The sequence below is a fragment of the Monodelphis domestica genome, chromosome 5 (assembly GCF_027887165.1).
Source record: "Monodelphis domestica isolate mMonDom1 chromosome 5, mMonDom1.pri, whole genome shotgun sequence".
NCBI classification, from domain to species: domain Eukaryota; kingdom Metazoa; phylum Chordata; class Mammalia; order Didelphimorphia; family Didelphidae; genus Monodelphis; species Monodelphis domestica.
This window is the reverse complement of record NC_077231.1, coordinates 41,657,251-41,729,339: the sequence shown is the minus strand read 5'-3', so window position 1 is coordinate 41,729,339 and position 72,089 is coordinate 41,657,251. Positions and strand designations below refer to the sequence as shown.

Genomic DNA, 72,089 nt, shown 5'->3' with positions numbered 1-72,089 from the left:
ATGATAGCAGCAATCATGTTGCCTCAGGGAAAATGAGGTCTCTCTTGTTGGGGACAGCACCCTTCCAGGGAGAGACTTTGCAACCTTCATTCAATTCCTAGCCAAATCTGAGATCCCAGATCTGTTAACCGAGTTTGGTTCACGTGGTTTAAAACAACATTGCAGGCACAGGGCAGGCGATTAGATTAGTAGACATATTAATGATGATGATTTAAAAAATCTTGGAGCTAAGAAATAATCAAGGGAAAAGCTCAGTTCACTAAAATTCAGAGTGGTCAATGCTTTTCTCTTCAATCTGGGAAAACTGAGTCACTTAGCAAGGCAACAGTGGAGGTTACTTCTAGCTTTCTGAGTTTTTGGTGTGAGTCATAGAAACAATTCCATCCTTGGTACTTTAAAAAACAAAACAAAACAAAATACTAACACCAACAGCAACCACCAACTCCCCTCCCCCCCCCCAGCCCCCAGCCACCAAGGCGACTTGTCCCAAAGACACTGGGTAATTTTCCTAGGGAAATAAGAACTTAATGCCACATTCCATGCATGATTGATTCTCTTTCCCTCCCATCTTACTGACTGCTTTGCCCAGCCAATACACTCTAGTGACTTCCATTACTTCCTTCTGATTCTGGCACCAGTAGCTTGGATACATGATTTAGCATCATGGAAAACTGTCTGCTCTGCTAGTTGAAGTTTTTTTTTTTTATGAGGAGGGGTTTAGAACACTTTTTCATGTGCTTATGGATAGTTTTGAGTTCTTTATCTGAAAACTACCTATTCATGGCCCTTGATCATTTGTCATTTGGGAATGGCTTGATTTCTTGTACATTTGACTTAGTTCCTTATGTATTTGGGAAATTAGACCTTTGTCAGAGAATTTTGTTATAAAAATTTTTCCCTACTCTGTTGCCTCCCTTCTAATTTTGGTTGCATTGGTTTTGTTTGGACAAAACCCTTTTAATTTAATATAACCAAAATTATTTTTTTTTATATTTTGTAATGTTCTTTATTTCTTGCTTGGTCTTAAATTCCTTCCTTTCCCATTGATCTGACACATATACTATTCTATGGTCACCTAATTTATTTATGATTTCACTCTTTTTATTTAAGTCATTTACCCATTTTGAATTTGTCTTGGTGTAGGGTGTGAGATGTTGATCTATACCTAATCTTTTCCATACTGTTTTCCAATTTTCCCAGCAGTTTTTGTCACATAGTGGATTTTTGTCCCCAAAGCTGGGATCTTTGGGCTTATTATAGACTGTCTTTTTGAGGTCATTTACTCCTAGTCTATTCCATTCATCTACTCTTCTATCTCTTAGCCAGTACCATACTGTTCTGATGACAACTGCTTTGTAAGAGTTTAAGATCTGGTTGTCTAAGCCTGAATAGAAGGTCATGGTGACTTTGAAGGAACTCATCTTTTGACTACTGTACCCAATCACAAAGAAACTCGAGGAATGTCATCCCAATGAGGCCAAGGTTACCACTGAGGAGATCTGGTCCAAATCTCTAGAGCAGGGATTCAGAACATTTTTGGGGTATCATGATCCCTTCTGACAGCCTGATGAAGCCTATTGGCCTTTTCTCAAAACCACTTTTTAAAACCCTTGCCTTCTCTCTTAGAATCAATACTAAGTACTGATATTTCTTCAAATCACAACTTTCCCTATTGTCATTTTGATAAATTGTGGGCTGACACAAAAAATTAAATGTGAATTTTTGAGGAGTTTCGTGGAGGTTGCAGACAGCGCACACAAAAGCCAGTAGATGACACAGGAAAAGCTTAAAAACTCAGAAATATATAAAATATACACATAGTATTATGAAATACTAACATTTTATCTTTTAATATGATACACATAATTTCTTTTACTGTAAACACCCCATAAAAGAAAAAGAAAAAATTTAGACTTCTTCCCTGGTCTGAAGGGAAGATCATGAACCTCTAACCCCTGTGATGTGGAACTTGGTTCCATGACAGAAGAGAGGGGAGGGCTAGGCAATTGGGGTTAAGTGACTTGCCCAGGGTCACACAGCTAGGAACCTATCCTTTCATTCTAAAAGGGCAAAATGTCTAGGCTATACTTGTTTGTTGTCTGGGGCAGTCCACCAGTGCTTTTTCCCCATGAGCCCAGATTGTAAAATTACTTCCCTTGAAATGGATTTAATGTCATAGTGTAAACTGAGATTTCTTCTCTCTCATCTATTACCCATTTCCCTGTTTTTTGGGGTAACAATTCTTGTTGGGGAGGCTGGTGATTTACAGCTGAGAACCAGGTTAGAAATTGCTACCCAGATCAATGGCTGATAGTTCAAGCTTAGAAGGGAAATGGATGTAGCTGGTTGGAAAGGTCTTTGTTCGAAGTTTTTCAGGTTGGTCTGGTTGGAGTGATGAAACCCATTGTCAGGATGGGAAAGGGCAGAGTTGTGGAGGTATTCTGAGACCACCCAGAGATCCCAAAAAGAAAGAGCAAGTATTTCTTTTGAATAATGACCCATTTTGCCAAAAATGATATTTCATCTAACATGGTTCAGATTTACAGGAAGACCTAACACTTGGGGATGCTAGCTGCCTGGGTTCTATTTTCACCTTCATGCTTCTTCTTGTAAAATGCCTGGAAAGTAGTTTTTCCCAATCGCCATGTCATGATTTACAACATGCTTCCTTCCTGAGGAATCACTGCAACTTTAAGGTGGGTTTTTTTCTAACCCTTTGAATAAAAAAAAAAGGCTACATCAATTCAAAGAATTCCTATTGTTTCAGGGACATTTCATGCTCTCCTTGACTCTTAGCTTTTGTTCATTCCATTTGTATGAAATCCAAGCCTTTCTTTATGATCAGGTACAAATACATCTTCCTCTGGGAGACTCCCTCAACTTCCTGGGGCTGAAGTGATTTCTCCCTTCTCCTAAAGCAGTAATTGCTATTCAGCTAAGTTAAACAATTTCTTAATTTACCAAACACGTATTAACTAATTATAATAGCTAATACTTGTAGAGTACTTTAAAGATTGCAAAGCACTTTACCTAGATCAGTGATGGTGAACCTTTTAGAGAGGCTGGTTATGTGAGAAATGTCCTCAGGAGCGCATGGAGATGGGGAGGGGAGTAGCCCTGTCCCAGATTCCTCTGGCTTTCTAGTGACCAATGAACTCTGGCAAATTCTTTTCTGGGGCCATGGCATGCGTGCCCACAGAGAGGATTTTGAGTGTCGCCTCTGGCATAAATGTCATAGGTTCGCCACCATGGGTCTAGATTATTTCATTTGATTCTCACAACAAACCTGGGAGATAGTGGGATTATTATTTCCCATTTTCCTCCTCCTCCTCTTCCTCCTCCCTCTCCTTTTTGTCCCCTCCCCCTTCCTCCTCCTTTTCCTGAAGCCAAGAGAAATTAAATGACTCATTCATGGTCATACAGCCAGTGTGTGTCTAAGATAGGATTCTAATTTAGGTCTTTTTGAATCCAAGCCTGGGGCTCTAGCCACTGTGCTTTGTACCAGGCCGTATGTTAGGTGCTGGTAATATAAAGATGAAAAATTATACAGTCCCAGAGGCATCTAAGTGATTCAGTGGATAAAGAGGCAGTCTGAGAGATAGGAGGTCCTAGTTTCAAATTTGTCCTCAGATACTTCCTAGCTGTGTGACCTTGGGCAAGTCACTTAACCCTGATTACTTAGGTCTTACTACTCTTCTGCCTTGGAACCAATACTTATTATTGATTCTAAGACAGAAGGTAAGGGTTTAAAAAAATGACAGTCTCTGCCTTTGAACACCTTACATTCTATTTAGATTTGGAGAGTGGTGGTAAGCTAACAAGAACACTGATAAAAATAATGCAAAGTAATAAAGATGCATTTTAAATTCCATTTTATGAAGCACTTTACAAATGTCATCTCATTTTATCCTCACAACAGCCCCAGGAGGTAGATGCTATTATTATCTGCATTATATAGATGAGGAAATTGAGGCAGACAGAGGTTAAGTGACCTGTCCAAGGTCACACAATTGGTAAATGTCAGAAGTTAAATTTGAACTCACATTTTTCTGATTCCAAGTTCAGTATTTATCTATTGTGCCTATCCACCAACTTTCCAGAAAGTCATTTAGGAAAAGAGGAGAGAGAATTATTTTAGCTGGAGATCAGAGCAGTCTACTTGGAGATGGCATATAATCTGAGCCTGAAAGGAAAATGATGATTTTGAAGGGCAAACATGAAGAGGGAATGCATCTCTGGGGGAACAGCTTGTGTTAATACAAGGTAACAAGAAATAGCACACTGAAGAGGCAGATAGGATGCACAGTCATTGAGAGCCAGGTCTGAAGATAGGAGGACCTGGGTTCAATTCTGGCCTAAGACACTATCTAGCTGTGTGACCCTGGGCAAGTCACAACTCCCATTGTCTAGCCCTTACCGCTCTTACCTTCGAACTGATACAGAATATTGATTTTAAGACGGAAGATAAGGATTAAAAAAATGAGAGAGAGAGCAAGAGCAATGGAGGGGTAATAGATAAACAGATAGCAGGTTCCCTGCTCTGGCTAGAACACATTCCCCTGGAGGTTAAACCTGTTTCCTGGCCATTTCTAGGGAAATACGTGGCCTCATGCTGGAGGACTTGTTGATTTTGGATGAGGTAGCAAATGCTCTCCCAGAGTCTTCAATGACTGAAGGGAGAGAGGCTGCAAGAAGCTTTGACAGAGTGCACCATGTACTAAACCGGAAGAGCGGCCCATTCAGTAGATCTTAAAGACTGTGCCCTTTGGGGATTTTTTCAGGTTTCTACTTGTGGATCATGCCAAGATTCTTTGAGTCTCTCTATGGAGGAATAGGAACAAGGGTGTTCAGATAATAGTTTAATAACAGACTCTTAGGGGAAAATGGATGATGCACTTTTAAGTATAATATACTTTATTAACTTCCCCCCATTACTTTCTTAATATTAGAAATAAATTTAAAAAAACAAAACATTAAATAAAGCTTTGATTTGTTGTGATTACTGATTTGTAGAATATAAATTCTCAAGCTAAAAATTTAACAAGCGGCTCCCTCAGATTTGAGCTGACTTAAGCAAAAAGATTTCCCCATTATTTCCTTAAGTTTGGGAATTAAAAACAAACAAACAAACAATAAACCCAGCTCTGATTTTCAGTAGTGTTAGTAGTCTAGTAGTGTTTGTTGATTTTGGGAATGTAAATTCTCATGCTAAAAATTTAACAAGCGGCTCCCTCAGATTTGAGCTGACTTAAGCAAAAAGATTTCCCCATTATTTCCTTAAGTTTGGGAATTAAAAACAAACAAACAAACAAACAATAAACCCAGCTCTGATTTTCAGTAGTGTTAGTAGTCTAGTAGTGTTTGTTGATTTTGGGAATGTAAATTCTCATGCTAAAAATTTAACAACGGTCTCACTCAAATTTGAACTGGCTCACCAAATCCCTGGGGGAAAGAGCAACATTTTACTCTTGCCCCCAGCTTCACTGTGAGCCCATGGCAATGAGTACATACCCTCCCTAGACAAGCCTGAGCCTTTGTGTGGAAGGAGAAGGTGGTGTGAGTGTTCCAGCCCTTCTTGGCCGAGCAGCAGTTTGTATTGTTTCAATGGAAAAAGCAAATGGTTGGAAAATGCCTATTATCCAGACCATGATATGAAGTTGGATTGACAGCCCATTGAATCACTACACTGGTATTATGTACCAATGGCAGATGGACAATGAGCTGGGTCAGAACTGAAGAGGAGGAAGAGAGGAAGCTGGTGTGCATCTGGGAAATTGTGAAATGATGTCAAGCTGTCCCCTGACACACAATCCCATTATTTTTGAGTGTCATTGTTCCCCCACTGATTATGTGGAATGGAGCATCCTGGAATTCTCCAATCACTGAGGCATCACAATGGTAGGGGACCCAAAGGGCAACGAAGAGCTGCATGATGGGTATAGATAGGCTTTGGCGTATTTCCAATGATGACTTCCCCACAAAGGCCATGATCTGAGAAGGAGATGGTCCAGGACGCAAGGAGGGCAAATGACAATAAATGAGCAATTTGAGCTCTGCACTGGCACCTGCAGAATGGAGGTTCACACAACTAGAAAACATATCCAAGGTCACATTTGAACCCAGGTCTTCCTGACTCCAGGCCTCGTAACATTTTCGCTACTTGGCATGAGTGGCACTCAAGAAGCCTTTATTTATTTAATTTTATGAAGTAGAGAGTGGAAATTAGTTTATAATATATAAAATAATTTCTAAATTGGAGAGTTGAACAATTAAATTTCTGTTGAACATAGTACATTGACACAATCCATCTGGGTTTTTATTGTCCCCAACTCCTTTACCTTCCGCCACTTTTTGTTTAATAACAAGTTATTGTCCACTTAATGTAGTATTCCCACTGACAAGTTCATACAGGTCATCAGAGAGCGGGGCCAAGACCTAGGAGTTCCAATCCTAGCTGGAATCGGGAGGGTGGGAGTTCTACTCTTTGCACTTTTATTGGCTGCCTAGCTGACCTATGGCTGAATTTTGGTAAAAGTGCTATTTTCTACTTATGCATTGATATTGTTGCTATAGAGTCGATCTATGAGGGTTATAGGTGTGAGTGTGTTTTTTAAGTAATGCAGTTGGGACAGATAGGTGACTCAGGGTATAGAATGCAAGTCTAGAATGAGGAGGACCTGGGTTCAAATTGTACTCAGACATTTCCTAGTTGTGTGACCCTGGGCAAGTAATTTAACACCATTGCCTAGCCCTTGCCCTTCTATCTTATAGTTGTTACTAGGACAGAAAGCAAGCATTTATAAAAAATTAAAAAAATAATGTGATGTAGGTGGACTGCTGTGAACACTTTTACCTCTTTACTTTTTAAATAAAAGAGATCACAAGGCTATTGTCCCACTCCATTCCACCCCTTGCCATTTTTTCCTCCAGGAAATCTACCAAAAGGCAGCTCATAGAATGGATGTGGGCATCCAGGGTATTTAGAAGGGTGATTAATAAGTTAAAGAACTAGAACTTTCTGAACAGAAATAGGAAATTGTAGACATGGAAGTGGTTTCAGAGAATGGACAGGATGGGAAAAGAGAGGGTGTCAGGTTGAAGATGGATTTGGTGAGAGGAATCATAGCCTGTTGGAAAAATAATTCTGGGGCAGATAGCTGGCTCAGTTGATAAAGAGCCAGGCCTGGAGATGAGAGGTCCTAGGTAAAAATGTGGCCTCAGAGAATTCCTAGTTGTGTGACCCTGGGCAAGTCCCTGAACCTCATTTGACTAACCCTTACCACTCTTCTTCCTTGGCACTGATCCTTAGTATCCATTCTAAGACAAAAGGAAAGGTTTTAAAAAAATGCTTAGACTAGACAAACCAGAGGTCTTTGTAAATTATAACAAATATGGAAGATGCTTTTTCTTTAGTTTTCCCTTGAGTACAATCACATAACAATTATTTATTAAACATCTACTATAAACCAGAGACTAGACCATGAGCTGGGGAGTCACTAAGAGTGAAACAATCCCCGTTTTCAAGGAGTGCTTATGTTGGATTTAGCCAAAGTCTGTCAATTGTACCTTGGCAATATCTCTCTGACATGACCCTTTCTCTCCTGTGACTCAGCCACTTCCCTGGTGCAGACCCTCATCACCTCATTTCTGGATCATTATGATAGACTGCTGGTGGGTCTGCTTGCCTCCAGTTTCTCCCCACTTCAATCTATTTTCCGTTCAGTCATCAAAGTGATTTTTTCTACAACCATACAATTACCATACAATTTTCTACAACCAACAATAGTTTGGTCTGGTCACATCACTCTACCTCCCACTCCCCAATTCAATAAACTCCATTGGCTCTAGGATTAGTTGCAAAACGATCTGTTTGACATTCAAAGTCCTTCACAATCTATCTTTCTCCTTCTGTTCCTATATTTTCACATCTTTCTTCTCAACTCATCTTCTTCTAGCTAGTGATATTGGCAGTTCGATGAACAAGACGCTCTATTTCTCGACACTGGGTATTTTCTCTGGCTGTCTCCATGCCTGGAACTCTCTCCTTCCTCCACTCTAGTTACTGACCTCCTTGGTTTCCTTCAAGTCTCAACTAAAATCTCATCTTGTACTGGAAGCTTTCTCCAAGCCCTCTTAATTCTAGTGCCTTTCTTCAGTTAATTATTTTCTATTTAGTCTGTACAAAGCTTGCTTTATTTTTATTTCTTTACATATTGTCTTCCCCATTAGACTGGGAGCTTCTTGAGGTCAGGGATTCTTTGGCCTCTTCTTGTATCCTCAACACTTAGTACAGTGCCTACAGTAGGTACTTAATAAGTATTGATTGACTGAGATAATAGGGACATGTATTTATGTATATAGGAGATAAGTACTCTTCCAAATTCAATCTTCTTTAAGAAGAGAGGGCACAGAGAACCAAGAAAGGCTTCATGTAGGTTTTTCTGGACAGCCATCCTATGAGATAGAGGTGAAGGAGTATATTACAGGAACTGCCAATGCAAAGACATTGGAGGTGGGAAATGAAATTTTTCTTGTTTGAGGAACAGCAAGTAGAAGGGTGTCTGGATAAGGTAAGGAACTAGAATTTGAACTAGAATTTTTTGGTCTGAAATAGAAAATTGTAGACATGAAGGTGGATTCAGAGAATGGACAGGAGATAAAAAGAGGCTGGAAGAATGGGTTTGGTGAGGGAATGGATAGCCTGGTAGGCAAAGAATGCTATTGGAGCAAACTGAATTTTAGAGTGCAAGAAGGTGCTGGAAAGACACATTGTGGCCAATTTGTTAAGGGTTTTAAAAATTAAACAAAGGATTTTATAGCTTATCCCTGGGGCAAGTTTGGGAGGCTCCAATAGAAAGGACAAGGTTTGGAATAGTTTCAGTGAGGTATAGAAGAGGAAATCAGTTATGGAGCAATAAGAGAGTTCCCTTGCCTTAGTGAGGAAGATCCAATTGAAGATGGATAATATTAACTTATAATGTGCCTAATCAGTATGGTTTTCTCCATTTTTCTTCGCAGCATGTGAATAAAAATGATGTGGGCAGATACAGTAGTGGGATTAATCCAGAGCTGAAGTTCAGCAGGGGATGAGCAGTGATGAGACAAAGGAACCTGAGAGCAGAGGCTGGTTGATGTGTGCAGGTGAATTAGCTAGCCATAGTGTTGAGATTGGAAAGGGAGGAAAATGAAATCAGAGCAAGGGGAATGAATGACCTAAGAAGCTATGGAGGGGTACCGACTAGAGATCATGGTAAGGGCAAAGAATAAGTTTAGGAGGGATGAGGCATCAGGGGAAATGTACTGATCGAAGGGTAATGATTAGATAGAGGAGTGTCACAATGTGATTGAGAAAGGGTATACTTGAGGGTCATGGTGAGGTTCTGGGCATGACCATCCCTCGATGTGGTCAAGAGGGACTGAAGGAACAAATCATGGGATGTAAGATGACTGAAGAATTGCAAGGTTAGGGAGTTTAAGGGGGCATCAGTATGGATGCTGAAGCTTCCTTGTATAAAAACAGGAGGTGAGGAGGAGAGGAAGGTGATGATCCATGTGCTACATTTCTTGAGAAAGGAGGGAGAATGACCTAGGATTTGTTAGACAACAGCCCACCATCATCTAGATTGAATGGGAAATTTTAATGGCGTAAATATCAATAAAGAAAAGGTTACTGAATGATGGTACTAAAAGAGAGGGGAATATATGCATTTATTAAGCACCTCTACTTTGCTAAATACTTTATAAATATTAACTCATGTGATAAAGGAACAATTGAGAAGTTGCAGTGGGGGGGCAAAGACTTTGTGCACTCCAAACCCATCCAGTGCCTGGGGAATAAATTTAATTCAATTCAGAAAGGATTTACAGGGCTGTCTATATATAATACACTATGTAGGGGCTAGAATGGTCCCATGCTTTCAGTGAGGTGACTCTAGAGTGAAAAGATGAGAAAGGTACATGAAGAAAGGTAGTTCTAAAGCAGATTAGCACCTGGGTAAATGCATAGGATAGGCAGAGATCAATATTATCAAAGTCTAGAGGAAGGAAACTGGAGATGGAGGGTAGGAATCAGGGCCCGGGGAAGTGAGCAGGGCCTCGGAAGGTGGGATGAATTTCCTTATTTTTGAGAGCAACTTTGACTTTGAGTCCACTAGAATTGTTTTGATGGCAGGACTATACTCTATGTGGTTTCCGAGAGTTATATTTCCCATAGGGCCCAAGTTTTTCCATGGGAGTGATTGAAGAAGTAGAAAAAGCTGAGCCATTTGGGGTTGATATGAGCACCCCATCCCTTCCTCAAAGAAAATCACTCATCTTCTTGCCTTCATTCCCCATTCTCATACCTGTTTTGTCTATCATAGAGAGCTAAAAGAGGAGAGATGTTTGCCCATAGCCTTGGAGCCCCCAGTTCTAATGGCCTTTGAATTGAGGATTGCTGTTCTGGGTCATTCCCAGACTAAGCCTTTTGCCAAATGGCTGCTTGGGTTGCATGTGTGGTCACACAAATGGAAGTTATGGAAAGACATCAGTCTATAGATACTAAGACAGGGAAACTATTAAAGGGAACCCCTGCCAAGCAAGAAATCTTTGACAGAACCTGAGGTCATGGTTGTGAAGCGCATAGAACTAGGCTGCTTTATGAAAGCTTTTGTTTTATTTGTGTCACTCACAACTAAGATCCTAACGACTCCAGTCCCATTTTATTGTATCCAGAAGACTGTGGAACTGACGTGGGTAAATGTGGGCCCTCATACTACTGTATGCTGAATTTAGATGGTCCCATTAATGCCATTGTTTCCTCTAGTCAAATTTGATGAATTGTCAATGGAAAATATTTTTTCCAGTTGAAGTAATGCATACATTCATACATGTGCATTGATATGGTAATGGATTCAAAGGTGCTTTTATGATGTCGTTGGTAAGGGCCATTATGATGTTAATAGAGTGCCAATGTACGGTGGCTTTTTCTTCCCAAGACATGAGGATAGTCACAGAATCTTTGAGCTGCTTTCCGCTTCCCAGTGTAGTCTCGCCCTCCCTGCCTTCCCCCTTTCTTCCTCCCCCCAACCCCCTCCAGCCTCGGTTGCCACCCTTCCATCAGTTCTGAGTTGACTGGAATGGATTGCTATTGAGTGACATGAGGCATTCCTTCTTCCTTCCTCCTGAGAGACTGCCAACCCTTGGGGCAGAAGGCTGGGACAGAGGCCAAGTCTTCTGCCAAACTGTGCAAGGCATGAAACTGTAGAGCACCCTTTATTGTTGTTATAACTTTATATTCTCTATTAAATTAACAGAAAGGCTTCTTAGGGGAAAATGTTGGTTTTTGGAGGCAAGTAATGCTTAGTGAATAAGAGGTTTGTCTCAGTGAAATCACCCAAAGAGTTAGGAAAGGGGTATTTCTCACAGGGCTCCAGCAATCCCAAGGCCATGAAGTCACCCTCATAGCTTCGCCACAGTGTATCACAGAGGGAAAAGGGACCCTGAAAAGTCATCTTGACGGATCTGCGTTCTAGTTTCTGCTTTTATAGGCTGAAAGGGGGACCCAGGGCTGAGGCTGTTTCAGTAGTCTCCGCACCAAACATGGGTCTCAATTCCATTTTTAAAGCCTCCCAAGGAAGGAGAATCGTGTTGTTTCTAACCTTTGATGAAAGCAGATTTGGCAGCTTTCCTCAGTAAGCCATTCAGTATGGGAGCAGGTCCTCTCTAGAATCCAGAAGTTCTTAGGTCTCACCCAACATTCCTCTGCCTGTGTTTTAATCGCATTTCTGCTAGAACTGCTCTTATAGAGTGTCGACAATAGTTGGTTGTCACTTGGAGGATAATCAATCTTCAAGTAAGTGAAAATTCTTTAGTGATCCCTAAGCTTTCCTTTTCCAGCTCTTTTGATTAAACATGCACACACACAGGAACTGTATAGGAGAAAGTATGGAAATCTCGTAGTCCAAGAACATTTTATTGGTGGTGGGGGAAAGCTAGGCTGATCCCTGGCTTCTATTAAGTCTCAAACTAACTCCCATCATGTACAGAAAGTCCTTTTCAACACTGCTTCATTCTAGTGGCTTTCCTTTATGAATTACTTCCTATTTATCCCGTGTGTAGTTTGTACTTATTTGTTTCCTTGTTGTCTCCTCCATTAGACTGTAAGCCCCATGAGAACAGGGACTGTCTTTTGTCTCTATATATCCCTAGACCTTAGGCTAGTGCTTGGCACGTAGCAGGTACTTAGTAAATATTTAATGATTGCTTGCTTGCTTGCTATATAGAGTGAGGCATCACCAATGGGCATCTATTCTACTGGTATCCTCACAACATGTCAGGTGAACCCCTTTTGACAAATTTATGGGAGGAATAATGCAATACCAAACAAATTAGGAAGGAAATATGCATATATCATTGAATAAAGCTTTATATACATGTATATTACATACATAAACATATATATATATTCTTGTTCTTGTCTTCCTAGATGCATATACACACATTAGGATGGATGACAAGGACAAGAATCTCATAGAATGGGCAGGCATAGATGGGTTGTGAGCCTCACTGATAGAGGGAATGCCCAGGTTGAGGAAACCACAGATGTATTTATGGGAAGGTACCTATAATATAGACTAGTCTTCAAAATCAACTCAAAGCCCATTCCCATCTAATGGTAGATCTTCAAATATGGAAAGAGCCCATTATCAACATTCCAAAAACATTCTGCCATTTTGGATCATATGACCTCTGTTCTAAAAGAATAAGGTGTATTTTCACACCTCTTTACTCTTTACAAAATGAAAGTGAGTATTACGTAAGATCATTCCCAGAAAGTTCCCTTCTGGGGAAGATTTATAATGGGAACCTTTTCAGACTCGTTATGCCTATTGGTCTTTGCTCCTATATGATATCTAAAGCCATCTAAAGAACATATGAATGACATTTGTGTTGTTAGGCTCTTAGCTCATATCAGAAAAGAGGAAGTGGGTCCTGATAGATTCAGCAAACTTGAAAGTTGTTTGACTTGAGTGAGAAATATCTACGCCTTGTGCAATAAAACCACAGATATTTAGCAGCCTTGAAGATTAGGAACATTCCCTCTGAGCTAGCAGTGATCTTCTCTCCTTTGTACATATGGCTGAGAGAAGGGAAAGAGATAATGACTTTGTGCATTAAAAATGTAGTTATAGAGATCACGATTCAAAGAGAAACACAAATATAAAGTGAAGAAAGAAACTGGCATAGAACTTTGGTCCAGGAGGAGACCTGGGAAGAGTTCCATGTTAAGATTACTTTTTCTCTTTTATAATCTGATGTGAATCATTTGTTTGAGAATGGATCAGAAGTTGCTCTGGACTTCCCTTCCCTTTATGGCTTCAAGAATACCTGGTCTTTTTCCAACAGCCAAGACCTAAGAGTAAAGGATCTCAAGAATGAAGAGGAGACAAAAAGGTCGTGATTTCAACTGAGGATAGTGGACTTATTTATTGGTCCTCATTTGGGTGCTAGGACTCAAAGTGAGATCTGCCATGTTTCCATGCTTTCTTTTACAAATTTATTTACTAATGTCCTGTCTTTGACTCTGCAAAACTCTAAGTATTTTTCTTACCATATGTGAAATAGCATCTCTGACAAAGTACACCATTTAAAATGATAATAGCTAACTAACATTTCTAAAGCATTTACAATATGCTAGGCACTATACTAAGATCTTTACAATTATTATCTCATTTGATCCTCACAACAACCCTTGAAGGTAGGATTGATTACCTCCATTTTACAAATGAAGATACAGGGGCAAGCAGAGGTGAAATGACTTACCCAGGAACACATGGCTACTAAATGTATGAGTTTGGATTTGAATTCAGGTCTTCTTGGATCTAGGCATAGTACTCTATCCATTGTATTACCTGACTGCTCCCACTTTCATATTTAGATTTTTATTCTCTAATATCACAACTGACATAATTAACAATGTTAAGTTTTCAAACTCCTCCCTTTAGTGTGACAAAATCCAAGTGTGTTATACTTTGGTCCATGGATGTAATCAAGGCAGTGTGTTTGATACTGGCTTATTCTTTTAAAAAAAAGCAAAGTAAAAGCAGATGTGGTATATTTATAGACTCATCAGCCAATGGATGGATAAAAGAGAAAGAAAAATTAATGGGAAAGTGTCAGCCAGGGTGGAGGAGTAATTGATTAAATAATCTAAAGAAGATGGAGAACGTTTTCTTTGGCCTACTTTTCTTGACCACTGGTCTCTAGACTCTAATTTGCTGAAAGTTTTCCTATCCATAGATGAATCCATACATTGCTTCTTCCTCCCTTTTGCTCTTACTCTTACCACTGTGAAACAGGTTAATGCACACCAATATTTTCTCATGTTAAAAGTCATTGACTTTGAAATTGTAGGCTTGTCTACCAATCGATCCTGGATGCTACCATTCCCATTCTCTACTCAATCTAAAAGGATCAATGTATCTATATGATTTAAGGACATAAGAGAAGCAGGGAAGGAAAAATATAGTTATAAAAAACTTGGCAAGAGGCCCAATTTAAATCAAATCATCTGAAGAACAAACAAGTACAAAATTGGAAGATGGACAAAAAACAGACAAAAATGGAAAAGATCTGTCAAGACTTTTGTAATTTCAATGGGAATGTGCCTGACACTTTTGGACATAGACATTACCATGTTGATGGACTACATGAGGAATTAGGAAAGGCACTAAAGAAAACCAAGATGTAGATATCAATTTGACCAGACTTAAGTATAAATAAAGGAATCTTGCATTTCAGAAAATACAATTTTGATAATGTTAAAGAATGTTTTCTCAAAATAGCTAAAAAGAGGGGAGGAAAGCAAAAGAAAAACATTATGGGAAAAGTCAAGTAAATGTTGGTAAAGACCAAGCCATGTACTTACATAGGACCCTGCAACCAAATTCTCAGTTTTTGTTAAAATGGTTTTCTATCACATAGACATGGCCTTTATCTAAGTTAGAAAATGAAATAGAAAAGAAGAACAATTATTAATATTTTTTTTTGGGGGGGAGAAATCCTTCTGTATTTTTTTTTAAACCCTTACCTTCTGTCTTGGAGTCAATACTGTGTATTGGCTTCAAGGCAGAAGAGTGGTAAGGGCTAGGCAATGGGGGTCAAGTGACTTGCCCAGGGTCACACAACTGGGAAGTGTCTGAGGTCAGATTTGAACCTAGGACCTCCCATCTCTAGGCCTAGCTCTCAATCCACTGAGCTACCCAGCTGCCCCCCCCCTTCTGTATTTTTAAAGGGGAAAGGAAGGACACGTTTTTGGCTTGAATGATCCAGTTTGGTGGTCTACATTATTTTAATTCAATTGATGTTGCTTAACTCTCCACTTTATTGTGTAGTTTAGACAGTTGCGACTGAGAAACAAAAAGAAACCATTCAATTTCTATCATTCAAATTCAGCACCACCGACTATTGTAAAAAAAATATTGAAAATATGACCAACTTTCACCGAATCACAGAGTTTGAGAATTGGAAGTGTCCTTAACAGCTCTCTAGCCTATACACCAAAGTAATCCCCAGGTATGGTGTAGTCATATCTGTGTAGACTTCCTAATACAGCTAAGTACCCTTTTGCCTTTAAAGAAAATATTTAATTGATTGGGTATTATTGATTTAAAAGATGAAAATTTCACATTTTTCTTTAAGTAAAAAAAAGCAAACTTACCATCTGTAACTAGAAAGGTTATGGTATCATAGGAATCTTGTTATATTCAAGCACTACTAAGCAAAGACAAACATACAACTATTTTAATATTGAACTCATTTTACAGATGACATTATTTTAAATGCCATTGGTGGTTTGCTAATACTCTAATTCCATTGAATTTGTGTTTTCATCATTGCGTATTACTTACAACGTTGCTGATCATAACACTGTCATGGCTTCCCGTAAGTTCACTGCCAGGGGTTCGTTCATCATGCCAAGGGTCTTATTTGAATTCTCTTGACATCATATAGATAGTAATAGATCATTCTGGCTGCCTGTGGGCGATCTTTCAGTCTTAATAAATGGCCAGCCCATTTGTTTTCCCAGTCACATATTTCTTTGATTACACACATTATGTCATTTTTCTATTGTTATATATTTCAAGGAGGTATAAGTACATTGAAAGGAAAAAAAGGCATACACTTAACACGTAAACATTGATACGTGGAATATCTTTTGTCTTCTTCCGATAGCCAATTAATGAAATGAGTCCATTACCTAATCTTATGTTGATTTAGATAGCATAGATGAAAAAGTTGGAATGGGATGGAATACATGGGACTGTTGGAAAGGTTCAGAAGGGAACCATATGCTTTCTTGCTAGAAATTAAAATGTTTATCCTTCCACACGGAGTCCAAGTAGCTTTAAGAAACTCATCACACTTAAGCTAATAGAATTCATGCTCCTCAAAGCTGTTAAGGCAAAATAATTGGAACCTGAGTCACAACGAAATCTTCTTGTTATAAATTTATTATTTGTGAGGAAAAACATTTTTTCAGCCCAAATGTAGGGCAGGACTTTTGCATATCATTCCCACATGGAAGAAGTGGTGAAAGGGCTTTGGGGTTGTGGAAATCATATTTATTGTTATCATCTGTTTTCCTTAGCTGTGGCTATCAGAGAGAACCTGGGGCGGGAGGGGGGGTATCCTTTACAATACACTATTGTTAGACATCCAGTTTTATGATTCTGTTTCAATAGTGGCTTATTAACTGCACATCTTTTCTTTTTTTTCTTTGTAGATTTGGTTTGAGATAAATGTAGCCGTGTGGTAATGAGATTTTAAAGAATGTTTTCCTCAACAATGTGAATTGTTATGTCTACAAGGCTGGTATGTGAAAGAAAGAAATGAATGAATGAGGGCAGGTATGAAATCTGCGTAGGGAATACGTGATCCTTTCTATGAAAATGTTTCCTTCACAATAAGTAAGATACTGATGGTCAATAAATAAGATCTATTGTCTACGGCCGAGCAGGGGATGGTACTTTGGAGAATAACTGACATCATGCTCCATCATTTCTGGGAAGGAAGCTGATAAACACAGGTGAGGTTAGTGACAGGGTCCTCGGGGAAGATGGGTTAAAAACATATAAAAGTTTAGCTTCAAGGCTGAAATAACCACAAACAGGTTGATTGAAAGTTAAAGAAACTGTACAGTTGTCCCCCATGGCCCAGAGTTGGCTTTTTGTATTTCAAATTAGAGTTAGGGGACTAAGCATTAGATTCAGTCTCTTGCTCCCCAGGCTGCTGGGTTGGTGCTTTGTGTAGGTAGTGAGCTCCATTTCCAGGTGCGTTGGGGATGATGGTGTCATTCTTGGCTCCACTTGTAGACACCTTGGGTTACCAAAAACCCTTAAAATTTGTTTGATTTAAGTAGCTTGTCTCACATGTGGGACCCTACCCAAGTATCAAGAGATATAGAGGTGTGTTTAAAACACAAATGCAGAAATTCAACTTTCTGTTTAGCAATAGGGCGCTTCTTGGAGAAAGCCATTTTCTCTCTTTGTGTTTCTCCAAGGCTTCTATTTGTTGGATAGAGACAATTATTAATGATTTGCCCTTGTCATCATCGTCACCATCATCATCATCATTATAGCAACTGAACAAACATTTACTTAGTCTCCATTATGTGAACAACACTGTGCTAGGTTCTAGGGATACAAGGACAAAAATGTAAAAATTCTTGTCCTCTAGGAGCTTACATTCTTTTATATTACTTTCCCTTTCTCTCAAGTTGGCTAGAGGACTCCATGCTTTCCTGCCTACTTGCCTTCCGCTCTAAAGGACTTCTGTGCTTTGTAGCTGATGAAGCAATTTCCATACTAGCTTATATCAAAATATAAGCCTATTGATTCTCTAGATCTTTAAAATGGAACGACCCATTCTTGTTTTGTTGTTGTTGTTTGGTCATTTTTCAGTCATGACCAATTCTTTTTGACTCCTTCTGGGCTTTTCTTGGCAAAGATGCTGGAGTGGTTGGTTGTTTCTTTCTCCCAATCATTTTACAGATAACAAAACTGAGGTAAAAGGGGTTCATGACTTACCCAGGGTTACATAGCTAGTAAGTGTCTGAGGTCAGACTTGAACACAGGCAGAGGGATCTTTCTGACTCCAGGGCTGGCATCCTATCCACTGCTTTGAGCTTTGGCCCAGCTACTTCATTCATTCTGGAGCTGCTTGAGATTGCAATGTTAGACACCTTCCAACCTTGGGGTTCCATCTTCTTGTCATATCTTTTATTATTTTAATGCTGTCCATGGAGTTTGCTTGGCAAAGATACTGAAGTGGTTTGCCATTTCCTTCTCCAGTGGATCATCTTTGGTCTTAGCTCTCCACCATACTCTGTCAACCTTTGGTAACTCTTTGGAATAGCTCATTGAGCTCCACAAGTGCTCGTGGAATTAATCTACAGATTTATGAGCATGACAAAGCAATGATTCAACGATCCTCTCCCAAGTCTAGTTAATTAAACAGTGATCCCACAATGGATACGACCAGTCTTGGAGAAAATCTCGTGAGCTGGAGAGGTTGGAGTTTGTTAGTCCCTTGGTTGGATCAAAAGGACAACTAGAGTTTTTGAGGTGGAGCTGATACTACTAATAGAAAGAGAAGTTCAACCTCTGGCTAGGCTTGTGAGAAGACAGAGCTGGAGGAAATTGTTTGGACAGACCAAAAGTGGAGGTGTCTGTTTGGTAGTTTAAATGCATCACTTCTTAATCCTTTATCAACTTCCCAGAGGGAGATATTACCTCCTCTAATAATACTACTTATGAAGTTTCCTGCCAATGAATACTTTAGAGAGTCTTTTGTGTCTAACCTTTCTTCTATCTAGAGGAAATAAAGAGCTGTCCCATATCTGGTTCACCCAATAGATTGAGTTCCTTTTTTTGACTTTGAAGAGGTATGAATCATAAGCTAAACACAAGCTTGACTTAACGTTTCTCAGGGCGCAACAGTGGGGATGTAATGAGCAAGAAAGAGTGAGAAAGGGAATCTGTTCTTTCTTTTAGGTGGTCCATGATTCTGGAAGCAAGACTGAAGCTGACAACTTTATGAGAATCTGCCCTACTTCAAAACGATTCCTGTGCAAGTCAAGGCACCACCCATGGTATCACTGGTTCCTTTTGAAAAACAGAGGATTAGCGATGATAAACTTTACCTGGACTAAACATAGTGTGCAAGGGTCCAATGAGGAGGGAGGGAGAGAGAGAGACAGAGAGAGACAGAGACAGAGAGACAGAGAGAAGCCGAGAGACAGAGAAGGGTTCCCCTTCCCCCTTGGGCCCAACAGCAGCTATAATTGTTAGATCCAGATCCAATTTAGTTTGATCTAATAAATATGTATTACACATTTATATAAAAGGCACTCTGCCAGGTACTAAGGATACAAAGAAATCAAGAAAACAGTCCATGCCCTCAGGGAGCTTACATTGTGTCGGGTTTATACCACACAGGTAAGTAAACGCAAGATCATTTGAAGGAGAGTAATAACAAAGATCATGTAATGAAAAATGGCACGGAAGCACTCCTTGTTTTAAGAAACCTCAACACCCAAAATCCTATATTTGTCAAATAAATGCCAGTAAGTATTTGTTTAGGGCACCCCGAAATCTTAGTGCACATTTAAGCTTTCAAGTCTAAAACCTTTGGGCCACCCTTTACAAATGTTTATCTATTTTTGTTAAGGCATTTTGTGGAGAGTAACTTTAAATATCATTCCCTCTAATGCATGCGGGCTTTCTGTGGGATATGGGGTGTTCATGGAGGAGGGACACCTCTGGTGGGAACGCTTCCTTGGCCCTTTTCAGGACTGCTCATGCACCTTTGGTGTTCATCTTTTGCCCAATGCTCACCTGTGGCTCTCAGAAGCTGTAGCATATACAGCATTCAAACTCCAGTAAAGCCATTTCAGCAGATGACCTTAATTAGGTTGAGGGTAGCCAACGGGTCTCAAATCTCCTGGTGAGTTAGGGGAGTATCTACTCCACACACGTGAAGATTTCCCCAGATGGAATGGACATATGAAAGCAATTTGCTCCAACTGCCATGAAGGCAGCTGAAGAGTGCTTAGAGCTTGGTCAGACATTGAAGAAGCCAAGACCATCTGCTAAAACCTGGGTCATTGCCAGTCATCCTGACTTTTGTCTTGCCACGGGGTGGGGGGGGGAGACAGAGAGACAAAGACAGAGAGACAGACAGAGAGACACAGAGAGGGAGACAGAGAGACAGAGAGAGAGACAGAGACAGAGAGAGAGACAGAGAGACAGAGAGAGAGACAGATTGAGAGACAGAGAGAGAGACAGAGAGAGAGACAGATTGAGAGACAGAGAGAGAGACAGAGAGAGAGACAGAGAGAGAGGCAGAGAGGGAGAGAGAGACAGAATCAGAGACAGAGAGAGACAGAGAGACAGAGAGAGAGAGACAGAGAGAGATAGACAGAGAGAGAGAGGAGCTGATGATCTTGTTCAATTCTGCCTCACTTCAATTCAAATCCCATCCAAGTCAAGACATCACTCCATGATGTTATTGGTCCTCTTCAAAAGGAAGGACAAACAACCACAATCACAACAACATCAGGCTTGGTGTACATGTAGTCATCACAATGGAAGATATTACTTAATCATGTCATAAATAATAATAAACATCCCTTTGCATTTCATTGCTTAGATGACCAAAGAAGGAGGAGGTATGGTACCTCGGAAAGAGCACTGGCACGACCTGGTTCCAGATTCTACCTCTAATGTTGTGTGATGTGAGGCAAGTCACTTAACCTCCATGTTTCTCAGGTTCCTTAGCTGAAAATAAGGAGGGTCAAACTAGATGCTCTCTGAGGTTCCTTCCAGCTCTAGCAAAAATGAACCTATAAAGTTAGTGGGAACAGGCAAACCTCACACTCAACAGACCAGTCCATTAGCCTAGACAGCCAAAAGACTCAAGTTAAACAGCCCAAACAAGGATCATCTCTGTGAATGAATTTCTGCTCATAAATCTGTAGATTAATTCCATGAGTTTCAAATGACTTCAGTTGAATGTTTCATTCTGTGACCTAGTGAAAAATCATTTCAGTCTCTGAATCTGTATTTCTTCATTTGTAAAATGGGGAGAGTTAGTAGAGTGCAGGGCCTGGAGTCAGGAAGACTCAGCTTCCTGAGTTCAAATCTGGTCCCAGACACATACTAGCTGTGTGACCCTGAACAAGCCATTAATACCCGTTTGCCTCAGTTTCCTCCTCTGTTAAAGGAACCAGAGAAGGAAATGAAAAACCACTCTAGTATCTTTGTGAAAAAAACAAACAAAAATCCAAACCCAAATAACAAAGAGTTAGACATGACTTCAAACTCCTGAACAGCATCAAAATGAGGATAATAATACATCACTTGCCACATAGGATTGTTGTAAGGAAAGCTATTCTGTAAAATTTAATGTGCTAGAAGTTTATATTCCTGATCTTTTTGTTTTAACTTTTGTTTACTTATTTGAACATTGCATAAGGAACCTCACAAAAATTCATTGATGGTATTTTACTATCTCATAGCTGTCAACTTGTGAAAACATTTTTCAAAATTCTAATGTAAATTTTTAAAGAAATCTGTTATAAATTTTCTTAGTCATAATACTACATTTGATAGAGATAAGATCACATTCTAGAATAAGCCCCATAGGCAGTATTTCTTCATGTATCCACAGAACTATAGTAGTTTTTTTTTTTCAAGTAGGCTTTAACAAGGACAAGGCAAATGGAGCTTTGTCCCTAGTTGACAAATTTATAGTGTTAAAAGCTTTTAATTCACCATCAGCATAGAATCAACAGAGTTTTGTGCTAAGAAAGAACAATTACTCAAAATAGGAAGCTACCAGCTGGAGGACTAGATTGAATTCCTCCCCTCCCTTTCTCTCTCTCTGATATCTTTTCCACCTTTCCAAAATTCACTGAGGTTAATAGGCCGCTTAGGATCATGGGAGCATAGATTTCAAGCTAGAAATAAAAGTAGAGGTGGTCTCATTCAAACTCTTCATTTTTACAGATGAGGAAAATGAGGCTTATGTGGTCATGTGGTTAGTGTTATTTAAACCCAGGTCTTTTCTAATATTGTCTTCTCCATCAAACGTGTCAAATTTGCAGTCATGCAAATCATCAGCAACAAACTTCCTTCTTCAACACATTTTACAGATGAGGAAACTCAGGCAAAGGCGTTAAGTGACTTGTCCAGGGTCACACTGCCAGGACATGCCCAAGCCTGAATTTGAACTCTTGGACATGAGTGTTCCTGACTCTGGATCTAGTACTCTATCCACTGCATCATTTGAGTTGTGGTAGAGTTAGCAAACACAAAGTGTGTCCATAACCAGATTAAAATATAATTGGGATATGTTTAGCAAAATAAATAAAAATTCATTACAACAGGAGTAGATAGGAAGGTGACTCAGTGGATAGAGTGGCCTGAAGAAAAGATGTCTTGGGTTCAAATTAGGCCAGATTGTGATTTTTGCTCTGGTTGCAGATATTCCTAAATTCTGGTTCTGGAATGCTTGTTTCACACTCTAGAGATACTTTGACAAATGATAATGACTTACCTTTTTAAAACCTACAAGTTATTTGAGTAAACAGTTCACTTAGGCCTGAGGTCTTGCTTCATGGGTATTTGTTTATCTATAAATTGACAAGAGTGGACTAGATATTCCCCCAATCCCTTAACTTTCCCTTCCTTCCTTCCTTCCTTCCTTCCTTCCTTCCTTCCTTCCTTCCTTCCTTCCTTCCTTCCTTCCTTCCTTCCTTCCTTCCTTCCTTCCTTCCTTCCTTCCTTCCTTCCTTCCTTCCTTCTTTCCTTCCTTCCTTCCTTCCTTCCTTCCTTCCTTCCTTCCTTCCTTCCTTCCTTCCTTCCTTCCTTCCTTCCTTCCTTCCTTCCTTCCTTCCTTCCTTCCTTCCTTCCTTCCGTCCTTCCTTCCTTCCTTCCTTCCTTCCTTCCTTCCTTCCTTCCTTCCTTCCTTCCTTCCGTCCTTCCTTCCTTCCTTCCTTCCTTCCTTCCTTCCTTCCTTCCTTCCTTCCTTCCTTCCTTCCTTTCTCCCTCCCTCCCTCCCTTCCTCCCTTCCTCCCTCCCTCCCTCCCTTCCTCCCTCCCTCCCTCCCTCCCTCCCTCCCTCCCATTCTCTTTGACCTTGGGATTGAATATGCTTTCCCATAATTCTACAGTTTCCTTTTACACCTTCTAAGTGTATAGCAATTCAAGCTTTATTTATCTTTATTTGGAGGTTGAGGAGGTGGCTGTTGGTGATGAATGCCATGTGGTGGTTTTTGTAAATATAGGTTATCAGCCACAGAAAGTTGGATAAAGACCACAATTACATTGCAATACTTAGATTTAACCATCATCCCTGAGGTTCACGAGCAGTGTTTTATCAATGCTCTCATTTTTAAGAATTAAATTTCTTTGATAGAATTTCCTTGGGATTCTTAGGGAATTCTCCCCTAAGCTATGTACCAGCACACTCTGTGTTGTGTCTATTTATTAAATGGATAATTATGTTATTGTCTTTTACTTAATAGACCTTTAAAAAGGAATGTGTAGTTTTCTGAAACCAAATCTTAGTATCTTGGAACTAGAGTAGGATGGAATCTCAGAAGCCATCTCATCCAACCCCTTTATTTTACTGATGAGGAAACTGAGGCCCCAGAAAGTGATTTGCCCAAGGTCTTATAAGCAATAGTTGTGGGGATGAAATTTTGATCTAGAATCAATGATCTCACCATATCACTCTGCCCCATAAACTAAATTCTTGAGATACAGTTGTATTCTGCTGCGGCCACCTGATACAGTGGAAAGAGTAGAGTGATACAGTTAGAAACTCTGAGTTCGAACTCACTCCCTTATTAACTTACTGACTATATAACCTTGACTGCTTCTTTGAATCTCATTTTCCTTTTCTAACAAATAAAGAGACTGTGCTAGAAGATCTCTCAGGTTCCTATCAGTATGGACATTATAAAAACCTACTAGAGCTGGACTTGGAGTCAAGAGACCTGAGTTCAAGTTCTGACTCTAAAATCTTTTTTTTTACAAAATAAAATTTTGCTGGTCTCTTTTGTTTTTTCATGTATCCATCTCCTTTCTCCTCCTAGAGAAGATTTGAGTTCAAATTCAGCCTCTGACACTTAGTAGCTATGTGACCTTGGGCATGCCACTTGCCTTTGGCATAAAGGCAAACTTGTATAAATTTCACCTGCATTAATCCAAAAACAACTCATTCTGGAGTTCTTAAAATTAAGACAGAAATATTTAAATCCCAAGGAACTTCTTGTGCTCATCTGCACATTGGAATGTGCACAATGAAGGGCAAAAAGAAGATGCACATGGGCATCTTGCACTCAATGGAAAGGACAATGGATGGAATCTTCCTGTTTGATCATGTGATAAATAAAGGGTTCTCTAGAGTCTAGTGAGGGCACATGAGGTAGATGGTGAAGCAAGAATGAAGAGTAGTTCCATTTGTCAAAACTGGTTCCCACCAAGTCCATGAAAGGGTGTGTGGACTGGGATAGCAGTGGCGCTGAAAACCAGGTGGGAGGAACCAGTGGTTCCTCTGTTTCAAAAAAAGTAGAAATGGTGAGTTTGAGATCAGTCTAAAGATATGTGAATTCCAAGAGCCTGAAGAGACTTTAATTAAATAGCAGCTGTGTGATCTTGGACAAGTCACTTGACTTCTGAGTCAGTTCCGATATTTGGTGCTGTGCTCTTACCCTGCTGAGCCGAGGACAGAGTCACATCAATAAATGAATCAGTTAAACAAAAGTGACTGCTAGAAGTTGGCAGAATTTCTTTGCTCTGGATGGTTTTTGTCCCTTGTATTCTACATTTACCACATTGAGCCCCTAGAGTGAGAACTGCCCGTATGATAGAGACATTGATAAACATAATGTTTCCATTATATTATTTCCACCCTACAAGGATAAAAATCATAACGAACTATTTCTTTCCTTATGAAATCTCAATCTGGGTAACATGTCTGCTTGAAAATAAATTCCAGACGGTTATAGGATATCCCAAGTCTGCTTTGTGTGTATTTTAGCTTTCTGGATGCAGTCATAGATTTATTCAGTAGCTATCCTGTTATGAAAATATTTTGATATATGGGTGTTTGGAGGTGCTGGGGCCCCGTGATTAATGCTACTCCCATAATCACTGATATTTATTTATAGGCTGCTTTGAGGTCTGTAAATTGCTTCGCATATATTATCTTCTTTGAAACTCACAAGCTTGAGGTAGTGGATAGATTACTGGACCCGGCATCGCTTAAATGGGCAGTTCAGCTCACCTCTCAGAGTTTCCAGGAAATTCTCTATGACTTAAAGTTTCCGATACATTGCAAATCTTTATCAGTGGCAGGACTCGAGTGGGGATTTCCAAACTGGGAATTACCCACACTAACAAAACCATATCTGGACAATTTTTTTAATGGGCAAAGTTGTATCTATATCTCAGGGTAGATTCAAAGCAGACCAGTCAATAAATAATTCTTATTTTTATTTTTTAAACCACTACCTTATATCTTAGAATTTATACTAAGTAGTGGTTCTAAGGCAGAAGTGTGGTAAGGAATAGGCAATTGGGGTTAACTGAGTTTAAGTGACTTGTCCAAGGTCACATAGCTAGGAAGTGTCTGAGGCTAGATTTGAACTCAAGACCTCCTGTCTCCTGGTCTGACCTCTGAGACACCTAGCTGCCCCCAATAAGTAATTATTAAACACTTAGTGTATGCCAGGCACTACACTAAACATTGTGGATACAAAGAAAATAAAGGACTCTAGTCCTTAAGGAGTTTTCACTCTAATGGGGGAGATAGAATGTAAATAACAAGGTATGTATGAGATAAAAATGGGCAGCTAGGTGGCACAGTAGAGAGAGTACTATACCTGGAGTCAGAGTCTTCTGGAGTTCAAATCTGGCCTCAGACACTTACTAACTGGGTGGCCCTGAGTAAATCATTTAACTCTGCCCCAGTTATCTCATCTGTCAAATGAAGAAGAAAATGGTAAACCACTCCAGTATCTTTGCTAAGAAAACCCCAAATAGAATCAGTAGACAGAACACCAGGCATAGAGACAGAAGGTTCTGGGTTCAAATCTGATCTCAGACAATGCCTAACTATGTGACCCTGGGCAAGTCATTTAACCTCAATTGCCTAGCCCTTACTACTCTTCTGTATTGGGACCAATACTTAGTAATTTTTTATTTTTTTTTTAAACAAGAAGATAAAAGATAGAAACAGTGGATGAAAAGCAACCTGAAAGGGGAAGGTGTTAGGAGCTAGGGGGACCAGGAAGGGTCTCTGGTAGAAAATGAGATTTGCGCTTTGTCACACTGAGATATTATATGGGAATGATTTTGCTGAATTAAGACCATTACATAGACATCACTTATTATCATTGTTTAAAAATGAGTTAGGCCAGGGACTAACAAGAGCCAGAGAATTGGGATAAGGACTAGACCTGTGATGTCATTGATTTTTGAAACTTCCAGATGAGGAGACATTGAATTTCCATGTCAGTCAATGCTTTTTGTGCCTCTTAGTCAAAGAAAGATGCCTAGAACACTGAGAATTGAGATGATCTGTCTGGGATCACACAGCCAATGTGTGCCAGAGACACAACTTGACTTGAGACTTTTGATTTTTTTAATTGACTATACTATACTGCTTCTCATAAGTGTCAGAAGCATAATTCAAACCACTAGATCTTCCATCTGATAAGACTAGAAGCTTTTCAACTATGTCATAGTGCCAGGTCTAACCTGAAGTCAGAAAGTTGTTGTTGTTCAATCATTTCAACTTTTCTAGCTCATTTTACAGATGAGGAAACTGAGGCAAACAGGGTTAAGTGACTTGCTTAGTGTCACCCAACTAGTAAGTGACTGAGACCATATTGGAACTCAGAAAGATAAGTCTTCCTTACTATAAGCTACACCACCACCCAGTTTGAATAGGAAGACTCTAATTCAAAGGAAAACCATTTAGCCTTTGTTTGCCTCAATTTCCTCAATGGTAAAATTGGAATAATCATAGCACCTACTGTAATGTAGGGACTAAAAGGTAAACAGGAGGATGGAGGGAGAGAGGGAAATACAGAGAGAGGGTGAAGAGGTTGTTCTTCCCCTCTCTTTCTTTTGGGGGTAGATAGCCAAATCTTGTCTCCTTGAAGAGGGAGTATGTCTCCTCAGATAATGGTTCTGGGAGATTAAGGACAAGAACTAGAGGGGAAAGCCTTAGTAAGATGACACAATGCTCCCCTTGAGGTCCAAGCTATTCTTGAGAGGCAAGATGAATTCTTCTGCCTCTGGTTTCCTCAGGAACACCTACTGCCAATTCCCTTCAGGACTTTGAGGTTACTCCATAACCAAAGAGAGATGTTTATTCCTTGGGTCTGGTAGATTTGGATCACTGGGATCCGGAGGTTGACCTCGCTTTTTGGGGAGCGGTGTGACCCTCCCCAAATCTTTAGTCCCCTTTACTATAGTTAAAAACTGGCCCAGACCTAAATCTAAAGTTACAGATAATTTATTTGGGTTCAAACAGTGAAGGAGTGGTAAAGTTATCAAACAGGGGGAAATGGGTGAACAGGAAGCCCTACGACTTGCCCCTTCTGGAAAACTGGCCCTCCAAAGTCTTGGGGTTCAAGGATTCTCATCCTTGATCCCTCTCCTTGCCAGTTGCCAATTGGTCCCTACACCTAAGCTAACTAGCTTTGAATACAGGAGTCCAGGGACAAGTAAAGGGAGAGAGATATGGAGAGTGAGATCTTTGAAAGGGATCTCTGTGAACTGCTTCCTTCAAAGTCCCAGGCCACAATATCCACTGATGGCTCTGATTGATGTTGTTGAGAGTTGGTTGAGAGGTATCGGGGTTCAGAAAGAGACAGTTGATCTCCAGAGAGACACCAGCTTCTTCCCAGTCTAGGAGATCTGCCTGTTCTCTCTGGCTCCCAGTTGGAAGTGAGTAAGTGACCAGTTGGAATTCTCCAAGCTTCTGGTTCCCTCCTGGAACTTTCAGTTTTTTCTTCCTGCTCCTCCCCTACTCTCTCTGCAGCTGATCTCTGTCAGAGACTGTTCTCTTGCTCAAAGTTGATTATCTCTCCTCCTACCTTACACTACCTTTCAGGCTTGTTGTGAGGAACAAATGAGATAATATTTATAAACACTTAGCACATAGTAAACACATAAATACTTATTTCTCAGCTCCTATGTCCCCATTGCACTTAGCACATATTTACATCTTTAAGGATTTCTCCCTCTAAATATTAGTCTTTGAGGGACATCTGGGTAGCTCAGTGGATTGAGAGCTAAGCCTAGAGATTGTTAAGGGTACATTTTTAGGGTTGAGATTGAATATATTATTTAATGGTTGCAGGGATTTAAATTCTAAATCCCAATGAAATACTCAAGTCAGAATAGAATTTTATGGTGGTTTATTTACAATAGAAGGAAGAAATTAAGAATGATGGAGAAAGAGGGAAAAGGGTAGAAGATATACTCCTGCCTGGCCTGAGCCAGGGGGAGTTCCCAGAAAATTAATTCTAGCTCAACTTCCAGCATGGAGTCCTCCTCCAAGATGAGGGGCCTCTTTGGAGGCTGGAACCTTCAGAAGGGTCAAGGGACAGAGAAGTCAGCCTTAAAACTCACCACTCGGTTGTCTAAGGGAAGCGGTCCCACCTAGACTCAAGCTTCAGAGCTCCTCCAAGTCAACTCTACCACCAAAGTCCACAAAAACCTCAAAAGCCCCCCTCACAGAAAGTGGTGCAAAATATAAAGGCAGTTCTTTACATCACTTCCTGTCTCTCATATGTACCAATGTTGGCTTAAAGTTGGCTTAGGATAGCCCAGGGGGTCAGTCAGTATCTGATTTGTCACTTGCTAGCACATGCAGGTCACAGACCATCCTCCCCTACAGTTAATCCTTAAGTGGGGGTGTCTAGAATTCTAAAGACTAAGCAGGGTAGAGTAAATCTAAAATTCCTAAGAAGAGAGGTCCTGTGTTCAAATCTGACCTCAGACATTTCCCAGCTGTGTGACCCTGGGCAAGTCACTTAACCCTCATTGCCTAGCCCTTGCCAATATTATGCCTTGGAACCAATACACAGTATTGATTTTCAAATAAAAGGGAAGGGTTTAAAAAATAAAAATTAATATTAGTCCTTAGTGACTTGATTGGTACAGCATAGCCATCTACTCATACAAACTAGTACTGGTGTTGGCCAAATTGATAGCAAAGGATTCATATGCAGCAACAAGTTTGGAGTTTAATTTGGGCTATTAAAATATAAAATTAATCATGTTTGAAATAGAAAGTTAATCCTATAAAAGGGAAACCTAAAAATTATTAATAAGCTATATTCTAATGAATATCAATAATATATTATTTAATATTATTTATTTAATTTTAAATTTTATAACATAATATTTAATATCAAAACAATATTAAAAATTAATAAAATAATAAAAAACAAACATTTAAAGCATTAATAAAATAAAATAATGTTAATAAGGAAAATGGGTTGATTAATTGAAATTTTGTTAAGAATTCTGGGAAATCATTCTTATCATGTAAAACATTGTTAAAGATTGAGGCACTCTTGATAATTAAACTCAAAAAGGAAGTCAAGTATCTTGAATAATGACTCTGCATGAGTTTAATCTTTGGCAATAATTTTATCCTGGGTTGTTACCAAGTTTTGTCAGAGTGGCTTCCAAAGATACAAAATGATATATGTTAGTAGACATGCTGATGAACAGTTTTGGCTAAAAGAGGACAACATATAAGAAAATGAAAAGTTAAGGGTCTAGCTATTTTCCAGTGTCAGCTAGAAGTGATTTCTAGATCTTTGGATTTTTTAGAAGTTTTGACTGAAATTCTCTGGAGACATATCTTAATTTTATAATTGTTTATTAAAGAGAAAAAAGTGGGCCAGAGAAATAAAAAGAGAAGCATGAACCATCTGTAGATAGCTAGATTTTTAGCTGTCTACTCTATGAACTGACTGAGGCCCCCCAGAGTTAGACCATGTAACATCTGAAGTCCATGATATTATGGAAAGAGAGCAATTTATATTCTTTGTGATGTCCCTTTCCTGAGGCTCTCTGATTGGCAGACTTCCAGATAACAGGAGTAACCATACAGCTTTTAGAATGGTCACATAGCACATGTACATCATTTCTTAGTATGGTAGACAAAAGGAGGGAGGACTCTACTCTTGGCCTCAGGGATATACAATTCAGAGCTTCAGCTCTAAGATTTTCTTGTTTTAAAATTAAAAGGTTTTTTTGGAGCTCAAAAAGGGGTACAGATTGATATAAACTTTCCATATCTCCCCCCCCCCCCCGCTTCACTGGGAAACATACTAGTCTACCCAATGAATCATTCCATGTATGATATCTATACATGTCAGGATCGTCCCACCAGGATACATAAAAGCCCAAAGGGATTCTACATTTCATGGAGGATCTAACTATATTTGGATATTTCTTGGCATAATCAAAATGATTGATAGATTCATTGACAAGAAGTCATTAGGGAGCATTCCCCTTTTTGGCACAAGGGTTTTTTATACTCAAAATAAAATATTGGCACATGGTAACTAAAGGGGATAAATAACCCAACCCCCACAGTTCAGTTCATTATATCCAAGAGCTCTCTCAGAGTCTCATGATGTGGTGTCTAATTTCTGGGGCCATTTTCTATTTCTGCCATCTTTATAGGCTCTCTAGAATCATGATGGTCCTTACAGCATTTTCTCCAGCAGATCCGTTTTCTTGGTCCAGATTACTGGTAACATTATTCCATAAAATTGCTTAAAAATAGATTTTAAGATAGTATCTATGAACTTTTAGTATAGTTTCACATTGGCTTCTTTTCTTCTCCATTAGCATGGATAATCCCAACTGTGGAGAGGCAGTGGTGAATTTTAGGAGGGAAGGAGTAAACAGATTTGGTGTAGTTAGAAGTGTATCATTGAAGAATCCTGTACCAAATCTCTTAGAAGAATTGAACAGGGAATATTGGACTGTGCTAGGTTTCTGGTCCCAAGTTTCATGGGAAAAATGAAGAACATGATTTACTTCTACTCCCAACTAATTAACTGAGGGGACTGAACAACTTACTATAAGGCCATGAACACAATAAGTCTTCCATAAATATCTGTTGATTGATTCTTTTGGAGCTGATTGTTCCTATAGTTTATTATTTGGCTTAATAATCCTTTAGGATTAAGTTATTTCATTCCTATTTATGTCTGAATCTTTTTCAAAGATCTTTTATTAATTGTATTTTATTGCATTATGATGAGTAAAAAATAAATTGTATTTTCTCTTTCCTTCAAATTGTTTATGAAACTCTTATAAACTAGCATATTTTCAGTTTTTGAAAAGGTTTATGCATAGCTGAGAATAGACATTTTCCTTTGTATTTCCATTCAGAAATTAATAGGGATCAATCATATCTATTTTTTCCAATGTTTTATTAAGGTCTTTAATTTCTTTTTTGTTTATCTTTTTATTTAACTTGTCTAACTCTGAGAGTGGTACATTGAGTTCTCCAACAACTATAGCTTTTTCCATCTATTTCCATCTTGTAATTTGGCTAAATTTTCTTTGAACTTAGATATTATTTCATTTGGTTAATATGTAGAGAGATTGATATAATTTCCTTTTCTATGATTCCTTTGATCACAATGTAGTTTCCCTGTTTATTTCTTTTATTCATGTTTATTGTTATTGTTGCTTTGTCTGAGATGCTGATTGCTATTGTTGCTTTTTAAAGTACACCTAAAAGAAAATAAATTCTTTCTGACTCTATGAAGATTCATGTTTCAATGTGTGTAAACAACTTAATGTTGAATTCTGCTTTTTAATCCATTCTTATATTCTGTTTTTCCTTTTAGAGCTGAGTTCATTCTTCACATTAAGCTAGGAATGCGCATCTTCCTTCATCCTGTTCTTTTTTTATCATATAAACTTCCTCTCTTTTTGTTTTTTATCACATTCTACAAAGAAGAGGCAGTGAAAGAGAAACAATATAGTCAACCCTAATGATGCGTTGTTGATGCTTACTTCTTCCATTTTACCTTCCCTCCTGCTTGTCTTCACCCAAATTCTGATGATTGATTCTTAAACTTTTCATTTAAATCATGACTAATTCTCTTTCTAAATGTATTCTTTTTCTTGAATGCCTTCACTCTCCTTTTCCCTTTTTTATTTCATTGTTGAGTTTAACTCCTTTGTTGGATTCAGATAAGAGGGAGATTCATGTGATATACTTCCCCCCCACCCCCACCCCTGGTCTCTTTTGTATGTTTTGCTTACATTCTCCATTCATATATAACTTTTCCCTTTCTTCCTCTCCTCTCCTAAGATTATCAAAGCAACCTGGGCACTATGACACAATCCTGTAATTGTTGCCACTAGGAAGGCCGAGAATGTTAGATTTCTTGACTGGGAGTTCAGAGCCACAAAAATAGAAGACAATTTGATCACCATGCTCATTCTAGCACCAGTATGGTAAGTCTTCAGTAGAAGGCAACCATCAGACTTCCTAAGGGGGAACAAAATGACTCTGGTCAGAAGTGGAGCAGTTGAAACTTAAAGATGCCAAGCAGCAGTGGATCATCTTAAAAGTGGTTGATGTGTTTCCATTCTGGGAGAGATAGGGAGGCTCAGTCTTATAGAAAAAAAGATTTATTAAAACCAAAAGTAAATAGTTCCCAGTTCCTTGGTTTATCTTATTTAATTCCCTTTTTTCTGATCCTGACTACATTAGGGATTTGACGAGACACCTGCCTCTTCTCCCTGTATTAAGACATAAGTACTTCATCATCTTTTAGTGCCTTCCAATTGCTTAAATGCATTTACCTTTCAAGGTTTCTTTGGACTCCTGTCTTAGCAATTTAATATTTTTATGCAACTCTGCTCTTTTTATTATGACTGCTCAAAAATCTTTTCTTCTATTAATGGTCTAGCCTTTTGGCTATAGAATTACACACATTCTTATAGAATAAATTATTCCTTGCTGTAAGCCTTTATTTTTTGACTTTTAGATGATTATAATCCAAGATTTTTTTCTTCTTTATTGTAGTTGATGCTCAGACTTGTGTGATCCTGATTATAGGATCTTGAATCCTTTCCTTCTGGATACTTACATAATTCTTTTCTTTGACTGGAAAGTGCTTGATTCAGCCTATGACATTCCTAGGTTTTTCATTTCAAGGTTCTTTTATGAGGTGACCTATGGAATCTTTCTAATATCACTTTGTCCTTTAGTTCCCAGGAACCTGGGCATATTTCCTTAAGATATCTTGAAATATAGTATCTAGGCTTTGTTGTTTTTATTTATGTTTTGCTGAGAATTCAATAATTCCTAAATTATTCCTGCTTGCCAGCTTAAAAAAATAGTAGACATCTTTGTGGCAAGGACTAGTCAACCAGAGCTAAGTGGCTTGACCAGGGTCACACAGCTATGGAGTGTCTGAGGTAGGAATTGAACTCGGGTCCTCCCAACTCCAGGTTTGGTGCTTTATCTACTCTGCTGCTTAGCTACTCCTGTACATGTTATTTTTTTTTGGGGGGGGGGAGGTGTTAATATTTATTTTTATTTTTTATATGTAATGTTAAATTTTGTAACATAACAATAATATAATACATATGATTTGCTATAAATAAGTTATAAATCATAATAAACAGGCATATCCAAGAGAAACAAATGGTCAGATTAGTTAAGTCCAAAAATTTATCTCATTTTTTCCCTCTCTTCCATCCCTCCTTGCTCCCCAAGAAGGCAGGTAATATAGCATAGTTTGTACATAAATTATCATGTAATATGTGTTTCCCTGTTCATCAAATTGTAAAACAAGACACTTATTTTATACTAGAGAAAAATTAATGGAGGAAATAAAGTGAAGAACAGTATGTCTCTCTGTTTCTTACATCTTCTTTTCAATAAATTTTTATTTTATTCTAATATTTCTTCTTATATAGAACTATTGAGTTCTATTCTAACCATATACATATGTAAGTATATATTATATGTGTGCATGTATGTATGTATGTGTGCTTTTTTGAAACCCTTACCTTAGAATTATTTAATAATAGAATTATCAATCTTAGAATTGATATTAAGTATCAGTTCCAAGGCAGAAGAGTAACAAAGGCTAGTCAATGGGTTAAATGGACCTACCAACTCAAGTCCTGGCCCTCTCTCCACTGAGGCACCTAACTGCCCCATTCTAACTTTCAGTGAGTCTTTCTCTTCGGTGAAGTTTTTCACTTTCTATTCTAAGATATTTATTCTTTTTCCAATTCTTTACTCAAAAGTTCTTATTTTGCTGCTAATTCCAATTAAAAATATTCAGGGTAGGCTTTCAAATTAAGGCATTTGTTTGGTCTGAGACTCTGCTGCTTCTTGTTGCTGAATGAATTCCTTCCCACTTTACCCAACAGTCATCCTATGACATATGATACTGTTTCAGAGTGTTTAATGGTTTCTTAAAAATCTCCAATCTCCGGGGGAAGCTGGGTAGCTCAGTGGATTGAGAGCCAGTCCTAGAGACGGGAGGTCCTAGGTTCAAATCTGGCCTCAGACACTTTCCAGCTGTGTGACCCTGGGCAAGTCACTTGACCATTGCCTACCCTTACCACTCTTCTGCCCTGGAGCCAATACACAGTATTGACTCCAAGACGGAAGGTAAGGGTTTAAAAAAAAAATCTCCAATCTCCAACCTCAGTTTCCATTTTCATTTGTTGTCTCTGCCATGCTCCACCTTCTCCCACACTCTTATGTGGTGCTGCTGGACTTCACTTTTGCCCCAATCTCAATTGCTTTGGCTCCTACTACTGGCAGCTACTTCACAGATGTGTCCATGAAGTTTCAGTATCCCTGTTCAGAACTCTCTTACTGACTCTCCCCAGAACAGGCCCTGCTAGGGACTTCTGTCCTCTACACTATCCCCAATCTGGAGTATGCTCCAGGGTTCCAATTTAGTCACCTAAGCTCACGTTGGCATTTTTGGTTGAAGATCTCTTTCAGTGCTTGGGGCTTTCTGGTCTTTTTGGATAGTCCTGGGCTAGAGAAAGGAATGCGTATGGTTTCTCTTTGACATCATTTGATCTAGTACCTTTTTCAGATCACTTCTTGACTATATTTCGGAGAATGAGACTCTTCTACCACCGTTCATGCTTCTAACTCAATCAGAAATTTTCTAACAACACTTTTTTGAAAAAATCAAACAAAACTCTTACTTTCCATCTTAGAATCAATACTGCATATTGGTTCCAAGGCAGAAGAATGGTAAAAACTAGGCATTTGGGGTTAAGTGACTTGTCCAGGGTCACCCAGCTAGGAAGTATCTGACACCGGATTTGAATCCAGGATCTCCTTTTTTTGGTCCTGACTCTCAATCCACTGAGTCCCCTAGCTTCCCCTTAGCATCACTTTCAGCTTTAAACTTATGAACTCATGATCACATCATTCTATCATCCCTGAGGTCAGGGACTATTTGGTTTGGGTTTTTGAATCCTTAAGACCTCATCCAGTGCCTGGCACATAGAAGATATGTAATAAATGGGTGTTGAAGTGAATTAAATAATGAAAAATTTGCTATATACACACATTATCTATATTTATATACACTCATATGTGTATGTGTGTGTGTGTGTAGGTATATATGTGTATATTCCCTGGTTAGTCTAATGTCTGCCTCGTATGTACCCGAAGGATGGATGGGACCACACACTGAACAAAGACAAGCAGATCTCAGGACTACAAGGATGGTGTTTTCAGTGATTAAAGTACAGGCCGGACACTTGAAAGACCAGGGACTTTTCTTCTACTCCACCTCTGCCTGATTGAATGATGTTGGCACAAATCATTAACCTTCATGTACATTAGTTGCTCCATCTGGGCAGTGTCACTGGCTAGTTTAAACACTCAGGAATCCTCCATTAATAACGATGACTTTGTATTTATGTAATTTCTCTTCAGGGTCTGAAGTTCCTTTTGGAATGGAACCCCCACAATTCCTTTCAGTTTCAGAAAGATGCTAATTATGTGCCTTCTTGGGTGTGAAAGGGGGACGAGCAATTCTTTCCCCCTTTTCCTTTCCTCCCCTCCCTCAGCTTCTTTGGGTTCAGTTAGGCAGCATAGTTTGGGGGAGCAAAAAGCTATATTTACCTGGAGTGTTCTGTCTTTGCAGGACCTTTTGGAAATCTTAGCCTGCTCTTGGATTCCAGACCTAAATATCACCTCCTCAATGAAGCCTTCCCTTATTCTCCTAACAAGAAATGAGCTTTTCTACATTGGATTTATCTTAAGAGGAAGGAACAAACATTTATGAAGCACTTAGCTACATTCTGGCCAATGTACAAAACTCTTGGCAAATATCTCATCTGATTCTCACAACAACCCTGGAAGGCAGGTACTATGATTATCCTCATTTTGCAATTGAGGAAATTGAGGCAAACAGAAACTGCGTGACTTGCCAGGGTCAGGGAGGTAAGTGCAGTTACCATCCCCATTTTAGAGATGAGGAAATTGAGGCAAACAGAAGTGAAATGACTTGCCAGAATCAGATGGCTAGAACGTGTTTTAGGCCAGATTTAAACTCGTCTTCTTGACTCCAGGCCCAGCACATCCACTGCGCCACCCAGTTCTATAGAACTTATTATCTTTTTGACCATATTTTAGTTTTGCATTACACTCATTTGTAGATTTATTGCATTTATTTCCATGACAAAACTGTAATGTTCATGAAGGTAGGCACCAAAAGGTCCTAGGAACAGAGTTGAGAGGTCACCTAAAGCAAGCCTTTAATTTTTCGAGGGAGAAAACATGCCCCAAAGCCACTGAGATAGTAAATTGTAACGTTGGGGTTTGAACCCAGATCCTATGACTCTTGAACCACTGTTCTGTGTTTAACTATAATGAACCACTCTTTCTCCTTGTTCTTATTTATATGCCCCCCAACACCTAGTATAATGTTCTCCCTCCTCCCTCCCTCCCTCCCTCCCTCCTTTCTTTCTTTCTTTCTTTCTTTCTTTCTTTCTTTCTTTCTTTCTTTCTTTCTTTCTTTCTTTCTTTCTTTCTTTCTTTCTTTCTTTCTTTCTTTCTTTCTTTCTTTCTTTCTTTCTTTCTTTCTTTCTTTCTTTCTTTCTTTCTTTCTTTCTTTCTTTCTTTCTTTCTTTCTCTCTTTCTCTCTTTCTCTCTTTCTCTCTTTCTCTCTTTCTCTCTTTCTCTCTTTCTCTCTTTCTCTCTTTCTCTCTTTCTCTCTTTCTTTCTCTCTCTCTCTTTCTCTCTCTCTCTTTCTTTCTCTCTCTCTCTCTTTCTCTCTCTCTCTCTTTCTCTCTTTCTCTCTTTCTTCTTTCTCTCTCTCTTTCTCCCTTCCTCCCTCCCTTCCTTCCTTCCTTCCTTCCTTCCTCCCTCCCTCCCTCCCTTCCTTCCATTCCTTCCTTCCTTTCTTCCTTCCTTCCTTCCTTCCTTCCTTCCTTCCTTCCTTCCTTCCTTCCTTCCTTCCTTCCTTCCTTCCTTCCTTCCTTCCTTCCTTCCTTCCTTCCTTCCTTCCTTCCTTCCTTCCTTCCTTCCTTCCTTCCTTCCTTCCTTCCTTCCTTCCTTCTTCTCTCTCTCTTTCTCTCTCTCTCTCTGTCTCTGTCTCTGTCTCTGTCTCTCTCTTTTAAGACAGAGTGTTAAGACTTGGCAGTTGAAGTTAAGTGACTTGCCCAGGGTCACACAGCTAGGAATTGTTTGAGTTTTGAATCCAGGACTTCTCATCTCCAGGCCCCTCTCTATCCATTGAACCACCTAACAACTAAACCCCCCCCCCCCCAATGGTTTTTAAATAGTCAGCACTGAAACATTCATTGAATTCAAATTATCTGATCTGGATCATAGAGGTCAGGGAACAAAATGTCCACAGCTTCTAGTGTAACATGACAACAGAATTTAGATCAATTCAGTTTAATTAATTCAGATAAGTGGAGCAGATTTCTAGACCTGGAGTCAGAAGGACTTGAGTTCCTGGACTCAGACATTTATAAGCAGTATGACCCTGGGCAAGCCACTTAACCTCCACTTGTCTCAGTTTCCTCAACTGTAAAATGGATATAATAGTAATAACAACTACCTCACAAAGTTGTTGTGGTGATCAAATGAGATAATATTTGTAAAGGTCAATGCCTGGAATATATTGTTGTTCAGTCACTTCTGTCATGTGTGACTCTTTGTGGTCACATTGGAGGTTTTATTGGCAGAGTTACTGGAGTAGTTCTCCATTTCCTTCCCTGGATTATTTGACAGATGAGGGAATTGAGGCAAACAGGGCTAAAGTGACTTGCTCAGGGTTTGCCATGATATAATATGTCCACAAACATGGACAACAGAAGGTAATTTGAAGGAGGAAGGATGGAATGAATGCTTAAAGGGATCAGGAAGGTTTTATGGAGAAGGACACTTTTGAAATGAGTCTTGAAAACAAGGATTCTTTTTCTTTTAAAAACATTTACCTTCCACCTTAGAAACAATACTATCTATTAGTTCCAAGGCAGAAGAGTGGTAAGGGCTAGGCAATGGGGGTTAAGTGACTTGCCCAGGGTCACACAGCTAGAATGTGTCTGAGGCCAGATTTGAAACCCGACTGACTCTCAATCCTCTGAGCCACCCAGCTGCCCCTAAGTAAGGAAATATTGGAGCTTATGAACCCTGAAAAGTCAGAAACACAGAAACACAGAAACACAGTCCGATGATAGAAGTCCATACCATAGTTTGTGGTCTATCAGCATAGTCTCAGAGAGCAACTGGGACCTGACCCAACAGTCTGACTGACCCTATGGCCAAGAGATTGGATCCTAAAATAGGGACCCACTTGTGTTTCATCTATGCCATTGAATACAAAAGTGATATTGGTAGTATCTGGGTGAATAATGTGTAGCAAATGCTCTAAGTTTGAGCCCACTCTCCCCTGGGACCAAGATAATATAGGCAAGCAACGTGTAGAGGCAGTGAGATGCTGCTGGTCTAGAGGGTTTGTTTTACATCCAAGATGAAATGAGGAGCTGCTAGAGGAGTCTACTTTTTCTCGTAGAATTAATTTGTATTAAAGAGTTATTCTGCCACAAGGAAGACTTTATAGGGGTGGTTTGTACTTCCATTCTTGCCACATACTCTCAGTAAATATTTAAGAAAACAAATTCATTTTAATTGATTAAATGAAACTGGCATGTGCATCAATGGGGATTGATATTGGAGGGAGAACATAAAAGGGGATTCAATCTGAGAGCAATAGAGTAAGACACCCAATTCCTTAAAGGCACCTCTAGAAGCTTAAAGGGGAAATGCAGCCTTGACACTTGCTCTAGGGATTTGATTCAGTAGTTCAAGTGAGAGTAGGAATAAGAACCCTCAAACTATAATAGGATGATAGATTTAGAGGCAGATGGGTTCTTCCAGGTGATTGATTATTACATATGAGGAAACTGAGGCACAAAGAAAATAATGGCTTGCCTAGGGTCACATAGCTAATCTTTTAAAAACTTTATTTTTATTGTCATGCAAAACACACTTCCATATTGGTCACCGTTGTAAGAGCAAAGCCATACATAATTCAAACCCCCAAATAGAACCACAAATACACTGATTCACACAAAATTTAAATTTTGGCATTTAAGCCCAGATTTTTCTGAATCTAATCCACAGCATGATGCTGATTCTCAAATGATTCAAGAATGGAGTTCAAGTGAGAGACTAGAGCTGGATTTAGAGATTCTGGAGGCATCTGTATAAAGATGATAGTGCATAGGGATGATACTTAAATCAATGGGAACAGATGACATCTCTAAGAGAGTATAAAAAAGAAAAGAAGGCTTAGGACTGTATCCTTGAGAATATATCTATGTCTAAGGGGAGTTGAAAGAGATGACTAACGATTCAGGAAAGGAGACATAGAGAAGGCTTATCTGATAGATACAATTTCAAGTCTACCTGTCTCTGCATCAAATTTCTCCCTTTTCTAAATCATCCTGCACTTGGCAGTTAGCGAATGTTTCCCTAGACACAGGTCTGCCCATGTCAGTAAGCTCTAGTGGCTCCCAATTAAGTCTAGGGTCAAATGAAAGCTTAATTTTGGCTGTTTATCCCTAGGATGTGGTACAAAGAAGATGCTTAATAAAAGACATATTGATTGATTGATATGAAGAGAAATAAGAGAAGGCAGTATCATGGGAGCCAAGGGAGAAGAGAGTACCTTTCAGGAGAGGTGATTAAAAGAGTCAAGGAGGATGAAGATTGAGAAAAGACCAATGGATTTAGCAATTGAGAACTGATACTAAAACAGATGGTGAGGGTTTTTTTTAAAGGAGAGGAAGAATAAGGAAAAGGAGAACAAGAACAAGGAAGAGAATGAGGAGGAGGAGAAAAAGGAAGAGAAGAAGAAAAAGAAGAGGAACAGGAGGAGGAGAGAGTGAATAGTTGAGGATGACCGTGATTGAGGTCATGAATTTGGGGATTCGTAGGAAAGTAATCTCTGGAGATAGAGGAAAGTTTGGAAGATATGTGGATTTTGGAGAGAAGAGGATGAATTCCATTTTGAACATGTTGAGCGTAACATGCCTAGGGGACATAAAGTTTCAAATGTCTACTAAAGAGGTGAGGATGTGGGATTGGAGCTCAGGAAAGAATAAGGCTGAAGATCTAGATTTGGGGGTTTATAAGCAATAAAAATGACACTGAGAGAGAGTAGAGGGTCCTGAATAAAGCTTTGAACAATACTTGGAGTTAGGAGCAAGATATAGATTATGATCCATCAAAGGAACATGGGATGGAACAATCAGACATAGAGGAGAACCAACCAAGATATCAGTACCACAAAAACCCAGAAAAAGACCTAGAAGCAGTGGGTGGTTGACAATGTTAAGTACTGCAGGCACTTAAGAAGGATAAATATCCAGAAAGGTTATTGGCATTAATGATTAAGTCAAAAGTACATTAAAAGGTTCTCCTTGAGTTTCAGAATAATAAATTGTGCATCTCTGTTCATCTATTATTCCTATGATTCGAATGGTAGAATCTCAAAAATTTTGTCATCTAGTTAATTAATCCCTGTCTCTGAAACATGAATCTTCACTAAAATCCCTGACAAGTGGTTATCCAGATTTCTCAATAGGGGAGTTTCAGTGACTAAGAACTCAATATCCTCTGACGGAGAGAATCCCTTCCATTTTTAGCTAGTGATAATTGTTAGATGGCAGCTTTGTTTTCTGGTTAAATAAAACCCACCCTTTTGATGTACCAGGCATCTCTCCTGAAGCTAACAATACAAGCAACCATTTGTTTGCGAAAACAAATAGTCAAAAGGGGCACTGTAACACTGGACAAACTTTTACCAAATGCCATGCATTTATATCTTTCTCCTTCATAGATTGGTTCCAATGGTCTTGAGTTGAATTATGTAGTCAGTTGAACAGCAGGGCCTATTGAAGAGGAAGTTAAAATTTCCCTGGATGAGTAGAAGCGAATGCTCGCTTCGAGTGGGATTCCTTCCTGCTCCCCCGTCTCCACACTCAGTTCTTTAAATTTTTGTCATGAACTATATTTTAATTCAACTTTAAAAGTAAAACACACCAGATTTAATCTTCTTTATGGCATGAATTGTCTGGATTCAATTTTAATATTGCCCCAATTGACCAGATAATATTTGCCCCATGATTTCTTTTTTCCCTTGACTAGCAACACACGGAAAGGAAACATCTCAAGAGCAGCATTTAGTATGCATTTTCGAGCCTATCAAATGGTATAGCAGGTTTTCTTCAATGTCATTTCATGCTTCTTTGTGATTTTCACTTTTCACATCTCCCATTGGCTATAACGGTGAAAGAGAGTAGAACCTGCTGGTGTGAAGAAGTCAACCCTACTCAAAAAAAGAAAGAACGAAACAGAACAATGGGGGCATTGTAAGAAATATTTCTAAGTCAAATGCCATGGAGCAAAACCCCAAACCAAAACCCATTTCAAAAAATGTTGGAGGAAATGGTATATCTTTTTATATGCTTAAGAAAACAGTTAAAGAGAACTTCACAGGATTGGGTCTATTAAGAGCATTTATTCCAGTGATTTCCCAGATATTTCCAAGATCCATTTAAAACAGAAGTCTCCTATCAAGCAATCCTTTGAAATTATTTACTCTTTTATGGTTGTAAAGTATGGAAACATAATACTTTTAATGGAAACCCTAATAAACGGCACATGCTACAAAGTGTCCACTGATGTGCTTTACAGGGCAGGATTCTTACGTCACACGAAATTGCCAGGCTACACTTATGATCCCAGTAAATGCCCCAATGAGATGGGAGAGGATACACGGAGGATAAAACAGGGCCCAATGGCACCAACTGCTAATGCGTGTTCCAAAGGTAAGGTTGTCAGAGTAAGAGCCAAGACTTTAAGGATGGGGACTAGACAGTGCCAGCAAACATAAAAGCACTTATTTGTCTTAAGGACTTTCCTTGACTCAAAACATGATGAGTTGGTAGGGAACAAACTTGAAAAGGTCTTTTCTTACATTTGATATAAAAGAGGCTTCTATAAAACCCTGTTTGGGAACCCAGCGCAACAGAGTATTTGGTATTTTTAGTCTTAATGAACAGGCAACAGAAGAATTGGAAACATTTGAACTTTTAATACATAAAAATTGAAGTCTTGTTAAAATCAGCTTCTAATCACGACTTTTCGATGTGTTTCCAAAGGCATATGTTCCTATAAAATAAATACATTTTGCAGTTTTATATCCTTAATTTTGTGCTAAAATAGCACTAGTTCCATAGATCTGATGTTTTTCCCCCTGGAAAGACATTTTTCAGGAAAATCCTTTAAGTCAGAATTTAATATTGATTTAACAATTCGAGCATTCTCTGGTAACTGGTAGCTGATTTATTGACATTTGACAGATTCTTACTCATTACGTTTCATGGTTTAAAAATCTTGTTAAAATGTTGTTAATAAACTGTGGGCATATATTTCTAAAAACTGTCATTAAATTGAGAAAATTAAATTTAATAGAGTAGTTACTAGATATTTAAATACCAATGAGTAATTAGGAGCAGATTTATTGAGGTTTAATCATTGCTCGATAGATTCAAGACTTAGAACAAAAATATAACAATTTCATGTATGTCTCTATGTTAAAGTAGGTGAATTCTGTCCTGCTCAGGGTGAATTCAAGTTGGCGGCATATTCCAAAAGGCAGGCTCATCAATTAGCATTTACTTCTCCAAAACACTATAATCCATCAGTACAGAAGGTACTGTATACTCCTATAGTGGTTATAAGTTTAGAGGCCACAAGCTAATTCCTTACAAGCACTGAGGATACTGCCCAGAGAGGCCCAGAGAGGCCCAGAGAGGGCATATTGGTGTCATTGGAAGGCCAGGAAGTTAACCTGATTCTCTCCATATTTGCCATTTGGCCAAACAGTTCATTACCTCCTTTCAAATCAGCCTTTGAGCTCATGGGTAAAATATCAAAGACTGAGCCTTTGCAAAACACTGATCAGAAATGACAGTTTGATATACTGAACCTATTGTGGCTTGGTTTGATTTTGAAATAAAAAGCCATATCATCTCCCAAACTCTCTGGAGAGTTTTTTTTTCATCCCCCACTCTCCCTCCTGAGCCAACCCCCAGCCCTCAGCCCTCACTCAGTACAGCCTAGCCCACCCGATCCCAACAGTTTTGAACATTTTGTTAGGTTTCTTTGATCTTCTGTTTGACTTCTCCTTCATGGAAAAATGCTCATAAACTTCCAGAGAAGGGCTTTCTTTACTTTTAGCTTTATTCAAGAATTATAAACAATGGGCAGATCTATAGCAAAAGTATTTTAAGAGCACTTAGGCCCCAAATTCTAATTTATTTGCTCATTGACCAAAAAAAAAGTTGCTCTGTTAAAAAAGTTTGAAAAGTTAAGCTTTGTTTAGAGAAAAGGAACCCTACTTTTAAGATGGGGGGTATTGCATTTCTGATTTTTTTCCTTCTGAAATATTAAGCTTTCTAAAGCAGTCAATCTTTTAAAAGATGCCCTACGCAAAGGCTGGCATGAGAGTTTCAAAAGTACTCTTACTCTGTGTGTGTGGGCAAACATTCCACAGATGTGCCTCCAGATGGAGGAAAGTCCAAAACAAACCACACTAGTTCTAGAGTCACAAAAAAGCTGGTGGGTGTCTTCATTCTAGAATCTACACTGGCCAGAAAGGGTTGGGGTGAGACCTTACCATTTCCCCTAATGCTGAGTTCCCATTGCTTTGTTTGGAATCTTTTCACAAAAGGCCAGATATATAGGCTGGCCAAATTGTTTCTTAGACACCTGATAACAATTTGAAATCTTTTGCCATTCAGCATTTGCTTTGCCTTCAAGATCAGCTGTCTCGCCAAAAGCTTGGTGGAGGCAGGAAGCCATGGAGCAAGTTGTTTCTCTTTCATGCTTCTAAAACTGTAGATTATCTTCATTTTTGATGATCTTGCTGATGGGGGCCATCAAATGTGTATGGCTAGTCAGACAACAAACATTTATTCAGCCTCTGATATGTGTCAGGTATTATTGTGCTAAGCCAAAGAAAGGCAAAGCACAATCCCTGCCTTCTTGTAGTTTAAAACAATATGCAAAAGGAAGTGGGAAAAGGAGGAGGGTGGATGGGAGAAGTACCCAAAGCAGGGAAGGATGGAAAAAACCATAAGCACAAATGGGTGACCCTCTTTCAATGGAGATTCTGGGAGAAGAGGTCTCCCAAGCCCAATCACAAGGAGAGGGGCCCCAGGGATAGAATGTTATGTTGAGAAATATGAAGTAGTGGAATCCATTAGAAAGTAGGTTGGTTTGGGGGTCAGAGAGCCTGGGTGCAAATTCTAACTCTGTCACTTACTAGCTATATGAGAGTTTGTGTAACTTATTTAATCCTTTACTGGTCTCTGTGTGGTCTGTCTCTTTATCTGTAAAATGAATGGGCATCAGTCTCCTCACCTGTCTTCCTTATGATCATTGTTTCCTAGTTTTCCTGTGCATAGTTTGCTTTGTACATATTTGCTGGTATAGTGGATAGAGCATTTGGCTTGGAGTTATGAAGATCTGAGTTTTCATTTGACTTCAGACATTTCCTAGTTATCCCAGGTAAGTGATTTATTTATCCTCTCTTTGACACAAATTCTTTATCAATAAAATGGGGATAATAATAGCACATACTTTCCAGGGTTGATGTGAAGATCAAATGAGTAAAGCACTTAACATGGTGCCTGACATGGAGTAAATGCTATCTCATTAATTATTATCATTATTATTATTTCTTATGTTGTTGTTGTCTCCTCCATTAGGCTGTAAGTATCTTGAGGTCAAGGAACATCTAGATCTGCCTCTTTTCCATTCTTAGCACAGTACGTGGCACAAAGTAGTTATTTAATAAATGTTTATTGATTGATTGACCCATAAAATGAATGGGAGACATCAGAAAGCTTCTATTTCCTTCCAACTCCAAATATATATTCCTTTATGACTGTGCTTGCAAAGTTCTTCCATTTTCTCTACACAGAGAGATATCTGGAGGTCCTTGAAAGGTTCCTGGACCTAGAGACAATAAAAGCGGGTTCAAAAGTACTTAAGACATTTATTAGCTGTGTGATTATAGACATATCATAGGATCATAGATTTAGACTTGTAGGAGACCTCGCAGACCACTGATTCTAATTCTTTATTTTATAGATGAAGACACTGAGACCCAAACAGATTAATGACTTACCCAGGGTCACTAATCCAGTAATTATCTAAGGATGTTTTCCTGACTTGAGGTCCAATGCTCTCTTCATTATGCCTCTAAGTCTTAGATTCACCTATAAAGTGAGGAACATGATGCTTCAATATTTTTATCAGAGGAGTTGTGTAATGGTCAAATGAGTTTATGTATCTAAACCTAGATCCTAATCCCCTCCCAGTGTATTTATCCTCTTCCAACATTGCCTCATGGTTTGATTTAAAAAGAACTTCAAATGTCTGATTGTTCTGTGCCAACTGGAGGTTTCTATTAAAGTTTCAATAACAGAAGTTATTAACTTAAATATTTAAAATTTATTAAATTTTCAATAACAATATGTTGTTATAGATTTATATTACACATATGTATGTAGATATTTCACACTCTGGAATTTTTCTTTAGCACGTGCACATTTGTTCATTCATTCATTCACTCACTCATTCAACAAAATTTATTTAAACTGCTACTTTGTGCACTAAGTTAGGCACTAGTGAAGATGCATTGTCTCTTCCCTCAAGGAGTTTTGATTTTCAGTGTCATTGACAAGACCTATCCACAGACAAATATGATGTGTCCCAAAAGACTTAGAGCAGTTTTAAGCTTTAATATCTTTAGAAGTATAAATGCTACAAATTTACAAAAAGCAGTTTAGGAAGGTAAATGATTTAAAATTTTAAAATGTTAATATATTTCTCAATAAAACTTATAACCACCATCATTATAACCAGCCATACATTGCTCTGGTTGATTTTTGAACTTTGTAACAAAGTCTTGCCATGATGGAAAGGATACATTTGTAATCTTACCTTTAAGACTAACCAAAGACTGAGTTAAAAAATATTTCTAAAACCTTTACCTTCTGTCTTAAAATCAATACTGAGTATCAATTCCAAGGTTGAAGAGTGGTAAAAGCTATGCCATTGTGGTTAAGTGACTTGTCCAGGGTCAACTCTAGTCTCAGACACTTACTACCTGTGCAACCCTGAGCAAGTCACTGAACCCTGTTTGCCCAGTTCCCTTATCTGTCAAATGAGCTGGAGAAGAAAATGGCAAACCACTCCAGAATCTTTGCCAAGAAAACCCCAAATGGGGTCATAAAAAAGTTGTATATGACTGAAAAAGAATTGAACAACAACAACACTTTCAATACTTTAAAAATCTGTCTTATAAATAGCAAGAGTTCTCCCTCTGTGCCTGATAAAATGTTGTGACCAGAAATATCATCTCTTGGGGGTGGTGAGATTTTTTAAATTTAGGTATGTGGGCCTTTAAATGACAGCTTTAGAGTCTTCCACCAGGCCTGTATTCAAATCCTATCCAGATTTAGTAGGATTTGTCTGGAGTTTGTTACTCTATTAGTTTAGACCTTGAAAATCCAGAATCACTTCCATATCCCACTACAGTATTACAGAAGGATATTAGTAGAAGGAAGGAATATACATAGATATATTTTTGTACAAAGAAGAGCACAAATAATCTGTTGTTAATCGGCCTCTTTTTCATCCTCACTGTGACCTCCAAACCTTTGTCCCCTCAATTCACATCTTGACTCCTTGGTGAACCAATTCAACTTGAAACTGTCTTCCTTTCTTTAATCCTCTTACTGCATCACCAATGAATGCTTGGCCAAGCCTCGGTCTTGGATCACTCTCACCATTTGTCACCTTCATGTGTCACTCATGCTGCTGAACAAAGGTGGAGAAAATCACACAGCTCTTCTGACTGGGTCGACTACACACACACTTATGTTACAAAACCTCGACTGGCCCTCTCGCTGCTGCTAGACAATCCTGCTCCACCTCCATCATCAACTCATATCTCATTCTCCATAGCAGCACTTCCAAAACTTTTCATCCCTTCTCAAACTTCCCATGGCTTCCTCTCCCCTACTCAGATGAGAACCTTGCCTCATATTTTATTTTTAAAGATTTTCCCCAGTTACATGTAATAAACAAATTTCCACATACGCTTTCTGGAGTTATACGATCCAAATTGTCTCCCTTCTTCCCTCCCTCCCTAACCTCCTCCCCTTTTGGAGATGGTAAGCAATTTGATCTGGGTTATACATGTAGTATCATACAAAATATATTTCCATATTGATTATTGCTGTAAGAGAATACTCGTATAACCCCCCTCCCCCAAATAAAAACACAAATAAACCAGAGTGAAAAGATGGTATGCTTTGATCTTCATTTTGACTCCAGCAGATCTTTCTCTAAAGGTGGAGAACAGCCTTTGTCATAAGTTCTTCAAAATTGTCCTGGATCATTGTATTGTTAAGAGTAGCCAAATCTATTACAGTTGATCATTCCACACTATTGCTGTTACTGTGTATTGTGTTCTCCTGGTTCTGCTTATTTTGCTCTGTATCAGTTCAGGTAGATCTTTCCAGCTTTTCCTGAAATCCTCCTGCTTATCATTTATTTCTTATAGCACAATAGTATTCTATTACCATCATATACCACAAATTGTTCAGTCATTCCCCAATTGATGAACAGCCCCATAGTTTTCAAATCTTTGCCACCACAAAAAGAGCTGCTATCGATATTTTTCTATAAGGAGATTCTTTCACCCTTTTTATGAGCTCTTTGGGATACAGACCCAGTAGTAGTATTACAGGATCAAAGGGTATCTTGCCTCATATTTTAAAGAAAAAATTGAGACCATTAACCATAAGCTTCCTCTTCCCCTCTCTCCTTTCTCCTTCCTTTACTCAGGTGCCTTATGTCATTATCTCCACCTTCACCCCATCTCACATGATGAAGTGGTCTTATTCCTTACCAAGGCTAACTTTTTTTACCTGATCAAGTGGTCTCATGCCATTCCATCTCCCCCAACAGACTATCCTCCTCTGTCATCTGCCCTCTTTCACTTATTTTCAATCTTTCTCTTTCTTTCTACTGGCTTATTTCCTACTGTCTATAAACGTGTATGTATCTCCCCTATCTTGAAAAAACTCTCACTTAGTCTTTCCATCCTATCTGGTGGCTAGAAATCATTTTAATTCTTTTGTAGCTAAAGTTCTTGAAAAGGTTGCATGCAAGAGGTGCCTCCACTTCTCCTTATTCTCTTTTTGTTTCCTTACAATATGGCTTCCTATCTTATCATTCCACTAAAACTATTCTCTCCAAAATTGCTTATCTCTTAGTTACCAAATCCTTTGGTCTTTTCTCCGCCTTCATTTTCCTTGACCTTCCTGCAGCCTTTGACACTATTAATTACTCCCCTTCCTTGATACTCTTTTCTCTAGGTTTTCAGGACACCACTCTCTCCTAGTTTGCCTCCTATCTATCCAAGGACTCCTTCTTTGTCTCCTTTGCTGCTCCCTCACCCAGATCATATTAGCTAATGGTAGGTGTCCCATAGGTCCCTCTTCCTTTCTACTACTTCACTTAGTGATCTCATCAGCTTCCATGCATTAAATAACCATCTCCATTTCCAGACTGATGATTGTCACATCTCCCTCTCTTGCCCCTTTCTCTCCATTGACTTCTAATTTTGCATCTCCAACTACCTTTCAGACATCTTGAACCAACTGTTCAGCAGACATGCTAAACTCAACATGTCCCAAACAGAACTCATTATTTTTCACTCCAAACCCTTGGCACTTCCTACCTTTCTTTTCTTTTTTTTTTTAAACCCTTACCTTCCATCTTCGAGTCAATACTGTGTATTGGCTCCAAGGCAGAAGAGTGGTAAGGGCTAGGCAATGGGGGTCAAGTGACTTGCCCAGGGTCACACAGCTGGGAAGTGTCTGAGGCCAGATTTGAACCTAGGACCTCCCAACTCTAGGGCTAGCTCTCAATCCACTGAGTTACCCAGCTGCCCCCTACTTCCTACCTTTCTTATTAATATAGAAAGCAACACCATATACCTGGTCCTTCATTCTAATTACCTAGGAGTCACCCTCCAAATCCAAGCCATTGTCAAGCTCTGTTGATTTTACATTTGAAACATCTCAGGAATATGCCCCCTTCTCTAATTGACGCCTTGATTACTGCAATAACCTGCTGGTGCTTCTGCATGCCTTTAGTCTCTCCCTATTTCAGTCCATTCTGCATTTATTCATTCAAGTGATTTTCTTAAAACACAAATCTGATCATGTCATATTATCACTCCCCACTCCTCTCACTCAATAAACTCCAGGGGCTCCCTATTACTCCCTGGAAGTAGTACAAAATACTCTGACATTAAAAACCATTCATAACTAACCTTCCCAGTCTTCTTACAACTTACTCTTCAATCCAGTGACATGTCCTCATGGCTGTTCCTCAAACAAGACTCTCCATTTCTCATTTCTGGGCATTCCCTCTGACTGCTATATGGAATGCTGTCCTTTCTCCACTGTGGACACTGGCATCCCTGGCTCCCTTACGTCTCAACTAAATCCCTTCCTATGAGAAGGCTTCCTCAAACCCTCTTAGTTCTACTGCCTTCCCTCCGTTGTTTCTTGTTTATCTCATGTAGAGCATTTAGTGCAGGGATAAATTCTCACTTAATAAGCGATTTGATTCAATAAACATTTATTAAGCACTTTTCCCTGCACCAAATGCTGTGGATACAAAAAAAGTCAAAAGACAATCCCTGGGGGGCAGCTGGGTAGCTCAGTGGATTGAGAGCCAGGCCTAGAGACGGGAGGTCCTAGGTTCAAACCCGGCCTCAGCCACTTCCCAGCTGTGTGACCCTGGGCAAGTCACTTGACCCCCATTGCCTAGCCCTTACCACTCTTCTGGCTTGGAGCCAATACACAGTATTGACTCCAAGGCGGAAGGTAAGGGTTTAAAAAAAAAAAAGACAATCCCTGTTCTCAAGGAGCTTACCTACTAATGGAGGAGACAACATGCAACCAAATATATACAAAGTGAGCTCTATATCCCAGCCAACATGTTACCATTTGGATAGTGGAGATACTGTGGGACCGACTGTACTCCAGGATTCTACAACAGAATGTAAAGAGTAATTTATTCCATCGATCCTTCCCTTCCTCTTCTTTTAATGTGTCAAGAAAAGCACAATGTTGGCCTAGCCATAAAACACAGAAATATACTTGTACTGTGAAAAAAAATCCTGCATGGGTAGACTGGATGATGGTAGAGGTCAGTCCTAATTCTCAAATTCTGTGATTCTAGGTTGTGTTAAGAATATTGGACCTGGATTCAGTAAAGACCCGAGTTCAAGTTCAGCCTTTGGCATTTATTAACTGTGTGACTGTGGACAAGTTGCACGTCTTGCAGGTCTTTCATCTTTAGTTTCCTTATTTGGAAAAACAAAATAGTTCTTGCTTTCAAGGAATTTATGGTGTTTTTTTTTTAACATTATGCTCTTACATATTGACCTTGGCTTCCAAATGACATTGGTAAAAGCACTTAATATACTAAATATATTATTTTATAAAGAAGCAAGATCATGTAAGAGATAGTTAGCGAATCCTAAATTCAAATCCTGTCCCAGTGCCTTAGTGGCTACATGACCTTGGGCAAATAATTTTTACATTTTGGGGTCTTGGTTTCCTCAAAATGTAAAATAAGGGGCACCATGGGACTCAATGACTTTTGAGGTCTCTTCTAGCTTGTGATCCTGACCTCAGGTCCTGATCATTCCCTGGGCTTGAGAGTTTGGGTTGTTGCACTTATGACCAAATCCAGCTCACCAAGCCTTGGCCATTTAAGGCTCCTGTTTGAGAGAATTGGCCATTTTGACCTGAAATTAAGGACATTTGCGACTGCTACATGTATGGCAGCCTCTTGAAAACCCTGTTATCTAGTTTCTTAAAGGACTTGCTGACTTTCCTGGGACAGTTCAGTTTTCTTTCACTGGACTTCTGAAAATCATTTGTTCAGGTACTCATGAGTTAAAAGAAATCAAATTTTCTAGTTATACTAAAAGAAAATCGAGGACTTTGGCAGAAATATTTGCATAAGCTTGTCAACCATGAACAAAATTGTTTGGTACAACAAAGAGAGACCTCAAAGATGAATGTTTTCTTTTTTATGTATATCTTGTTTATTTATTTAAAAGGATATATTAATTTTATATGGTAACACCAGGACTACTTTGCTTGTATAACAGTATTCTCTTTTGAATTTCCTTATTCTCTGTATTTAAAAAAAAATATTTCAGTAATGCCCTTTTTTGTTACTATCACTACTTTCCCACTTTCCTCCATAATATGTACTGCCCTGCCCCATCCAGTAAAAGTTCTCCCATGGACAAATTTCTGTTGTTTTGGTCATGTCTGGAAATTCTTCTTTGGCCTATCACCTCTCTTCCAAGAGGTAGAAAGAAATCTTTATCATCAGTATTCTGAAGTTGTGATTGTTCTTTGTATTGATCAGAGTTCTTAAATCTTAAAGAACTGTTTTTTAAATTAATTTATTTAGTCAATTTAAAACATTATTCCTTGATTGCAAAAATCACATTATTTCCCTCCCTCCCCTCCCACTACCCTTCCCACAGCTGACGCACAATTCATTGGGTATTACATGTGTCCTTGATCAGAACCTGTTTCCATGTTGTTGGTGTTTGCACTAGGATGATCATTTAGAGTCCACATCCCAGCCATATCCCCTCGACCCATGTAATCAAGCAATTGTTTTTCTTCTGTGTTTTTACTCCCACAGTTTTTCCTCTGAATGTGGATAATGTTTTTTCTCATAGATTCCTCCGAGTTGCTCAGGGTCACTGCATTGCCACTAATGGAGAAATCCATTACATTCGATTGTACCATAGTGTATCAGTCTCTGTGTACAATGTTTTCCTGGTTCTTCTTTCACTCTGCATCAGTTCCTGGAGGTCATTCCAGTTCCCATGGAATTCCTCCACTTTACTATTCCTTTGAGCACAATAGTATTCCATCACCAACACATAGCACAATTTGTTCAGCCATTCCCCAATTAAAGGGCATCCCCTCATTTTCCAATTTTTTTGCCACCACAAAAAAGCGCTGTTATTAATATTTTTATACATGTCTTTTTCCTTATTATCTCTTGGGGGTAAAAACCCAGCAGTGCTATGGCTGGATCAAGGGGCAGACAATCTTTTAACGCCCTTTGGACATAGTTCCAAATTGCCCTCCAGAATGGTTGGATCAATTCACAACTCCACCAGCAATGCATTAATGTCCCTACTTTGCCACATCCCCTCCAGGATTCATTACTTTCCATTGCTGTCATGTTAGCCAATCTGCTAGGTGTGAGGTGATACCTCAGAGTTGTTTTGATTTGCATCTCTCTGATTATAAGAGATTTAGAACACTTTGCATGTGCTTATTAATAGTTTTGATTTTTTAACTGAAAATTGCCTATTTAAGTCCCTTGCCCATTTATGAATTGGAGAATGGCTTGATTTTTTGTACAATTGGTTTAGTTCTTTGTAAATTTGAGTAATTAGACCTTTGTCAGAGGTTTTTGTAATGAAGATTGTTTCCTAGTTTGTTCCTTCCATTCTAATTTTGGTCGCATTGGTTTTGTTTGTACAAAAACTTTTTAATTTGTTGTAATCAAAAGATTGATTTTACATTTTGTGATTTTTTTCTAGCCCTTGCTTGGTTTTAAAGTCTTTCAAGTCTTTCCTTTCCCAAAGATCTGACATGTATACTATTCTGTGTTCACCTAATTTGCTTATAGTTTCCTTCTTTATATTCAAGTCATTCACCCATTCTGAGTTTATCTTGGTGTAGGGTGTGAGATGTTGATCCAAACCTAATCTCTCCCATACTATCTTCCAATTTTCCCAGCAGTTTTTATCAAATAGTGGGTTTTGGTCCCCAAAACTGGGATCTTTGGGTTTATCATAGACTATCTTGCTGAGGTCACTTACACCCAAGTCTGTTCCACTGATCCTCCTTACTGTCTCTTAGCCAGTACCATATTGTTTTGATGACTACTGCTTTATATAGTATAGTTTAAGATCTGGGACTGCAAGGCCTCCTTCCTTTGCATTTTTTCATGATTTCCCTGGATATCCTTAATCTTTTGTTCTTTCATGTATTGTTATGTTTTTTTTTCTAATTCAGTAAAAAAGTTTTTTGGTAGTTCAATGGGTATGGCACTAAATGAGTAAATTAATTTGAGTAGGATTGTCATTTTTATTATGTTAGCTCGTTCTACCCATGAGCAGTCAATATTTTTCTAATTGTTTAGATCTAGTTTTAATTGTGTGGAGAGTGTTTTGTAGTTGTGTTCATATAGTTCCTATGTTTGTCTTGGCAGATAGATTCCTAAGTATTTTATATTGTCTAGGGTGATTTTAATTGGAATTTCTCTTTCTAATTCTTGCTGCTGAGATGTGTTGGAGATATATAGAAATGCTGATGACTTATGTGGGTTTATTTTGTATCCTGTGACTGATAAAGTTTTTGATTATTTAAACTAGGTTTTTGGTTGATTCTCTGGGGTTCTTTACATAGATCATCATATCAAAAGATGGATATTTTCTGAAGGAAATGGCATTTTAAATTTGCCAAAACAGATTGCAGAAGTAGCTATTTTTACTAGGGAATTTGGTAGATTTGCTCTTAGGGAATGGCTGGACCTCTGATTTCATTGGAATTGGAAATTCTGTAATGGTATCTTGGATACTGCCTATCTTGGATAATAATATCTGTCATTTATATAATAACAGCTTTATATCCTAGATTAAGACTTATAGAAATTTTTTCAACAACCTCATAATAATAATAACAATATATGTATATAGAAATACTCTATATACTTCCTAGCTGCATGACCCTGGGCAAGTCACTTAATTCCCATTTCCCAGCCCTTACCACTCTTTTGCCTTGGAACCAATACACAGTATTGGTTCTAAGATGGAAGGTAAAGGTTTAAAAAATATTCTCTCTCTCTCTCTCTCTCCCTAATATTCTCTCACAAATACTATATGTAATAAATAGTATTCCATCCAATTTTATAGGCAAGGAAACAGACACTCTGAGATATTGTTGCTTCTCCAATAGTATTGAGTTGGTAAGTTTCCAAGTTGGACCCAAATTCCAAATTCTCTGACTCTGAGGCCAGCTCTCCTCCTACCACATATATTGTCTTATATAATATGGAAACAGTCATTGGTCCTATCTGCCTCAATTTCTTAAGCTGTTAAATGAAAATATCTGCAGCAGTCTACTCTATAGAGACATTATATAGGTAATAAATTAGATATTACAATAGATTAAATGTACCAGAGTTGAGCAAAAGGAAGAGGAAAGCACATAATTACCTTTAGTGAATTGTAAAGGTTCTTTAATGATCCCAACCTTCTCACAGAAACAAAGGCACATTTTCCCAATATCACCATTCCATAACCATTGCTGTATGTGCTAGCAAGACATGGAATACAACAGTCTTTGGAGAATTTAAAATGAATATATTACATAGAAACCAATGGAGAGGCACATGGTCTATATGAGCAAGCAGTAACATATAACCAATGAAGACCTTCTAAGAAGATAGGAGGAAAAGATGTCATCAAGGAAACATATGAATTATAGGAAAGAAGGTGACATATTCACATGGAGAGGGCAAGAGATGATAGATGGATCCTCAAAGTATACCAGTAGTATATTTGGCAGGAGAAAGAGAGGAAGTCTCCAGTACATTGAGTGGATTCCCCTGTGGGAAATTTATAAGATATAGACAGTAGTGCCATAGATTGTCAGGTCAGGAGGGGCTGTGATTTGCATCATTAGAGGAACTCCTAAAATGATGGGATCCCAAATCCATATGTGCATTTGAGTATATGTGTACATCAAAACACTTCAAGCTTTTCAAAGGAAGGTTCCTCTAAAACCATTGTAACTATAGTAGCTTCTAATTAATGGTTGGATTTCTATAGTCATTTACAAAAATAGTTGTTAACAATAATTATGCATCAATGTCACTTAAAATTTGCTCAGAACAATGTAAACAAGAAAATCAATTCTGTCAAAGGAGCTAAAAAGAGAAGAAAAACAGATAAAGATATAATAAAGTAAAGTTAATTATCTACAGGTATAGCAATTGCATATATGCTCACTAAGCATCTTTTCAAATGGTGGAATCCATCATGTTCTGATGACCATTTTAGAAAGGAGAATTTTTTCCATTTACTATAGCTTCAGGAGGTTCTTATTTCAGTATTAGTATTTTGTAGAAGGACTCATGATGAAATATGTCATTTACCTCTAGATAAAGAAATGACGGTGCAGATTGAAGTGTATTTTCTTTTCTCTTTTCTTTAAGGACATGGACTTCCTTCCTTCCTTCCTTCCTTCCTTCCTTCCTTCCTTCCTTCCTTCCTTCCTTCCTTCCTTCCTTCCTTCCTTCCTTCCTTCCTTCCTTCCTTCCTTCCTTCCTTCCTTCCTTCCTTCCTTCTTTCCTTCCTTTCTCTCTCTTTCTCTCCCTCTCACCCTCTCTCTCTTTGTTTCTTTTTCTTTTCTTCCCTCCATCTTTGACATGCCCAATTGGGAATTTGTTTTATATGACTATATATATATATTTAGAAGATTTTTTTGTGCCTTCTCAGTGGGTGAGGGAGGGCAGAGGGGGAGAGAATTTTGAATTGAAAATAAAATAAAATTGAAGTTAAGAAGGAAAAACAGTATATTATAAATATTTGGCTGCCATTATAATGTTATTACAGAAAATAAGGGATGAATACAAACAACTTTTATTGGCGTAGTACCAGAAATAGCTAGAAATACAAAAATGTCAGTATGGTGAAGGAGAGTCCTACCATCTGGGTCCTGAGCACCTCCAAATAGGACAATTCCCTAAAAATATCCCAATGTGGTTATAGTCTTATACCAAATTTATCTGAGTTATTATAAATGTAATTCAAATATGAGGCGAGGCTACTAACCTCTTGGCAATCACAGTGAGTTCTCTTTTAGAAATTCTCAATGATAATTGCACTCATCCACAATTTTTCTCTGGCAAAAATGATCACCATGTGGCTTATTTTAACAAACTTAATTTCTGTAAATATCCAAAGTCTTTGCAATCTGCAATCTGGCTTCCATCTTCATCATTAAATAGAAACGATTCTCTCCAAAGTTACCAATGATCTCTTAATTGCCATATTGAACAGCCTTTTCTTAATTCTCAACATTCTTGACCTCTGAAGCCTTTGACACTGTCAATCATCCTTTCCTCCTAGATACTTTCTCTTCTCTAGGTTTTTGTAACTCTGGCTTCTCCTTCCTGATGGCTCCGCAGTCTCCCTTGCTGGATTGTCACCCATCAACTCTGCCCATCAACCCTGGACAACCCTAAGTCCACTCCTTGCTAAATAATTCCAGTCTATTCCCCTTTCATCCATGTTTCAAACAACTGCCAAAATAATATTCCCCAAACATCATTCTGATGGTTTCCCTCACCTGTGTACGAACCTTCAGTGATTCCCTATGACCTCTAAACTAAAATACAAACTTCTCCGCTTGGGATTTAAAGCTCAATGTGATGTCACTTGAGTCCACCTTTCTGGGCTGATTTCTCACAACTTCCCTTCAGATATATTCCCCTCAAGCCAAACTGACATATTTGCTGGGTCCTGAAGTCCACAATTCTACACAGTTACACGTTCCCCACACCTAGAATCTATTACATCCTCACCTCCATCCTTTAAAATCCCAAGCTTCATTCAAGGCTCAAATCATGACTCACTGTAGAAAACCGATGTCCTCTGCCTTTTCAAATGATCCTGTATATGCGTTTCCTGTCTCTATATTGAATTCTTCTAGCAGAATGTAAGCACCGTGAGGACAGGAGCGAGTTTTGTTTGGTCATTGTGTCCCTGATGCCTAGCACATTGTTGGTACTTGAGAGATGGTTGTCAGACTGGTTGGTTGGGGTGGTGGTGGAGCTCCAATGAAAATAGGAGAACTTAGAGAATACTATTTATTTTTATTCATGGTTATGGGGCTCTGTGATAAATAAAAAAATAATAGAATTAGATTAAAAATGAATGACTTAGAAAAAGTCAGGACTGTCCTGTTTATCCCCTCCTCTCCCTTCTCCCCATAACATAAGAGCAAGATAGTTCTTAGATTAAAAGGCACATATTTGGAAGGAGAGGAAAAAGTAGGCTCCTTCTTTTTTTTTTTGACCATCAATCATTTTGGGCTTTCCAACAAGTCACCACCTTTTTCTTTCTCTAAAAATATATGCTTGGTCTTGCTAATCATTCCACATACTTATTTCCTCCGGGCCTTGGATCACTTGAGTCTCAATCTTGAAAAAAGTCTCCGTATAATAGAAAATGTGTAGGACTGCCTATACTTGGGTGGCCCTACTGAATGTGGGGCCCTGGGAGGATTTACCTTTCTGGGCCTCTGGAGAGCAGGGTGGGAAAGTGTGGGGGAGGCAGGAAAGAGGAAGGAGCTGTATAACCATGCAATCCCTTCTGCCTGTACTATAAATTAGCTCATTTCTGGACAGTCTAGGAGGACTGAGACAGGAAGTGAGGAGGCTAGTTGGAAGCAGTGACAGTTGTAGGGGTCAGCAGTTGGTCCTTGATAAGAACAAGATGTGGTCACTTTGATCTTTCCAGAGTCACAAACACAGACAGGCTCCTGGAGGTGATAGATAACCAGAGATGAGACTTGAACCAAGGTCATACACACTCTCTATTATAATACACTGATCCTAAATGCTTCTAATAGGAGTTCCTGACCTGAAATTTCTGAACTTAAAAAAACGAATCACTGTATTTCAATGCAATTGTTTCCTTTGTAATCCTATTTGTTTTACTTCATGCATTTAAAAACATGATTCTGAGAAGGGCTCTCTGTCTGTTGGCTTTGCCAGGTTGCCAAAGAAGTTAAGAACCCTGAAATTGTATTTAAAAAGGAGGAAAATGAAATAGACATGGCTAGTTGCTTTGACCAAATTTCCAAATTTGCATCCTTTTCCAATTGTTGCCAAATTCTAAAGAACTCAGGCCCCCTCCAGGGGTCCAAGAAAGTGGGATAACCATCATTCATGGATCAGAAATGACCTGAATACAGAGAAGAATCTTTTGCAAAGAAATTGCCTTTGCTGGTGTTTACTGTGGTCCCAAGGTCTCTTTCTTGGATTTTCCAATGGATTTCTCCTTATAATAATTGTCAGAATCCCATTTGGTTGGGATCACCCTGCCTGGTCCTGTTGATTAGCCAGGCTCCATGATCATAGCTAATAGATCTAGCTAATTGAGCATAGATTGACAAAACTAGACCACCTCTCGTATTCAGCATGAACTTTCCAGCCTTGCTTTCCCTCCTGCTACAGATTCATATTTAGAGTCACTTATAGACTCATAGACCTTGCCTTCTGGTGGTCCAGATAGTTGTTTTTTTTTTTTAACTCTTCCCTTCCACCTTAGAATCAATACTGCATATCCATTCTAAGGCAGAAGAGTGGTAAGGGGTAGGCATTGGGAGTTAAGTGACTTGCCCAAGGTCACACCACTAGGAAGTATCTGAGGACATATTTGAACCTAGGACCTCCCATCTCTGGACCTGGCTCTCAATCCACTGAGCCACTTAGCTGGTCCCTAGACAGATTATTCTTAGGGAATTCATGGTGTGTCAGTTGCCTAGATATCAGCTCCAATGCATGTCAAGTAAAGAGTACACTTCTGAATCTCTGAGAAAGATTTCTTTAATAGATCAGTATTACTTCTGGACTCTGATGCAGTTAGAGAGACAGTGGAGTAGAAAGAAGGTTGAGTTTGGAATCAGAGCTGAGCTTGGTAGTTCTTACCTGTAATACCTGTTCCAGAGAGGGTGATAGATCCAAGCTCAAGAGCTTGGGACTTCTAAGCTTTGATGAGTTATCTGATTAAGTGCATATTAAGTCTAGCACCCATATAATGAGCTCTCAGGAACAAGGGTTCACTAGGTTGCCTCTGGAGGGGCAAACTAGCTGAAGCTGGAAATAAAACAGGTCAAAATTGTGGAATAAATAGATTAATTGATTGAGTGAGTGTGAGGTCATATCCCTGAGCAGCCGCCAGACTTGCAGCCTGGGCAAAAATTAGGGGACCCTGTCTTAAAAATCAACCCCTCGCCCCAAACCTGACATCAGAGCACTCAAAGACAACTTCTTGGTTCTAACACTTAGTAGATTTATCCTCTTAGGGCATGTTTCCTCATCTGTATAATAAGAATAATAGTATTATAGACTTTGGGGTGTATGGGGTGCTCAGGGAGGAGTAGTATCTCTGGTATGGAGGGCTTGTCGTGCCCTCTTAGGGCAGTTCTCCAGCCTCTGACCCCCACCTGACACCCAGGTCTCACTTGTGGCTCCCAGTAGCTGCTAGCATGCGGCAGCGACCACACCCCGGGCAACGACTTAGACAGGCTGGCTAAACCTTGTGAGGGTAGCCATTGGGTCGTGGACCCCTGATGAACCAGGGCTTTGCTCACTCAGCATGTGAAGACTGCTTCGGCCGAACAGATGGAAAAAACCAATAAGAAGGTTCAACGGCTGAGATGGCGATGCAGCAAAGCACTGTGAAGTGTTTAGGGCATGTTGGAGCACAAAAGACAACATGGCCATCCAATGCAGCTGAGGAAGTCTCCAGGTGTAACGACTTCGTGCCACTGGACCCAGGCTTCTAAAGCTGAGAGAGTGGGACTGTCTCTGTGCATCGACTTTTCCACTTAAATCTCCTTCACACACAAGTGTTTTTGTGCACACTCATCTACATCACAGACGAAAATGCACAAAGACAAACGTCATCCTCGGTTACCGAGAGACTACTACTATTATAGACTTCAATCTTAATGATCATCTAACACAATTTCTCAATTTGGAGTCCACTTTCACAGTGAATACTTTGGGAGGCTGCACTGAAAACAGCATCTCAGGGTTGTCCTATGAACCCTAAGCCTGGCTGTGAAATATGGTGTGATTTGGCTGATCATCAAGAGGTCCTTATGGGCAATGCTCTTGGGAACTTTTTGGGGGGGACTTTTCAGGTGAGCACATGGCCTTACAAGATGGCCTTGGTTTGGCTTTATGGACAGATTGCTTCAGTAAGTGAGAGAGAAGAATGAACAATCTTGGCCCTCAGGAACGCATTTGGAAATGTACTTCCCACTTTTTCTAAAGGGGCTCTGGGCAATGGGCTAGATGCTGCAATGCCATCAGATACATTCTTGAACTGGTTCTTCTTCCTTTGCTACAGAAGAAGGTTTGCTACGTTGGAATGGGGTTTTGGTGGAATGGAATTGGTGGTGGTGGTGGTGGTGGTGGTATGGTGGGTAGCTGGAAATAATTGATGAAAAAACAAAAGGCATCTCTAATCGCTGTGGGGTGGTGCAGGGGTGTCAAACCTCTGGGTTTGTGGTCTTGATTAAAATGTTCCTGGGAATATTTAACCAAATAAATAAAAACACAGCAGTAGAACACAGATATGATCATTATGTGTTTTTCTAAGTCAATATACAACCCACAGGGATCCTTAGGTACAGTTTTATGGTGTTGGTTCCTATTTGTGTGCTATCTGTACTTTGGAAAAATAGATCAAGTTACTAGTGATAGTAATAACAGTTACAATAAGGTTAGAATTTTTAACATACACCAAGGAAAGAAAGGGACCAAAGACCTCAAGTTTAAAACTGGAGGTCAAAATGAACCAATGGATGAAGGCAGCACTCATAAATACATTGCTCTTCTTGTGTGCAAGACACATCAAGCATAACGTTATCAAAGCAAAAGCTATGGTCAAGAATGGCAAAATATTTCCTGGCATTCTGAACATGTATGAAGCAATGATCACTTACATCATACCAGTTCTTTTTTCTCATAAAACCCACTTCCATATTGGTGACGGTTGTAAGAGCAAAGTCTCACATAATCAAGACCCCCAAATAAAACTAAAATATAACCAATATATGTGAAAGACAACTCCGACACTTCTTTCTTTGGAGGTGGATAGCAGGAGAGCAACTTGTCCTAGATGTATGTCTATTTAAATTCCGTGGAAAAAGATGAGAACAGGATGAATTATGATAGCAATCATCATCATCAACACATGAGGAAAAATTCATCTTCCTTATTGCAAATGTGATCATGTGACTCTACTACTCACTAAACTGAAATATAGAATCCCTTGTTAGCTTTTAAAGCTCTATATAACTTGATCCCATTTAGCTCCCTCTTCCCCCACCATGAGACATTACTTCTCCCTACCATCCACACAAATCGAACTTTTCTCCGTTCGTCACACTTCCAGAAATATATTGGTAAATGTTAAAGAGTCAACTGTCTGAAAAAATGTCCACATGATACATTTTTAAGTTTAATCTGCACTGTTGACTATTTTTCTTCATCACTTTCTGTAGATAACCAATAAAACATTGAATCAAGTCCCAATTTGTAGCCTTTGCTGATTTCCAAGGTGTAAAAGCTCACTCTGAAAATTTTACACTTGGCCCTCGTGAGCCAGGAGGAGTTGACTCCAGCACACCCTTTCTTGACCCTCTTTCCCTTTTTCTCGCACTGGCTGTGCCACATGCCTGGAGTGAACTTCCACTTACTCAGGGAAGGCATCTTTTCTTTTAAGTTGTCGTTCAAGTACCATCTTCTGAATGAAGCTATTCCTGATCCCCTCAATAGTTAGTGCCTTCCATTTCAAACTACCTTGTAGTGAACTCTTATGCATATATTATATATGCATATATTCACTTTAGATGTATGGTGTTCATATTTCTATGGTTCCATTTTAGGATCGTACGAGGCATTCAGAGAAGACTAGTACCTCTGGTGTGAGAGTTTGCTAACCCCTTTTCAGAGATGCTTTCTTCCCTTGGTGTCTACCTTCTACCCAAGTCTGACTGATGGTTCCAAGAAGCTGCAGCATGTGTGGCAGCTACACCCAGGCAAACCATCTTGGCAAGTGGGCTAAACCAGGGTGAAGGTAACAAAAAGGTCTTATACCTGTTGCTGAGATAGGGGAGTATCTACCCCAAGTATGTGAAGACTTTCCCTAGTAGAATGGGCAGATAAAAAGAATTCATTCCAGTGGCCATGAAAGCAGAAGAAATAGAAGCTGTCAAGTTCTTACATATCAAAGAAGCAAACAGCATCCACTGGCTCCTGAGCCATTGCCAGCCATTTTGATTTTTGTCTTTGATGACTCTGAGACTGATGACTTTGTGCAACTCTGCTTTATTTATATCCGATTTATGAGCAAATCAAAAGACATCACCAGTGAGGTCATATTGCTCTTCTTCAAGTACAAGGGGAAAAAAAACCACCCTCATGTCTATGTATTTGTTGTTTCCTTTCTCCCCTTTAGAGTGCTTATTCTTTGTACTTCTATCAGCAGTGTTTAGCACAGAGTATGGCACATAGTAGGTGCTTAATAAAGGTTAGTTGATTGATTTATGATAATCATAGAGCTGGGGCCAAAGACTATCTCTGCTGCTTATTATCCTCATGATTTTGGGCAGGTGATAATCACTTTGGGTCTCAGTTTCCACACTTGTAAAATGTGAAAGGGGTATTCACTGGCCTATAAAGTCGTTCCTGGCTCTGAATCTTATTTTCATTCTGTGTTTAATTTTTCCAACTCTTTCATGTCTGTTTCCTCAAATCAGTGTTGCCTAGAAATTCTCCCTACCACAATCATCCTGTATTCTGAGAAATGCTACAACTGGAGGGCAAGAACACATATATCCCTTCATCTAGACCCTGCATGCCACTAGATTTACTCATAAATCAGGTGGGCTTTCAACAAGAAAGAAACAATTCCAATTGTCTTATTCTTTCTTTAGGACAAAATGGCCTCAGGAAGAGAGATTCATGCTAACACATATCATGTCTTGTCAATGAGCTGAACTCACTCATTTATATCCTCCACCTGGTTAAGATATATGCTAGAAGATGGATTTTTTTTTTAAACACATACTTTCTCTCTTAGAATCAATACTGTGTATTGTCTCCGAGACAGAAAAGTGGTAAGAGCTAGGCAATGGGGGTTAAGTGACCTACCCAGGGTCACACAGCTAGGAAGTATCTCAGGTCACTTTTGTACCCAGGAACTCTCATCTCCAGGCTTCGTTTCCATATGCTGAGCCACTTTTTGGTAAAGATTTTTAAACTCTATGCTTATGGTCCTAACATCTCTATTACTAGCAGGCTTGAACAAAGATCTATGTTATTAAGTAATGACTTAAGTAAATTTTTTTTTTTTGCCAGCTTGAGGTAGGTAGAGAGGAAACCTTTTGAAAAGTTTTGGGTGTAAGTAGCTCTTGAAAACTCTTTTTGTCCAGCTAGGTATCGTTGTGAATGAACCTAGGCAGTAAGGAAGATCTGAGTTCAAATTTGACCTCAGATACTGACCAGCTGTGTGACCTTGGGCAAATCACTTAGCTTGTTTGCATCAGTTTCCTTCTTGTGAAATGGGCATAATAATGCATCTACCTCATAGAGTTGTTGTGAGGATAAAGTGAGCTTTTCAAAGTACTTTGTAAACCTTAAAGTGCTATAGCTATTACTATTATTATTATAACTGATAATGCTCCCCATCCCGTTATTCTGATCCTTTCCATCATGTAGGAAGAAATTGATAAAACCCTGGTCTGGGGGGTATCAGCAACTCAGTGACCAAAGGAGTCAGAAGAAGGAAAGGTGGTAGTCTCATTAGGAGTCTTAGAGGTGATTGTGTGAAGTCTTGGGGATAAAGGACCAAGGCTCCTTTGTGTTCAGTGCTCCGTAGGGAAAACTGGGTATCAAAGGAATAGAAGGTAGCAGCTGGAATGGCATCATTAGGAGAAGAATGAAGTGGAACCATTTGTATCGGGATTTCTTGAAGGCAGAGAGGAGTGGAGCAAAGTGATATATTGGCTTCCAGGCCATTTCTCCCCCATGTTTCTCATGTCCTTTAATTCATCCTGGGTGAGCTTTCCACTCTGAACTCTTTGAGAGCTTTCTTAATATTAACATCTTGTCACAGACACTAGAGAGCCTTGAAAAGCCTGCTTCCTTGAGCACTTTCCTGGCTGCAGACTTCCTTCTGGTAGGAGAGTCCATCACTATGGCAGGCCAGCATGTGACAGGGAGGCTGCCAGGACTCTGTTGAATGTACTTCTTATGTGAATGACATTTTTAATGGATTTGAGCCTTTGGGTAACTGAAAGGCACTGAAGAGTGTGTAACGCAAATGAATAGAAGGTGAAAATTCAGGTTAACATATCGCTCCTTAACTTCCAATAATGTGAATGAAAACATTGTAAATGTTGCCACCAAGAATTGAGTCTGGGCCAAGGATTAAAAAAAAAAAGAACCTAACAAAAAAGATTTGAGAGCCTTCTGGAAGGTGAAAAATATGAACCATTTCCATGAATTCCATCCCTGCCTCCCAAGAAGAAAAGCACTACAGTGAACTCTGAATAGCTTACTGCCATTTCTTTTTCTTTTCAAAGCCAATGAATGAAATGGCAGAAAGGATGGCCCTTGGAAGATACCCTGAGGACCAAATGGCCCACAGCAAGTCCAGGAAGGCAAGGTCAGTTAGTTCCTGTCAGCTTCTTGCAAAGTGTGAGATCTGAAACTAATTTCCATCAGTAAGGGGCACCAAGGAGAGACTGTAACAGAATAAATTAACTTCCTTTCTCTGTTTCTCTGTGTCTGTCTGTCTGTCTGTCTGTCTCTCACCCTCCCTCCCTCCCTCCCCTTCTATTTCTTTGTATTAGAATAGATACTGAGTATGGGTTTCAAGAGAGAAAAGCAGTAAGGGCCAGGCAAATTGGGGTCAAATGACTTGTCCAGGCTTGCACAGCTAGGAAATGTCTGAGGTCATATTTGAACCCAGGACTTCCTGTCTCTGGACCTGACTCTCAATCCATTGAACCTAGTTTGTCTTTGAGGTAAGCACTTTTGAGAAATACTGTCAAAAGCCCAAGCCTAAATACAATTTGTTTAGTCTACAAGGACAATGCTCAAATCATGCAAAATTTCCAGAAAAAACACAAGCCGCTAGGTTGTATGCTGGGGATATGGCAACCCTCTAACCTACTCTAGCATTGCACCAGCTATAAGTTCTGTGTGTGAAGAACCAAAGGAATGATGTTCCTTCAAGGGAATGATGCTTTTCCATCACCAACATTAAGTTTTCAATTTGTGCAAAAGTGGAGAAAAACGATCAATGAAGGGAAGGCAAATGACTTGCCCGAGGTCATACACAAAAATATCTGTGGCAGAGGCAGGAATTTAGAAGGTCTGTGGCAGCTTCTTAAATAAGACAACTCAGTCTGCTGCATCAATCGACTTTTCCTTTCAGTTGAACACTTAGAGATCATTGTAGGGTTCTTAAATGACTTATTTTCAGTATTGTGTCTCAGGAATAGGAAAACCTGTGGAAAGGGAGAAAGAGGGGGGAATGTAGAGATCACCGATAACATCACTGTAACAAATCAAATGAAAAAGTTTGAAATATTGATCGAATACTAAAATGTGACAGAGAGACACAATGTGAGCACATGCTGTTGGAAGAATGGCACCAACAGACCTGTCTGATGCAGGGTTGCCACAAACCCTCAACTTGTTAAAAACACCAAAACATCACACTCCTCCCAATAACTGCAAAGTGCAAGAAAATGAAATGCAACAAAACAAAGTAGGACTATATTCAGCTTGGTTGAAGAAACTTGGTCCTCCTGTATTGGTTGTCTATAAAAAAAGAGCCAGTTCAGAACTTAAGTGATTTGAGCATCTAGCAATTTAATGGTGGAAGGTTCTTTATGAAGCCCTTGGGAAGAAATCGGGTGCAAAGAGGGGAGAAGAGTCACAACCTTGGTTTCTCCTTCTTAACCTTGGTCAAAAAAATGTCTTGTGAGCTTCAAAAGCTCTAGAGCCATCCAGCGTGCCAGAGTACCCTTTGTTCTCCCTCTCCACTGCTCCTGGGTACAATGTTTGCATGCACTGTCCCTCTACTCAGCAACCCAATGTGAGTACTTCCTCCCTCCACTGTCTGGGGTAATGTGGGGGGCTCATAGGCAGTTTGGGCATGTGATATCTAAAAGGTTTGCCAGTGTTGATCTCTAGATCTAGATCTAGGATTTTGAATTTCTGGTCAGCTTCCTAGAAATTTTACTAGAACAGCTAATGGAAGGGTCCACCGTGGGAGGTGAGGTCAGACCTTTAGGAAAGGCAAATGCAGATTCCCACAAAAAGTCCAGAAGAAAAGCTACAGCAAGCGTAAGGGGTATATTTTGAGAACTCCAGCAAAAGGACTTCTAGAAACTGAGAGTTATACACTTAACGATACTGATAACTATCGACATAAAACATCTCTCTAAATCTGTGGCACATTCCTGTCAATATGTGTGTTTTAAGTTTGAGTCCATTTTAGCCTTGGACTCTGATGGTATTGGTGGGATGTATGACACAAATTTGGGGAGACATTTTATACCATCTGTTACTGTTGTGATACTTTGGTAAATATCTTTATTCTTTTAAAAAAAAGTAATTAATTATTTCATTCAATTCCTCCCTACTCACTCCATAGAAGATATCATATGACAAAAAATATAGATTTTGTCTTTCATGTTTCCACTTCTCAGTTCATTTTCTCGAGGTGAATATTTGGAAGTTATTTGTCAAATATTAAATCTGTTGCTGTCTATGTGTCTCTTGATTCTACTCCTTTCATTCTTCATAACATCTTTCTAATTGCCAATGAAGACTGGTTGGCTAATTGTTATTAATTAATTACGAGGGGAAGAATACCCTGAGGCTTTGTGAGCTACAGAATTAGAAAGACAACCACCACTGTTACCCTTTAGGGCCATTCCTAGAAATCCAAAGGGATAAAACTGCCTAAACTCTGCGACCAAGTCTTCTTGGGCTAGTTGGGTTTGGGAGAACAGCTATAGAATTTATGCTTCAAAAGGGTTCCTTACTAGAATTGTAAAAACAGTTCTTAGAGAATTGAAATAAAATTCTTCTGGAAGAAGAAAAGGTCAAACATTTCAAGAGCAATAATGAAAAAACAATGGGAAGGAATGGGGAATATTATTACCTGATCTCAAATTATACCACAAAAGTTATCATCAAAATATTTGATACTGGTTGAAAATTAGAAAACTGGGTCAAAAGAATGGGAGTAAGAGCACTGGACCCAGAAGCAATAAAACATAATAGCTTAGTGTTTGGGTAAACCCAAGGACTATAACAATTGGGGTAAGGGGTCATTATTTGACAAAAAACTGTTTAGAAGTGGAAATTAGTTTGGCATGAATTAGGTTTAGGTCAACATTTCACATCACATAACACAATAAGCTCCAAATGAATATATGACTTAAATATTAAATGTTATATCTACAAAATTAAAAGGGAAGGAAAGCAGGTACTTTTTCCAACTATGGGTCACCAGCATTTGGTGGTGATATCATGATTAGGGCAGCTAGGCAGTGTCATGTCTGTCGTCCGAACTCTGCCTGAGTTCAAACTCAGCTTCAGACACTTATTAACTTTGGTTCCCTGGGCAAGTCACTTCATCCTCTTTGACTCTGTTTCCCCATCTGTAAAATGAGCTAGAGAAAGAAATGATTATCACTACACCAGTTTCTTTGTCAAGAAAACCCCAAATGGGTCACAACTGAAAAATGACTGAACAAAATCATGATTATTGATACATTTTGTGTTTATGTTCATGAATATTGGGATATTGGAAGAAAGAAATGCAAAATCCTTATAGAAGGGGAAGATTCTTGTCAGTGATGTTCTAGAGATCCCTTCCAACTCAGGACTTCTGGGATTCTGTAAGAATAGTGCTAAAAAGGCTACAGTTGCAGATTTGAAGCCCATGTTATGACTTAACAAAGCATTAATTGCTTACTATTTGCAAACCACTGTTAAGCACCATGGGTACTAATAGAAAAACAAGGCAGTTCCTGTCCTTGAGAAGTACACATTTTAATAGGCGATAATAACGAGGTTGTCATCTATAAGTCAAATGGAAAGATCCTATGGTCCTTAGGTTACAGTAGTGAGGGGGGATGGTGCATTCATCTTTAATGCCATTTCCATTGAAAAAGTCATATTTAAAAAATTGACTATGTCAGAGAATTTGGGGATGAGAACTTTTTCCCCCAGATCTCCAGTAACTACTGAGCTACTGAGCTACTGAGAGGGCAGGCTACATCTTCTAAAGGCTTCTTTCTTGGACCATGGCTGAGAGGGTCACGCTAGAATTGGGATTCTCTAATTCTACTGATCCTAAATAGGGATACTACCATTTAAAGGACTTTTAGGTTTACTTGACTATCCGTGACAATTGGTTGGAATGGATGATGGATCTCTTTTCTACAAGGGTCATTCTCCTTAGTGGTAGATCACAGGATCAAAGCAATAAAATTAGAAGGGAGCTTAGAGGCCATTGAATCGAACACTTTTGTTTTACAGTTGAGTAAATTGAGGTAGAGAAATTGTTAAATGACTTGTTCATGGTTACATAGCTAGTAAGTATAGGAGTCAGAATTCAAAATGAGGCTTCCTGACTCCCTCATTTCATAGCATCACCAAGCTTTCTTCTTCAAGCATCACTTTGAGCAATGGCCTTAAGCGTGTTGCCTAAACTCAGGGAGTTAGGTTAAAATTGGGTATAGTTTGTCATAATGGGAACTAGAAGTTGGGTTGTGAGAAACTCATTGAAAATTCGCCACCACCATTTAAAAACAACTGAATTTAAAGGGATGCTCTATTTAACCTTGGTGTACATGATGGTACCTAAAGTCTGAAATGTATTTTAGTTTCAGAGACAAGTGTTAGAAGCTACTAAGGAGCATAGTAAGTAGATTGCTGTACCTGGAATCAGTAAGACCCAAGTTCAAATCTGGTCATGGTCACTTAACTTCTGCCTACCTCAGTTTCCTCATCTATAAAATAGGGATAATAATAGCACCTACCTCCTAAAGTTGTTGGGAGGAACAAATGAGATAATATTTATAAATTACTTTGTAGCTCTTAAGTATTATACACATTCTATTATTAGATGATAATGTATTATTATAGAATACAATGTAGTTCAATTATTTATTATTAATTAATATAATAATATTATTAAATTATAACATTATTAAATTTAATTCAATTCCACTGTAGATTTTACCCTGAAAACATAAGCAGCTTTGTTTTCTGTATTATACCTATATGATCAGCCCCCTTTATGGGATTCTTCCATCTTTACTCATCTAAGTGGCAGACATAGCCCTGTGTTCTGGAATATCATAAAGACAAACAGCCATTCTCCACGTGAACAAAGCTGCTCTCTACTTTGTACATCTAAAGTATAGAAAAGGGAAAATCAAACCAAACTGTCTAACCAAACCCATCAGGGGTCAGGCTTCGTTACAACCTTCAAGGTCAAGACCGAGGAGTTAAAAAAAAGATTGGCCCAGACCCAGAAGATAAAGGAAAACGGAGACAGAGAGAAAAGATTGTAACCATTTCCTGTGTTCCATCAGAAATAAATATTTCCTATGTTCCTTTCCTACAGTTACTTCCTAAGTAAATTGAGAAGGCACCAGACCATTTTATGACATGATGAAAGAATAAAGGAAAGCTGTTTCAGAATGCTTTGTGCCACATTTGACTTCTTTATCTCCTTTATTTATGGTTTCATTAAAAGGGAGGGAAATGCCTGACAGTGTAGACCTCATTCTGCACCTCTGCCTATAACATTGCTGCTTTTGGTAGTTGGATCCCTAGCATTTGACTTAATGAGTAGGCAATCAAAGCTCACTGAACGGACTGCAAACACTTTTTATACCTCTCCTAGGTGTACACACTAGAACCCAGTTGGCCTTGAATACATATTCATTTAGGAATAAGTAAAAATGCTCCAGGAAGTCACCATGGTCCCTCCTCTCCATGCCCCCTCTCCCCACCTCAGTACCAGTGATAGGTTAGACGTCATTGCTATATCAGACCTTTTTGATCCCTCAAATGGAGCCCTTCATCCAAGGAAAGCTAAACAAGACTCAGTACCCACAGAAGATGTGTGGAAACCTCAAAGAAAATGGTTTTAATAGACTTAAAAATCTCTTCCTTTTCCCTAACAGCAAGCAAAAAAGGGAAATTAATTGAGAGATGATAATTTTAAAAGGTGTAGTCATTCCGTGTTATTGGAAAATTGAAGGAGACTGAGTTATTAGGTACAAATGATGGTTCAACTAGAAAAAATAATCAAGGAGAAAGAATTATGCATTTGAAATGTGCGCTCACTGAAATACCAATGAATACAGGAAAGAGAAGTACAGAACTGCTCTATATAGAAGTTTTATGTATCGATAGCTTGAGACCAGTTTCTCATCCTAAGGAACTATGTGGGAGAATGAATAAATTATGGTATTATTAGTAATGGCTGTGGGAAACTTCTCAGAGAATTATGTGGGCTTAGAATTTAGCTCACTGTGTTTATTCAGAAGCTATTACTTTAGAAAGAAAAGCATTTCTTTTCAACCACAAGTGTCCTTTGCTCTAAATGTATTCCATGGAAAACCTTGGTCAATACTTGAAACAGCTTCACCTACAAATCTTAGTTTTTAAAATAACATTATCCATTATAAGTAAAATAATATTACTGTTTTACATCTGTCCAGAACTTAAAATGCACAGGAATCTTTAATGAATTACTATTTTGCAAATCTTGGAAATGAAGGCAGAAGACTTGGGGTTCAAATATCCTTTCTGAAAATTACTAATAATTCTGTGAACCCAGAGTCACTGACTCCTTCTTTTTCTCCCTTCCTCCCTTCCTTCCTTCCTCCCTTCCTCCCTCCCTCCCTCCCTCCCTCCCTCCCTCCCTTCCTTCCTTCCTTCCTTCCTTCCTTCCTTCCTTCCTTCCTTCCTTCCTTCCTTCCTTCCTTCCTTCCTTCCTTCCTTCCTTCCTTCCTTCCTTCCTTCCTTCCTTCCTTCCTTCCTTCCTTCCTCCCTTCCTTCCTTCCTCCCTTCCTTCCTCCCTCCCTTCCTTCCTTCCTCCCTTCCTCCCTTCTTCCCTCCCTCCCTCCCTCCCTCCCTCCCTCCCTCCCTTCCTCCCTCCCTCCTGTCCTCCCTTCCTCCCGTCCTCCCTTCCTCCCTTCCTCCCTTCCTCCCTTCCTCCCTTCCTCCCTTCCTCCCTTCCTTCCTTCCTTCCTTCCTTCCTTCCTTCCTTCCTTCCTTCCTTCCTTCCTTCCTTCCTTCCTTCCTTCCTTCCTTCCTTCCTTCCTTCCTTCCTCCCTTCCTCCCTTCCTCCCTTCCTCCCTTCCTTCCTTCCTTTCAAGGAAAGTCACTTTTAAGTGACTTGCCAAG

At 39.1% G+C, this 72,089-nt stretch overlaps 1 long non-coding RNA gene across 1 annotated transcript; it reads left to right on the top strand.

The window, feature by feature from the left end:
- The first annotated feature begins 16,690 nt into the window (after window positions 1–16,690).
- On the top strand, window positions 16,691–19,193 carry LOC107650038 (uncharacterized). Its single transcript, XR_008912602.1, has 2 exons — window positions 16,691–17,068; window positions 19,035–19,193. It is a non-coding gene; the product is annotated as an uncharacterized LOC107650038 (long non-coding RNA).
- The last annotated feature ends 52,896 nt before the right edge of the window (window positions 19,194–72,089 follow it).